This window comes from Bactrocera oleae, chromosome 3, assembly GCF_042242935.1.
Source record: "Bactrocera oleae isolate idBacOlea1 chromosome 3, idBacOlea1, whole genome shotgun sequence".
NCBI lineage: Eukaryota > Metazoa > Arthropoda > Insecta > Diptera > Tephritidae > Bactrocera > Bactrocera oleae.
The window spans coordinates 38,217,542-38,289,630 of record NC_091537.1 but is presented as its reverse complement, the minus strand read 5'-3'; positions in this window follow the sequence as shown (position 1 = coordinate 38,289,630).

Below are 72,089 nucleotides of genomic sequence, written 5' to 3'. Positions count from 1 at the left end.
AACAATCTTGTATCTTATTGCGGAGCTTGCACGGACGGACGGACGGACAGACAGTCACCCGGATTTCAACTCGTCTCTTCATCCTGATCATTTGTATATATGTATAATCCTATATCTAACTCGATTAGTTTTAGGCGATACAAACAATCGTTAGATGAACAAAACTATTATACTCTGTAGCAAGAGGTTGCGAGAGTATAAAAATGCACGCGTAATGGATAATCACAATTTATTTGATTTAGTATTAATTTGTCACATGGTGATGGAGTAATGTTATATTCATACTGACCTGTCTTGTTTATAACGGCTTTGGTTTTAAAAACATATTTTGTATGCATTCTGATGTGCATGTGAGTGCTTTAAGATGAGCAACTTTATTTTGAACTATTGTGTTTAATTTTGCAAAATTCTTAAACTTTAATTGATTTTTAGTGTTTAGTGATTTAATTCTGAGTTGCAAGCTAAGTATTAAATGTTTTTAAGTTTTGTGCATTATTAAAAAGTTTAAATTTTCCAATTTTTGATGCCGAGTCAGCTTTTTGTTTCATTTTGTTTTATTTTATTCTATTTTCTCTCTTTATTTATCTCATTTACTTCTTTATTCACAGCTGTGTTGCGTGTAGCTTTTTATTTGTTCCATTGCAACTAAAACTGCTCGCTATTTTGCTTTTTCAAACTGTCTTGGTTTTGAACTTTGATAAAATAAATTGCTATTATTTTTGTGTTTGTTCTTAATAAAATTTATTATTATTAGCATTTCATTAACACACTAATACACACCAATCTAAAATTCTACATCCATTAACTTATGTTTTACTTACTCTTTTATTTGATCTTCATTCTTGTTGTTTATTATGTCTTGTAACTTCCCCAAGTGTAACATTTAAGGCGAGTCAGATCGCTATGCTTCATGCTGGCTTTGTGATAGGCTTGCACATATTAAATGTGCTGGACTGACAGGTAGAATCTTAGATTCTATCCTCGACTGTAAGGGATTGCGTTGGTCCTGTTTAAGTTGTCGATCTATTGAAATCGATCTATTTAAAGTTTATAGGGAAACACGCAATGGCTTTAACGAAACCGGTCCAGATCTTGTAACCCTCACTGAAAAATTTATGCTCTACGAAAAATTGTTCAAATCCTTTAAGTGCCTGAATGATTCTCATGAATCTTCCAAACCTGCTCCTAAGCGTAAACGTCCTTCCGATGAAGTAACAATTAGTTCTTCTGTATAGAAAAGAACGTCTCCGTCCAATGACCTAATAAATCTCTCTTCTCCTTGCCCTCAAGGTGATAAACCGTCAACTTCCAAAGAGCTCAATTCCCCAAAAGCTCTATCTAATAGTAATAAGTGTCTCACTATTCCAGAGGCTCCCCCTAATAACTTAGTAACATCTATTAAAAATTTGATAGTTATTCCACCTAAAAAGTCTATATTTATTTCTAGACTTGCCAAAGATACCTTGGTGGAGTAATTAAGTCTTACATATCGTCACGTTTAAAAATTGATGATATCAATATCCGTAAATTTAACTTCAATTATGATAGAAGATAGATCATCTCTTGAAACATTCAAAAAGATCTTAGATAGTTCAGTCTGGCCACTTGGGGCTTTTGTACGCGAAGTTAAGCCTAACTCAGGAAAACATTGCTAAATTACCAAAAGCAACCACCGATATAAAAAGATGATTGGTGAAAATTCGCTAAGCATTTATTATCAAAATGTTAGAGGTCTTTATACAAAATTAACCGACTTGTATTCAAATAGTTCCAATTTTAATTTCCATATTTACAGAAACATGGTTAAAACCTCACATTTTTGATAATGAGATTTTAAATAGCTCATTTCAAACATTTAGATGTGATCGACAGAACAGAATCGGTGGAGGTATTCTATTTGCCGTACATTCCTCCATCCCATCTGAAGATGTTCTTGTTCCAGGAACAGACTCATTTGAATATAAATTTATTAGAGTCTATGTTAAAAGTTGCTTTATTTATTTAACTCTGTCTTATATACCACCCCATTCGGACTTATCTGTATACATGCAGCATGCTTCTTTAATAAATAGTGCTACTTCGATGGCAAATAATGCAGATTCAATAATCGTATTAGGAGATTTCAATTTACCGTGTGCTTCGTGGAAAGCTTTGGATGACTATATCGTATCGATTTGCAATCGGTCATGTTTTCATGAGTTTTTCGAAAAAATGTCCGAGTTGGGTCTGAACCAAATTAATTTGATTCCGATGATACCTCTTCAAAGTGTTCCGTTATTCAAAGTAATCCTCTTGTTCTATCAGAGGATTCGTATCATCCTACTTTGGAAAAATCTGTCGAAATCATGAGCAATGTACGCGATAATAATTATCAAACTTCGTGCTTCCGTACTCGGTTCAACTTTGCAAAAGCTAAAAAAAGCTTTAAAAAATTAAATACAGAACTTTCTGCAATATCATGGCATAATTATAATGGTTATATTATCGAGTGTCTCTCATTTTAATAACGTTATTACGAAATTATTTGATAAGTATGTTCCAATAGTAATTGTTAATAAAAGTAAAAGTAGAAGTCCGTGGTCGACGAAAGAGTTACATAAATTGAAAGACAGAAAAACTCGAGTTTTTAAACATTTAAAAAAACCGGTTCACTTGTCGACTATTCTAAATATTCTCTATTGCGTCGACAATATTTTGACCTAAACAAAATATGTTATAATAAATACTTAAATAAAGTAAAAAAGAATGTTGTAAGTAATCCAAAATATTTTTATGATTTCGTCAACTCCAAACGGAGGATTTCCAAATTTCCGTCCGCGATGAAATACAAATCTATCATTTCAACTGACAATGTTATTATATCCAATATGTTTGCAGAAATTTTCAAGTCAAACTACTGTAATAATTCTTCCAAAACTTTTTCTTATCAACACGTGCTGTGTTCGAATACTTTAATTACCGCTTCAATTATTTCTGAAGAAGACGTCCTACTTAAATTAAATAAGTTAAAACCATCTTTTAGTTACGGCCCAGACATTATACCCTCATGCTTCCTAAAAAATAGTGCCAAATATATTTACTTGCCTTTGACAAGGATATTTAATTCCTCTCTTAAACACGGTATATTTCCTTCAATATGGAAACAGTCATTTATAATTCCTTTGCATAAAAGTGGATTTACAAGTAGATCCAACATTGAAAACTATAGAGGTATCGCAAAACTATCAGTTATACCTAGACTTTTTGAAGCTATCATCACTGACCATATAACCTTTTCGACTTCTCCGTTAATTTCCTCATCTCAGCATGGATTTCGTAAAGGTAAATCGACTCTAACAAACTTGCTTGAATTTGTAAACCATGTACCATATTGGGTTTTAGGGAACATAAGCATACGGATGTTATATACACAGAATTTAGCAAAGCTTTCGATAAAGTAAACCTCTCGATTCTCATACATCAACTTGATGTACTGGGCTTTCAGCCAAGATTTCTTCAATGGGTATCTTCCTATCTTTATAATAGAACACAACGAGTGATATTTGAGGATACACCTTCAGATACAATTAATGTTTCTTCAGGTGTTCCGCAAGGTAGTCATCTTGGCCCGATTCTGTTCTTGTTGTTTATTAACGATATCTCTTCAGTAATAGAATTCTCAAAAATTTTATTATACGCTGACGATGTAAAGCTTTTTAAATCATACACTTCAACTGAGGAAAGGTGTCTGTTGCAAACAGACTTAAACAATTTGGTTGCATGGTGTGATAGAAATGATTTGCCATTGTAAGACGATGTGATGTGTTCCCGTAGATCTGTGCACCACTCTTCTTATGTAATAAAACACCATATTCTAGAGCAAGTTTTTAACTATGTTGATTTGGGAGTTAATATGGACCCTAAGCTTAATTTCAGTCTTCATATTGATACCATGGTCTTGAAAGCAAAAGCTGTCCTCAGTTTTGTTAAACGTTGGTCTAAAGAATTTAGAGATCCGTATATTACTAAAACACTTTATACAACTTTGATTAGACCTATATTGGAATATGGCTCTGTTGTATGGAACCCTAGCTACCAAATCCATTCTGACAAGTTAGAGTCGGTTCAAAAACAATTTTTTCTTTTTGCTTTAGCGCATTTCCGATGGGATGCTAGGGTAAGTCTACCTCCATACACTAGTCGTTTAAAACTTATTAATCTACCTACACTTTCTAGTCGTAGGGAAATGCTTGGCATAATATTCTTAGTGAAACTTATGAATGGAACTGTTTGCAGTTCTTTTCTCCTGTCTGAAATTAAATTTAATATCCCGGTTCGCCTTTCGAGGCAGTTTTGACCTTTACTGCTAAAATCCTGTAGATCAAATTTTGAAGTAAATGAGCCATTCCGCCGTATATGTCATGATTTTAGTTCTTATTCCAGCACATTTGACTTATCTGACTCACTTTTCAAAATTAAAAAGACTTTATTATTTTCTCTTACTGAATGAAAATGTAACAAGTTATTATATTGTAACTATAAATCTTAACTGTTGAAATTTTTGTTTCTGTAGCTGAGCAGTTCTCTCAACACTTAAAAAACTCTCTTGCCTTTTCTGACTCGGCTAATTCCGCACGTATGCGGGAGGAGGGTAATCGTTGGGTTATTATTATTATTATTATGAGGATGTAGTTGCTTTTCGTACTTATTGTATTTGTTTCTTTTATAAGTTTATTATTTGTATTGTTTATTTAAATGCGGCTTATTATGGTTAGCGACTCCACGTCTGGCTTATATATGGCCAGAATGGATGCTCCTTTGGTTCCTTTGAAGAGGGATGAAGAGAGTGAGATTTGTGTTTTCCGTCCACCCTGAAGTGGGATTTTCAACTTTTACAAGTGTTTCCCATAAACTACCTATATAATGAGCGCTAAGATATATGCGATAAGTGCGACCTTTTCTTTTTGTAAGACTGGGTGCGTCACTGTAATATATTGGAAACATTGGTACCCCTTAACTTTAATTTTGAATTGTGTTATAATCATAAGATTTTAGGCAACTATGAGGCCCTAAATTATGAGAAGTGCCGATTTTTCGACTTTCTGGGACAAATTTGTTGCGGACGATATTGTGTATGGAAGTGGGCGATTGTGGCCAATAATCGGGAGATTCTGATATCGCTTAGATTGTTTGAGAATTGTGACCATTTTTCTAAGTGAAGAAGATTTAAGATATTCGCTTGTATCATAATTGGCGAAAGCCTGCGGGGTCGAACTTGTGGTTGCGGATAATGCAGATATTGGTTCAGTAGGATATGAAAATTGGTAACGCTTTCCATTGGATCCCCTGTGTTTTTGTTTCACTGTCCTGTTCAAATTTAAGGAAATTAGTGTACAAGAATTTTTATATATATATTATATATTTGTGTTTTTAAAACTGGGGTTGTCAGAAGAAGCTCAGACTTCGTTTTTTAAGCCTTTTTAAGTTTTTCTAACTTCCGTAATTTCCCTAATTATGAATTAAGATATTCTTTTGAATTTTCGTCAACTTGAGTCGTTGATGTGGTAACTGGTTGTGAAACTAGTCCATTTAGGCTCTAACTGAAAATAGTATTTTGTGCCAATAATGTGTGAAATTTTCCGAACATGTCGTCCAATGTGTAAGTTATAAATTTATAAAATTGTTTGAAAATATGATCTCAAGTATACCTCAGGAATGTCGAAATTAACTCAATCAGCCCATCCCGTTCTCTGTCCACAATATAGCCTGTATAATAATTTTCGACATTCCCTCTGACAAAATGGGTGATATTATACTTTAATACAATTAAATGAACAAGTTTTCTTTAAAATTGTGTGGGAATATGAATGAAAGTGGTTTAGACATTGGTCTAAACTTAGCTGACGATTCGTACCGACAGTGTCGGATTTCGCTTAGAAATTAAAAAAAAAAATAAAATTTATCGATAAACGGAACAAAAATACAACAATTTAGATGGCCCACCTTCTATGTTTTTTTTTGCATTCTACATTCGGTTTGAATGTATTGAATTCTGTAGTAGATTTTGGCGCGAATGTCAGCGTTGTTCACTGACAGCTCAGTACTTTCATTCAACATTCAAAGTGAAACATAAGATAATTTTGTGGGTTTGAGGCATATATAGTTTTGAATAAATATTAATTTGTGAAATATTACATTTTGAATAAAATTGTGTTTCTCTCTCACCTATTATAAGTCGAAGTTTTTACTGAATTATAATATGTAAAAGATCGATGACTAAAAAAACCCGTCCCGGATTTTGCCGGAAAAAATACTTGTATGGTCACCTAAGTCTAAACCTTATATCCCTAAAATAATGAATTGCGATCCTCTGGTTAACGTTTTCACATCAACTCATTATATTAAATTTAGTTTCTTCAGTTAAGTTTATATTCCATATATCTCATTTGAAGATGATTTTAATACAATTTTGGTTGACGAGAAGTGAAATATAGTAACAAACTAAGTGAGTATGTGACCTATAATATAACTTAATAAAATACCGAATTTGATTGTTATCCATTTAAAATTTTATCGAATAATGAATGGTGAATTGTTTCGCAACATTTTTGAATATAAAGTTTTCTTAACACCTGAAGGTATTTTCCCCGCTTTGATCCTTTCAAGTTGCAATACCAGTAGTTTAAAATGTTCAGTTACACCCGAACTTAGCCCTTTCTTAATTGTTTTAGTTAATTTTTGTTTTTTTCACATTTTTTTATGTATAAATAAAGTTTATTTTGTAAAATTGAAGTGTACAAAGCAAAGGTCTCTTATTTTAAGAGAAAAGTAAATCGATTTTAAAAGGAAATACAATCGATTGGGAATCATAGTGTGGAGGTTTTTTTTAAATAAAAGTTCTATCTTAATGACATTAGTTGAACATTTGTTCTTGATTACAATATTACTTCCTCATTAGGATTTATAAAACGCTTCAGAAATTCATCTTGCCCTTACATAATTTATATTAAAATGTTTATATCCCGGTCGACTTTATGCCGAATTTTTCGGTCAATGTGTAAGTAAGCTTTAATGAGTTCAGCTTCCCGCGCTATTGCAGTCAACAACACCGCACAACACACCACTCATGCGACGACACAACACACCACTCACACGACAGCATAACGCACCACTTACAGGACAACACTGGCACACCACACCTGGAAACATCAGCACACCCACACACCACGCACCAAGGCAACCTTACTGGAAGCAGCAGCATACACCCACACACAGCAGAATAACTCTACACACCAACATGAACAAAACCAGGGAGGGCGATCGCCCCGAGCCTCTTTTCCATCGAAAGCGTCAACAGGGAAGTCGCAGTTTGAAGTTCCGCCATTTTTCCACGGTCGTATATCCCGATTATACTTTAATATTATCCAAGTGATGTTATAATTTTTTGATTTATTGATAAAATATTAACATATTTGTAAATATTATATATTACATTGTAAATTGCGTTAAACGTTTGCAACAGGAACAAATTGTGTAATATTTTTTTTTCTAATTCTTACAAATACGTGAGTGTTTAGTGGAACGAAAAGGTGAGAACAAAGTTACAACATTAAACATGGTCCTTCGAGCCTAAACGAAAGGCACTATCGATTTATAAAAAAAAAAATTACATAAATGAAAGTGCAGTGAAACAGTGCCAAAACCAGTAAATTACATATAGAGACATGTATATAAAGTGACCAAAGGGCAGTAAAACAGTGAAAACAAAATAAAAAGTACCGGAAAATAAAAACCGGCGTGAAGTGTACAAACAAAAGAAGTGCATTTACAAAAAATAAAAAATACATATATGTAAATATAACAACTGCAGTTATTGAAAGCAAATGAATTATGGATATACATACATATGTACCGGTGAAAAGCTTCGTGCGTTTGGTCGGCAACAAAGGTCTTTTAACTTTGTGAAGTGAAAAAAAAACCAAAAAAAAAAGGAAACAGTTATTATAAAATTTAATTTTCTTTGGAAAAGATATATATTTATTATATACTTAAAAAAGCACACCAATAAAGTTAAAATAAACAAAGCGGGCGCGAAATCAAACCAAATAAACCATATAAGCGGGCGCGAAAGTAACAACAATATTAACAATAAACCTAAACGGGCGCGAGCTAAAATAAAACCTAACATCCAAACAAATAGGCACGGAGGTTACACCAATTACTATAGTAAAAATCTGGAACAAAGAGAAAAGGATTCTACAACGCAGATAGGCTAAATAAATATATAATACCCCCTAAAGCCCCTGCAGCAATGCCAAGTGAGTTGTATCGTTTCCATTACTCATTATTGTATATACATATGTATGTAGTATGTTGATGTACGATTTTATATCGATCATGTAAATTCAGGAATAAATCCGCTAAAGGTCAAGACAAACCGGAACCAAACTGTTTCAATTTACGGTTATTTTACGGAAAAACTGGAAATACCGCTATCACGAAAACAGTTTGGTACAGGATGTATAATGTATATTAATACCTATATACATAAAACAATATCAAATACATACATAATAAATCAATGCCTATAAGCTTACCATTGTGTTTTAAAAACACATAAATTTTCCAAATACCAAAAAAAAAAATAAAAAATTTTCAAGCATTTACTTGCGAAAAATTTTATACCCTTAAGCTTAACAAAGCAATAAGCAGGTCTGCATAAAAAAAAAGTAAGCAAAGGCAAAATAACAACCTAAATACAATAAAAGAAAATAAAGAAGAGAAAAGAGACAGATTTGAGTAAACATACTTACACACATACATACATATATACATTATGTATGTTCATATTTATTATATGCATATTACATATACTTAATTCCTAAGTGCAAAATAGCAAAGCGAAAACGAAAGCAAAAACAAAACAAGTAAGGAAGTTCTAATTTCGGATGTAACCGAACATTTTATACTCTCGCAAAGTCAAATGGTATACTCGTTTGAGATTTTTTTGTGGATTGGCTGAAATTTTCGGTAGAAGGTCAACTATAGGCACTGGGGTCCACATATTTAGTACTTAGGGGTTTGAACAGTTTTGGTTCGATTTAGACACTTTTTGGTCACAAGGTGGCATACTTTAAACGTATTATTCACGCAAAGTTTTACCCCGATATGATCATTGTTGCTTGATATGCATAGTGGAAAGTGAAAGAATCAGATGGAATTTAAAATGGTGTTATATGGGAAGTAGGCGTGGTTGTAGTCCGATATCGCCCATTTTCTTACTGTAACATAAAAATATGAGAAGAATGTTACGTACCGAATTTGGTTGAAATCGGTTTAGCAGATCTCAAGATATGGGTTTTCACCTAAAAGTGGGCTGTGCCACGCCCACTGTCTAATTTTGAACGCGGTTCCTATAAAATCATCTCATACCATGCCAGAGATAAATTTAATTTAATAAAATTAAATCTCTGGCGTATTTAGTGCTTGATTTATCGCGCTTTTAGTAGTTTTAAACAGTACCGTCATATGGGGAGTGGGCGGAGTTGCCACCCGATTTCAACCATTTTCACACTGTAGGTAGAGGTTCTAAAAAAATTTGTTTCCAGTGAATTTTGTTATTATAGCTTTAGTAGTTTAGGAGATAAGCACATTAAACCTATTAGAGGCGGGACCACGCCCACTTTAAAAAAAAAAAAAGTTTAACTGCAGATGCCCCACCTTAATGTGATCCTGTGTACCGAATAACAGTCTTGTATCTTATTGCGGAGCTTAGTTATAGCAATTAATTTGTTTTTGATTAATGGCGTTTTGTGGGCGTGGCAGTGGTCCGATTACGCCCATCTGCAATACCAACCGTCTCACGGTACCAAGAAACATGTATACCAGGTTTCATAAAGATATCTCAATTTTTAGTCAAGTTACAGCTTGCACGGACGGACAGACGGACGGACGGACAGACAGTCACCCGGAATTCAACTCAGCTCTTCATCCTGATCATTTATATATATTATATATAACCTTATATCTAACTCGATTAGTTTTAGGTGATACAAACAAACGTTAGGTGAACAAAACTATTATACTCTGTAGCAACAGGTTGCGAGAGTATAAAAAAAGGTGCTCATTTGCATGCGCACAAATTTAGATATCTAAACATATTTACACGAATCTATACACACATAAGGACAGTCGGTAAAATACCTGCATTTTACCAATTCTCTTAATTCGTACCGCGAAAATAATACGTGTATACATATATGTACATACCTACATACAGTATCCAATGCACTTAGGCCTGCATACCCTAAATACATAGAGTACAATCGTGCGAAAAAGTAATCGTACCATTTCACAAATTAAAACAGTACGATAAACGGAATTTTATTTTGGCCAAAAACAAAAATATAGAACAGTTTAATAATAAATACAAAAATAATAATTTATAATTATTAATATATATAGTCATATACATATGTATACTGGTTAAGCAACAACTAAATTATATCCAAAGTCCACTTCGGCATCTATTCGGCAATACCCCTTGCAGTAAGCAAGCAGGATTGCATACAGAAGTTCAAAGCACAAACAAATCGTGCATACCTTTGTATAAAGTGATCTCTTCACGAGCGCTCATTCGTACATTAATCCAATATTTATAAACTGAACTATAGGTATACCCTATAGGATTTGCGGACACAAAATAAAAGAAAATAAAAAGTTATAAAAAATAAATAATTGCGATTATAAATAAACTTTTGTAATTATTACAAATAATAAAATATAATACAAATACTTATTTGATAACTCAAATAAGAAATCGGTCTTAATTATACAAAAAAAAAATTTTTATTCCCGCACCTTTGTTTATTGTATCCGAATTAAAAACTCGTATTTACGTATAAGAGTTTCGGTTGCAGTTATAATTTACAAAGTATCGCTTATTTTATTAAATATACATTGAGAAAATTTTTCTTTTTTAATTTTCCTTTTTTCTCAATGAGCACAGATTCAATAGAATCTAAATCTTCACAACTATTAAAAGTACCAAAAATGATTTCGGACGAAAAAAGTCCATGTGCACCTGCAGAAGCTACACGCTCCAAGCAAGGTGCGACAAAACAAAATAGGGGTAGAGACATTTCTTACACAAAATTCATTTCGGAAAGTGACAGTTTAATAAGATACTGCACTAGATTCTCAATTCTGAATCGGTATTAGAAATCAAAATAGACAATCTTGACAATTTTTGGTCACGTTTCCAAGCTTCATATGACGCCATAGTAGAATCTGACGACTCAGATCTACCAAAAAATTTTAAGTCCTCGGCTTACGCCAAATATGAGAACTGCTTAGACCAGTTCGAAGAAACTAAAGCAATGATTTCCGATCAACTAAAGCTAATAAAAGCAATTGCACCTACTCCACATCAGCGAGTAGAGCTGCCACAAGTACAAAGTCAAGAGGCAAGTTCAGGCATCCATCTCAAGGTGCCCGCATGTGACACAGAAATATTTCATGGTGGTCATGAACAATGGCCGTCCTTCCGGGACATGTTTACAGCCGTTTACATGAACAACCGAAAATCATCAAATGCACAAAAATTGTATCACCTCCGATACAAAACAAAAGGTCAAGCAGGCGTAATAGTAGAACAGTTCGCACTTAATGACGATAATTTCAATTTGGCTTGGGAAGCTCTTAAATCAAAATTCGAAAACGAAAGAATATCGATCGATAAACAAATATCGATATTAATGAACTTGCCAAAAATTCAAAAGGAAACAAGTGAAGAATTTATTAAACTTCAAACCACTGTTTCAAATTGACCCTATACTGGGACCCTATACTGGTAAACATATGCACTGCCGCATTACCAGAAAAATCATTACTTCTATGGGAGCAATCACTTTCATCACGAAGAAAATGCCCCACGTGGCATCAAATGAAAGGTTTCCTAACTACCCAATACGAAATCGCAGAAAGGGTAGATAAAACAAGTAAGGAAGGGCTAAGTTCGGATGTAACCGAACATTTTATAATCTCGCAAAGTCAAATGGTATACTCGTTTGAGATTTCTTTGTGAATTGGCTGATATATTCGGTAGAAGGTCAATTATAGGCACTGGGGTCCACATATTTAGTACTTAGGGGCTTGAACAGTTTTGGTTCGATTTAGACAATTTTTGGTCACAAGGTGGCATACTTTAAACGTATTACTCACGCAAAGTTTTACCCCGATATAATCATTGTTGCTTGATATGCATAATGGAAAGTGAAAGAATCAGATGGAATTTAAAATGGTGTTATATGGGAAGTAGGCGTGGTTGTAGTCCGATTTCGCCCATTTTCACTATAACATAGAAATATGAGAAGAATGTTACGTACCGAATTTGGTTGAAATCGGTTTAGCAGATCTCAAGATATGGGTTTTCACCTAAAAGTGGGCTGTGCGACGCCCACTGTCTAATTTTGAACGCGGTTCCTATAAGTCATCTCATACCATCCCAGAGATAAAATTTAATGTCTCTGGCGTATTTAGTGCTTGATTTATCGCGCCTTTAGTAGTTTTTAACAGTACCGTTATATGGGGAGTGGGCGGAGTTGCCACCCGATTTCAACTATTTTCACACTGCGGGTAGAGGTTCTAAAAAAGTTATGGTAATTTATTTGTTTTTGATTAATGGCGTTTTGTGGGCGTGGCAGTAGTCCGATTACGCCCATCTGCAATACCAACCGTCTCACGGTACCCGGAAACATGTCTACCAAGTTTCATAAAGATATCTCAATTTTTACTCAAGTTAGAGCTTACACGGACGGACAGACGGACAGACGGACGGACGGACAGACAGTCACCCGGATTTCAACTCGTCTCACCCGGATTTCAACTCGACAATCGGGCATAAGCTCAAATCTTGCGAGAGATTTAAAAAATTGAATATTATCGATAGAAACAATTTTGTAAAAGCAAAAAGACTTTGTACAAACTGTATGTCACATGCGCATTCACTCAAAGATTGCGAAAGCAAGTTCAATTGCGTTTATTGTCATAACCGACATCATTCTATGCTTCATTTAAATAATTTTTCCAGTTCATCCCCAAACAGCGCTAATGTGAAAAGAGCCACGGGTTTAGTTGCAACAACAAATCCCGAAGTGTAAAATCCCGAAAATTGCCAAGAAGCACCATGCTGCCCGCATTAAAAACCCAAACGCTACACAGCGAAAACCAAAGTAGGGTACTACTACCCACAGCAGTCGTCTCCATCGAACACCGAGGAGAACTGTTTAATCTTAGGCCCTTAATAGACCAAGGATCACAACGATCTTTCATAGCGTCTAGGGCACAAAATAGGCTGCAACTGCCAACAAAACAAGCTAACTTTGAAATTACAGGAATAGGCGGAAGAGTGTGCAAAACTCCAATAAAATCTGCCCCATTACCTTAATTTCCCCCCAAGCGGATAAGAGAAATAAAGCAGAAGCTATAGTCTTACCGCAACTTACAAATATGCTTCCAAGCTATCACATAAATAGCAAGCATTGGCAAAAAGTTTCACACCTAAAGCTAGCAGATCCCAACTGCAACACTCCCGCTCAAATAGATCTTCTATTAGGCAGCGATCTCATACCTCAGATAATACTTGAGGGTATTGAGAAAATTTCAAACACACTATTGGCACAAAATACTTGTTTTGGTTGGATCCTAAGTGGACTAGTTATGGAACTAGTTACCACCATGATCACTCAAGTTGAGGAAATCTCAAACGAACACAACAACTTGATCAGATAATGGTCGGTACGTCGTACGACTACCACTAAAACAACAATTTCCCAACACAATCACCTTAGGTCACTCTCGCACCTCTGAAATACAGCAGTTTCAAAGTATGGAAAAAAACCTACTTAAAAAAGACGAACTCAAACCAGAATATGAAGGTGTGTTGAAAGAATACCCCCATTTAGACCCCATGGAGGAAATAAGCGCCCATGCGAAAAAATCATCAACGGCAAATACTACTCATTTTTCTTGCCGCACCATGCAGTAGTAAAGCCAGACAAAAAAACAACTAAAATAAGAGTTGTCTTTAATGCATCAAGATCCACAAGCTCGGGGAATTCCCTAAATGATATTCTATTTACGGGACCCACGCTCCAACCAGATTTAATGCTCCTCATATTAAATTGGCGTATATTCAAACACTGCACGAATTGGCAGAAAATACCAAGTCAGAATTTCCTCTGGCAACCCAGTTGTTAAAAACACAAACATATGTAGACGATATTCTGTCTGGAAGTCGCAGTCTTCCACAAGCATACAAATCACTATCACAAGTGGTAAAAGCCCTCAAAACCGCAGGGTTTCCGTTGAAAAAGATAACGGCGAACCACCCTAATATTTTAAAAAATATAACACATGAAAATTTGTTATATACTAATTTCCTTAAATTCCAAAAGGAAGGTACAACAAAAACTCTGGGGATCCAATGGAATGCGATATCTGACCAGTTTTCATACACTACAGAGTCAATATCTGCATTATCCGCCATAACGAAGTGACAAATTCTATTCTCTGTGGCGAAACTTTTCAACCCCGCAGGATGGCTTTCGCCAGTTATGATATAAGCCAAAATCCTAATACAAGAGTTATGGCTGAATGGAACCGACTGGGACGAACAAATAAAGCTATTATTATTAGCCTGGTTAGAAATACCACCACATGCATGGAAGACGTATATTTCCAATCGAACGCCTCAAATACTTGACATAAAAGGATCAGCCACCTGGCGACACGTAGCCAGTGCTGACAATCCAGCTGATCTATGTACAAGAGGGTACAAACCCCTGCACCTTGCCACCACCACCCTCTGGTGGAATGGGCCCCGATGGTTGATAGAATCTCCCGATTCTTGGCCACAATCGCCCATGCGTAGCATAATTGCCCCAGAGAGTCGAATTGCCCCGATCCCTCAGGGTAATCGCTTACATGCTCAAGTTCATAGAGCGACTCAAAATTAAACTTAAGGGAGTAACTTCATTACACTCCCAATGCGATAGAGTGACGCACCTAGACTTACAAAAAGCAAAGGTCGCTCTTATCGCATCTACGCAAGCGCGTTACTTCAGCCGAGAAATATCATTACTAAGAGAATCGCAGCCGATAGATAAAAAGAGCTCTTAGTCTTAAATCCATTCATTGACACGAAAGGAGTACTCCGTGCGAATGGTCGGCTTGCCAATTCAAGCCTGACGTATAACGAACGTCATCCCATAGTTATGCCACCTTATACCTTAAGTATGTCCACGTGCTATTGCTACACGCAGAACATCGTCTCATGCAACAAATAGTCCGTCAAGAGTTTTATATTCCAAGACTCAAGCCCAAAATAAAGAAATGCGTTTTCATGTGCAAGATCTGCACTATGCATAAGCAGAAGATGCGAACGCAGATTATGGTAGCACTTCCACCGGAACGCTGTAACTTCGCTCTGCCTTTCACCATTACAAGTGTCGACTTTGCTGGGCTTTTCAGTTAAAGGTATCCATGTTAAGGTCTCCCACCCTCATGAAAGGCTATGTGGCTGTCTTTGCCTGTTTTACGACAAAAGCAGTGCACCTCGAGCTATGTACTAATCTGACAAAGAAGGCTTTTCGCGCGGCATTTGCTCGCTTCGTCGGACGACGCGGTTTTCCGAGCGACAATGGCAAAACATTTATAGGAGCTCAAAGAGCCACAGAGAAAAAGTTCGTGAATTTTGTCAAACAAATCTCACCTGAAATTGTACAAAAGTACGATCCACAAGGTATTAACTGGCAGTTTATTCCTCAGCTGTAAAAAGCTTCAAATACCACTTTAAAAAAGTAGCTGGAAGCTACAAATTTAATTATGAAGAATTTACAACATTATTAATTCACATTGAAGCCATTCTCAATTCACGGCCACTTACGACACTCTCGCAAGATCCCTCAGACCCCACAGGCCTAACTCCAGGGCACTTTCTAAAAGGAGCACCCATTCTGGCCATACCTGAGCCAGGCGTGGAGTCGCTGTCCTTACATAATAGATGGGAAAGAATTAAAATTCATCTGTTTTTTTGTTGGCAGTTGTAGCCTATTTTGTGCCCTAGACGCTATGAAAGATCGTTGTGATCCTTGGTCTATTAAGGGCCTAAGATTAAACAGTTCTCCTCGGTGTTCGATGGAGACGACTGCTGTGGGCAGTAGTACCCTACTTTGGTTTTCGCTGTGTAGCGTTTGGGTTTTTAATGCGGGCAGCATGGTGCTTCTTGGCAATTTTCGGGATTTTACACTTCGGGATTTGTTGTTGCAACTAAACCCGTGGCTCTTTTCACATTAGCGCTGTTTGGAGGTGAACTGGAAAAATTATTTAAATGAAGCATAGAATGATGTCGTTTATGACAATAAACGCAATTGAACTTGCTTTCGCAATCTTTGAGTGAATGCGCATGTGACATACAGTTTGTACAAAGTCTTTTTGTTTTTACAAAATTGTTTCGGTCGATAATATTCAATTTTTTAAATCTCTCGCAAGATTTGAGCTTATGCCCCCTTGTACATAGTTCGCATGACGTGTGTTTGTACTGTTCGGATGTAAACGTTTGATTTCTGAAAAAGCTTCTATTAAAATTGTTGTTGCTACTGGTTTGGGGTCTCTGGAAGCTTCTATTAAGGACGTGTTGAACGGTTTTCGTTCTGACCATTTTTTATCTATCCTTTCTGCGATTTCGTATTGGGTAGTTAGGAAATCTTTTTGTTGCCACGTGGGACATTTTCTTCGTGATGAAAGTGATTGCTCCCATAGAAGTAATGATTTTTCTGGTAATGCGGCAGTGCATATGTTTACCAGTATAGGGTCCCAGCTGTCTGTCAATTTGAAACAGTGGTTTGAAGTTTGATAAATTCTTCACTTGTTTCCTTTTGAATTTTTGGCAAGTTCATTAATATCGATATTTGTTTAACGATCGATATTCTTTCGTTTTCGAATTTTGATTTAAGAGCTTCCCAAGCCAAATTGAAATTATCGTCATTAAGTGCGAACTGTTCCACTATTACGCCACCTTTTGTTTTGTATCGGAGGGGATACAATTTTTGTGCATTTGATGATTTTGGGTGGTTCATGTAAACGGCTGTAAACATGTCCCGGAACTACGGCCATTGTTCATGACCACCATGAAATATTTCTGTGTCACATGCGGGCACCTTGAGATGGATGCCTGAACTTGCCTCTAGACTTCGTACTTGTGGCAGCTCTACTCGTTGATGTGGAGTAGGTGCAATTGCTTTTATTAGCTTTAGTTGATCGGAAATCATTGCTTTAGTTTCTTCGAACTGGTCTAAGCAGTTCTCATATTTGGCGTAAGCCGAGGACTTAAAATTTTTTTGTAGATCTGAGTCGTCAGATTCTACTATGGCGTCATATGAAACTTGGAGACGTGACCAAAAACTGTCAAGATTGTCTATTTTGATTTCTAATACCGATTCAGAATTGAGAATCTAGTGCAGTATCTTATTAAACTGTCACTTTCCGAAATGAATTTTGTGTAAGAAATGTCTCTACCCCTATTTTGTTTTGTCGCACCTTGCTTGGAGCGTGTAGCTTCTGCAGGTGCACATGGACTTTTTTCGTCCGAAATCATTTTTGGTACTTTTAATAGTTGTGAAGATTTAGATTCTTTTGAATCTGTGCTCATTGAGAAAAAAGGAAAATTAAAAAAGAAAAATTTTCTCAATGTATATTTAATAAAATAAGCGATACTTTGTAAATTATAACTGCAACCGAAACTCTTATACGTAAATACGAGTTTTTAATTCGGATACAATAAACAAAGGTGCGGGAATTAACATTTTTTTTTGTATAATTAAGACCGATTTCTTATTTGAGTTATCAAATAAGTATTTGTATTATATATTATTATTTGTAATAATTACAAAAGTTTATTAATAACCGCAATTATTTATTTTTAATAATTTTTTATTTTATTTTTTTTTTGTGTCCGCAAATCCTATAGGGTATACCTATAGTTCAGTTTATATATATTGGATTAATGTACGAATGAGCGCTCGTGAAGAGATCACTTTATGCAAGGGGTATTGCCGAATAGATGCCGAAGTGGACTTTGAATATAATTTAGTTGTTGCTCAACCAATATACATATGTATATGACTATATATATTAATAATTATAAATTATTTTTTTTTTTGTATTTATTATTAAACTGTTCTATATTTTTGTTTTTGGCCAAAATAAAATTCCGTTTATCGTACTGTTTTAATTTGCGAAATGTTACGATTACTTTTTCGCACGATTGTACTCTATGTATTTAGGGTATGCAGGCCTAAGTGCATTGGATACTGTATGTAGGTATGTACATATATGTATACACGTATTATTTCCGCGGTACGAATTAAGAGAATTGGTAAAATGCAGGTATTTTACCGACTGTCCTTATGTGTGTATAGATTCGTGTAAATATGTGCACCTTTTTTTTTGTTTTTGCTTTCGTTTTCGCTGTGCTATTTTGCACTTAGGAATTAAGTATATGTAATATGCATATAATAAATATGAACATACGTATAATGTATATATGTATGTATGTGTGTGTAAGTATGTTTACTCAAATCTGTCTCTTTTCTCTTCTTTATTTTCTTATATTGTATTTAGGTTGTTATTTTGCCTTTGCTTACTTTTTTTTATGCAGACCTGCTTATTGCTTTGTTAAGCTTAAGGGGTCTGTCTAAAATTTTTCGCAAGTAAATGCTTGAAAATTTTCTATTGTTTTTTTTTGTGGTATTTGGAAAATTTATTTGTTTTTAAAACACAATGGTAAGCTTATAGGCATTGATTTATTATGTATGTATTTGATATTGTTTTATGTATATAGGTATTAATATACATTATACATCCTGTACCAAACTGTTTTCGTGATAGCGGTATTTCCAGTTTTCCCATAAAATAACCGTAAATTGAAACAGTTTGGTTCCCGTTTGTCTTGACCTTAAGCGGATTTATTCCTGAATTTATATGATCGATATAAAATCGTACATCAACATACTACATACATATGTATATACAATAATGAGTAATGGAAACGATACAACTCACTTGGCATTGCTCCAGGGGCTTTAGGGGGTATTATATATTTATTTAGCCTATCTGCGTTGTAGAATCCTTTTCTCTTTGTTCCAGATTTTTACTATAGTAATAGGTGTAACCTCCGTGCCTTTTTGTTTGGATGTTAGGTTTTATTTTAGCTCGCGCCCGTTTAGGTTTATTGTTAATATTGTTGTTACTTTCGCGCCCGCTTATATGGTTTATTTGGTTTGATTTCGCGCCCGCTTTGTTTATTTTCACTTTATTGGTGTGCTTTTTTAAGTATATAATAAATATATATCTTTTCCAAAGAAAATTAAATTTTATAAAAACTGTTTTCTTTTTGTTGTTGTTTTTTTCACTTCACAAAGTTAAAAGACCTTTGTGGCCGACCAAACGCACGAAACTTTTCACCGGTACATATGTATGTATATCCATAATTCATTTGCTTTCAATAACTGCAGTTGTTATATTTACATATATGTATTTTTTATTTTTTGTAAATGCACTTCTTTCGTTTGTACACCTCACGCCGGTTTTTATTTTCCGGTACTTTTTATTTTTTTTCACTGTTTTACTACCCTTTGGTCACTTTATATACATGTCTCTATATGTAATTTACTGGTTTTGGCACTGTTTCACTGCACTTTGGTCATATATGTAATTTTTTTTTTTATAAATCGATAGTGCCTGTCGTTTAGGCTCGAAGGACCATGTTTAATGTTTTAACTTTGTTCTCACCTTTTCGCTCCACTTTTCGTTCCACTAAACACTCACGTATTTGTAAGAATTAGAAAAAAAAATATTACACAATTTGTTCCTGTTGCAAACGTTTAACGCAATTTACAATGTAATATATAATATTTACAAATATGTTAATATTTTATCAATAAATCAAAAAATTATAACATCACTTGGATAATATTAAAGTATAATCGGGATATACGACCGTGGAAAAATGGCGGAACTTCAAACTGCGACTTCCCTGTTGACGCTTTCGATGGAAAAGAGGCTCGGCGCGATCGCCCTCCCTGGTTTTGTTCATGTTGGTGTGTAGAGTTATTCTGCTGTGTGTGGGTGTATGCTGCTGCTTCCAGCAAGGTTGCCTTGGTGCGTGGTGTGTGGGTGTGCTGATGTTTCCAGGTGTGGTGTGCCAGTGTTGTCCTGTAAGTGGTGCGTTATGCTGTCGTGTGAGTGGTGTGTTGTGTCGTCGCATGAGTGGTGTGTTGTGCGGTGTTGTTGACTGCAATAGCGCGGGAAGCTGAACTCATTAAAGCTTACTTACACATTGACCGAAAAATTCGGCATAAAGTCGACCGGGATATAAACATTTTAATATAAATTATGTAAGGGCAAGATGAATTTCTGAAGCGTTTTATAAATCCTAATGAGGAAGTAATATTGTAATCAAGAACAAATGTTCAACTAATGTCATTAAGATAGAACTTTTATTTAAAAAAAACCTCCACACTATGATTCCCAATCGATTGTATTTCCTTTTAAAATCGATTTACTTTTCTCTTAAAATAAGAGACCTTTGCTTTGTACACTTCAATTTTACAAAATAAACTTTATTTATACATAAAAACATGTGAAAAAAACGAAAAAAACAAAAATTAACTAAAACAATTAAGAAAGGGCTAAGTTCGGGTGTAACTGAACATTTTAAACTACTGGTATTGCAACTTGAAAGGATCAAAGCGGGGAAAATACCTTCAGGTGTTAAGAAAACTTTATATTCAAAAATGTTGCGAAACAATTCACCATTCATTATTCGATAAAATTTTAAATGGATAACAATCAAATTCGGTATTTTATTAAGTTATATTATAGGTCACATACTCACTTAGTTTATTACTATATTTCACTTCTCGTCAACCAAAATTGTATTAAAATCATCTTCAAATGAGATATATGGAATATAAACTTAACTGAAGAAACTAAATTTAATATAATGAGTTGATGTGAAAACGTTAACCAGAGGATCGCAATTCATTATTTTAGGGATATAAGGTTTAGACTTAGGTGACCATACAAGTATTTTTTCCGGCAAAATCCGGGACGGGTTTTTTTAGTCATCGATCTTTTACATATTATAATTCAGTAAAAACTTCGACTTATAATAGGTGAGAGAGAAACACAATTTTATTCAAATGTAATATTTCACAAATTAATATTTATTCAAAACTATATATGCCTCAAACCCACAAAATTATCTTATGTTTCACTTTGAATGTTGAATGAAAGTACTGAGCTGTCAGTGAACAACGCTGACATTCGCGCCAAAATCTACTACAGAATTCAATACATTCAAACCGAATGTAGAATGCAAAAAAAAACATAGAAGGTGGGCCATCTAAATTGTTGTATTTTTGTTCCGTTTATCGATAAATTTTATTTTTTTTTTAATTTCTAAGCGAAATCCGACACTGTCGGTACGAATCGTCAGCTAAGTTTAGACCAATGTCTAAACCACTTTCATTCATATTCCCACACAATTTTAAAGAAAACTTGTTCATTTAATTGTATTAAAGTATAATATCACCCATTTTGTCAGAGGGAATGTCGAAAATTATTATACAGGCTATATTGTGGACAGAGAACGGGATGGGCTGATTGAGTTAATTTCGACATTCCTGAGGTATACTTGAGATCATATTTTCAAACAATTTTATAAATTTATAACTTACACATTGGACGACATGTTCGGAAAATTTCACACATTATTGGCACAAAATACTATTTTCAGTTAGAGCCTAAATGGACTAGTTTCACAACCAGTTACCACATCAACGACTCAAGTTGACGAAAATTCAAAAGAATATCTTAATTCATAATTAGGGAAATTACGGAAGTTAGAAAAACTTAAAAAGGCTTAAAAAACGAAGTCTGAGCTTCTTCTGACAACCCCAGTTTTAAAAACACAAATATATAATATATATATAAAAATTCTTGTACACTAATTTCCTTAAATTTGAACAGGACAGTGAAACAAAAACACAGGGGATCCAATGGAAAGCGTTACCAATTTTCATATCCTACTGAACCAATATCTGCATTATCCGCAACCACAAGTTCGACCCCGCAGGCTTTCGCCAATTATGATACAAGCGAATATCTTAAATCTTCTTCACTTAGAAAAATGGTCACAATTCTCAAACAATCTAAGCGATATCAGAATCTCCCGATTATTGGCCACAATCGCCCACTTCCATACACAATATCGTCCGCAACAAATTTGTCCCAGAAAGTCGAAAAATCGGCACTTCTCATAATTTAGGGCCTCATAGTTGCCTAAAATCTTATGATTATAACACAATTCAAAATTAAAGTTAAGGGGTACCAATGTTTCCAATATATTACAGTGACGCACCCAGTCTTACAAAAAGAAAAGGTCGCACTTATCGCATATATCTTAGCGCTCATTATATAGGTAGTTTATGGGAAACACTTGTAAAAGTTGAAAATCCCACTTCAGGGTGGGCGGAAAACACAAATCTCACTCTCTTCATCCCTCTTCAAAGGAACCAAAGGAGCATCCATTCTGGCCATATATAAGCCAGACGTGGAGTCGCTAACCATAATAAGCCGACGGTAATGAAAATTTAAATAAACAATACAAATAATAAACTTATAAAAGAAACAAATACAATAAGTACGAAAAGCAACTACATCCTCATAATAATAATAATAATAACCCAACGATTACCCTCCTCCCGCATACGTGCGGAATTAGCCGAGTCAGAAAAGGCAAGAGAGTTTTTTAAGTGTTGAGAGAACTGCTCAGCTACAGAAACAAAAATTTCAACAGTTAAGATTTATAGTTACAATATAATAACTTGTTACATTTTCATTCAGTAAGAGAAAATAATAAAGTCTTTTTAATTTTGAAAAGTGAGTCAGATAAGTCAAATGTGCTGGAATAAGAACTAAAATCATGACATATACGGCGGAATGGCTCATTTACTTCAAAATTTGATCTACAGGATTTTAGCAGTAAAGGTCAAAACTGCCTCGAAAGGCGAACCGGGATATTAAATTTAATTTCAGACAGGAGAAAAGAACTGCAAACAGTTCCATTCATAAGTTTCACTAAGAATATTATGCCAAGCATTTCCCTACGACTAGAAAGTGTAGGTAGATTAATAAGTTTTAAACGACTAGTGTATGGAGGTAGACTTACCCTAGCATCCCATCGGAAATGCGCTAAAGCAAAAAGAAAAAATTGTTTTTGAACCGACTCTAACTTGTCAGAATGGATTTGGTAGCTAGGGTTCCATACAACAGAGCCATATTCCAATATAGGTCTAATCAAAGTTGTATAAAGTGTTTTAGTAATATACGGATCTCTAAATTCTTTAGACCAACGTTTAACAAAACTGAGGACAGCTTTTGCTTTCAAGACCATGGTATCAATATGAAGACTGAAATTAAGCTTAGGGTCCATATTAACTCCCAAATCAACATAGTTAAAAACTTGCTCTAGAATATGGTGTTTTATTACATAAGAAGAGTGGTGCACAGATCTACGGGAACACATCACATCGTCTTACAATGGCAAATCATTTCTATCACACCATGCAACCAAATTGTTTAAGTCTGTTTGCAACAGACACCTTTCCTCAGTTGAAGTGTATGATTTAAAAAGCTTTACATCGTCAGCGTATAATAAAATTTTTGAGAATTCTATTACTGAAGAGATATCGTTAATAAACAACAAGAACAGAATCGGGCCAAGATGACTACCTTGCGGAACACCTGAAGAAACATTAATTGTATCTGAAGGTGTATCCTCAAATATCACTCGTTGTGTTCTATTATAAAGATAGGAAGATACCCATTGAAGAAATCTTGGCTGAAAGCCCAGTACATCAAGTTGATGTATGAGAATCGAGAGGTTTACTTTATCGAAAGCTTTGCTAAATTCTGTGTATATAACATCCGTATGCTTATGTTCCCTAAAACCCAATATGGTACATGGTTTACAAATTCAAGCAAGTTTGTTAGAGTCGATTTACCTTTACGAAATCCATGCTGAGATGAGGAAATTAACGGAGAAGTCGAAAAGGTTATATGGTCAGTGATGATAGCTTCAAAAAGTCTAGGTATAACTGATAGTTTTGCGATACCTCTATAGTTTTCAATGTTGGATCTACTTGTAAATCCACTTTTATGCAAAGGAATTATAAATGACTGTTTCCATATTGAAGGAAATATACCGTGTTTAAGAGAGGAATTAAATATCCTTGTCAAAGGCAAGTAAATATATTTGGCACTATTTTTTAGGAAGCATGAGGGTATAATGTCTGGGCCGTAACTAAAAGATGGTTTTAACTTATTTAATTTAAGTAGGACGTCTTCTTCAGAAATAATTGAAGCGGTATTTAAAGTATTCGAACACAGCACGTGTTGATAAGAAAAAGTTTTGGAAGAATTATTACAGTAGTTTGACTTGAAAATTTCTGCAAACATATTGGATATAATAACATTGTCAGTTGAAATGATAGATTTGTATTTCATCTCGAGTTTTTCTGTCTTTCAATTTATGTAACTCTTTCGTCGACCACGGACTTCTACTTTTACTTTTATTAACAATTACTATTGGAACATACTTATCAAATAATTTCGTAATAATGTTATTAAAATGAGAGACACTCGATTCAATATAACCATTTTAATTATGCCATGATATTGCAGAAAGTTCTGTATTTAATTTTTTAAAGCTTTTTTTAGCTTTTGTAAAGTTGAACCGAGTACGGAAGCACGAAGTTTGATAATTATTATCGCGTACATTGCTCATGATTTCGACAGATTTTTCCAAAGTAGGATGATACGAATCCACTGATAGAACAAGAGGATTACTTTGAATAACGGAACACTTTGAAGAGGTATCATCGGAATCAAATTAATTTGGTTCAGACCCAACTCGGACATTTTTTCGAAAAACTCATGAAAACATGACCGATTGCAAATCGATACGATATAGTCATCCAAAGCTTTCCACGAAGCACACGGTAAATTGAAATCTCCTAATACGATTATTGAATCTGCATTATTTGCCATCGAAGTAGCACTATTTATTAAAGAAGCATGCTGCATGTATACAGATAAGTCCGAATGGGGTGGTATATAAGACAGAGTTAAATAAATAAAGCAACTTTTAACATAGACTCTAATAAATTTATATTCAAATGAGTCTGTTCCTGGAACAAGAACATCTTCAGATGGGATGGAGGAATGTACGGCAAATAGAATACCGCCACCGATTCTGTTCTGTCGATCACATCTAAATGTTTGAAATGAGCTATTTAAAATCTCATTATCAAAAATGTGAGGTTTTAACCATGTTTCTGTAAATATGGAAATATTTGAATACAAGTCGGTTAATTTTGTATAAAGACCTCTAACATTTTGATAATAAATGCTTAGCGAATTTTCACCAATCATCTTTTTATATCGGTGGTTGCTTTTGGTAATTTAGCAATGTTTTCCTGAGTTAGGCTTAACTTCGCGTACAAAAGCCCCAAGTGGCCAGACTGAACTATCTAAGATCTTTTTGAATGTTTCAAGAGATGATCTATCTTCTATCATAATTGAAGTTAAATTTACGGATATTGATATCATCAATTTTTAAACGTGACGATATGTAAGACTTAATTACTCCACCAAGGTATCTTTGGCAAGTCTAGAAATAAATATAGACTTTTTAGGTGGAATAACTATCAAATTTTTAATAGATGTTACTAAGTTATTAGTGGGAGCCTCTGGAATTGTGAGACACTTATTACTATTAGTAAGAGCTTTTGGGGAATTGAGCTCTTTGGAAGTTGACGGTTTATCACCTTGAGGGCAAGGAGAAGAGAGATTTATTAGGTCATTGGACGGAGACGTTCTTTTCTGTACAGAAGAACAAATTGTTACTTCATCGGAAGGACGTTTACGCTTAGGAGCAGGTTTGGAAGATTCATGAGAATCATTCAGGCACTTAAAGGATTTGAACAATTTTTCGTAGAGTCTAAATTTTTCAGTGAGGGTTACAAGATCTCGACCGGTTTCGGTAAAGCCATTGCGTGTTTCCCTATAAACTTTAAATAGATCGATTTCAATAGATCTTCAATTTAAACAGGACCAACGCAATCCCTTACAGTCGAGGATATAATCTAAGATTCTACCTGTCAGTCCAGCACATTTAATATGTGCAAGCCCATCACAAAGCCAGCATGAAGCATAGCGATCTGACTCGCCTTAAATGTTATACTTGGGGAAGTTACAAGACATAATAAACAACAAGAATGAAGATCAAATAAAAGAGTAAGTAAAACAAAAGTTAATGGATGTAGAATAAATTAGTGTGTTAATGAAATACTAATAATAATAAATTTAATTAAGAACAAACACAAAAATAATAGCAATTTATTTTATCAAAGTTTAAAACCAAGACAGTTTGAAAAAGCAATATAGCGAACAGTTTTAGTTGCACTGGAATAAATAAAAAGCTAGACGCAACACAGCTATGAATAAAGAAGTAAATGAGATAAATAAAGAGAGAAAATAGAATAAAATAAAACAAAATGAAACAAAAAGCTGACTCGGCATCAAAAATTCGAAAATTTAAACTTTTTAATAATGCACAAAACTTAAAAACATTTATTACTTAGCTTGCAACTCAGAGTTAAATCACTAAATATTGAATTAAATCACTTAAAAAAATCAATTAAAGTTTACGAATTTTGCAAAATTAAACACAATAGTTCACAGCAAAAAAAATTACAGCTTTACAGCTTGAAGTGTTGCCACCCGCAAAATAAAGTTGCTCACCTTAAAGCACTCACATGCACATCAGAATGCATACAAAATATGTTTTTAAAACCAAAGCCGTTTTAAACAAAACAGGTCAGTATGAATATAACATTACTCCACCACCATGTGACAAATTAATACTAAATCAAATAAATTGTGGGTATCCATTACGCGTGCATTTTTATACTCTCGCAACCTGTAGCTGCAGAGTATAATAGTTTTGTTCATCTAACGGTTATTTGTATCGCCTAAAACTAATCGAGTTAGATATAGGGTTATACATATATACAAATGATCAGGATGAAGAGACGAGTTGAAATCCGGGTGACTGCAATAAGATACAAGATTGTTATTTAGTACACAGGATCACATTAGGGAGGGGCATCAGCAATTAAAATTTGTTTTAAAAAGTGGGCGTGGTCGCGCCCCTAATAAGTTTAATGTGCATATCTCCTAAGCCGCTAAAGCTATAATAACCAAATTCACTGGAAGCAAATGTTTTTAGCACCTCTATTGACGGTGTGAAAATCGGTGAAATCGGGTAACAAGCCCGCCCACTCCCCATATAACGGTACTGTTAAAAAATACTAATACGATAAATCAATCACTAAACACGCCAGAGACATTAAATTTTATCTCTGGGATGGTATGAGATGACTTTATAGGAACCGCGTTCAAATTAGTCAGTGGGCGTGGCACCACACACTTTTAGGTGAAAACTCATATCTTGGGATCTGCGTAACCGATTTTAACCAAATTCGGTGCATAACGTTCTTTTTTTTATTTCTATGTTATAGTGCGAAAATGGGCGAAATCGGACTACAACTACGCCTATTTCCCATATAACACCATTTTCAATTCCATCTGATTCTTTCATTTTTAACTATGCATATCAAGCAACAATAATTATATCGGGGTAAAACTTTGCGTGAATAATACGTTTAAAGTATGCCACCTTGTGACCAAAAATTGTCTAAATCGAACCAAAACTGTTCAAGCCCCTAAGTACTAAATATGTGGACCCCAGTGCCTATAGTTGACCTTCTACCGAGAATATCAGTCAATCCAGAAAGAAATCTCAAACGAGTATACCATTTGACTTTGCGAGAGTATACAATGTTCGGTTACATCCGAACTTAGCCCTTCCTTACTTGTTATTTTAAATTTTGAGTGCTTCATGGTTCTTCGTGCCATAGTGAGAGGCACCATGGAGTGTTAAATATTTAAAAACGAAAAAAAGTCTCCTTACCATTTGTGCAATAGCCTAACTTAACAATTACAAGTGACCAAAAGTGCTGTGCGGTGGCTTAACATACATATATACACATAAAAAAAAGAAAAAAATTTATTTAGAAAGTCATTTCAGCGAAAAAAAGAAGAAATAAGTGGGTAAAGTGTAGAATAACACAAACATATACACACACATACATAGAACATACAGAAAACGCTGCTAAAAAAAATTTATAAATTTGAACAATATTAAAACATGTACAATTGTAGTTGTACATCTTTTCAAAGTCCACATTGGTATATATCCCGCAATACCCTTTGTAGCAAACAGCAGGATTAGGTACAAAAAAAATTAACGCGCATTGATCTTTTCAATAAACTCTCAATTGCATAAGAACATAAACACATAAACATACATACGCACAAACAATTCTTGAATACTAACAGAGCGCATTGATCTCTTCAACGAGCTCTCAATTGCATAAGAACATACATACATACATACCTACAAATCCGTGTATTAGGGTGTACCTAAATATCTCAACATAAGGACATAAAAAATATTGTTAAATTATTAAGGCGGTTCTTAATAATTATATTTAAAAAATTAAAATTACTATCACAACAAAATATTAAAAATAAAATACAAATTAAAAAATTTATTTCGCTAGTAAATATTAATCTAATCCGAAAAAAAAACTTTTACATACGTAAAAAGTATTCGGTTTAAAAAATACTTTACATCTTTATTTAAATTAGTTTACACTGAATAAATATAATTTCTTCTGAAACATATATTTAATATACTCCAAAAAAATCAAAATTAAATTACACCTGCTGAAGCTACACGCGCAAGACAGTTTGCTACAAAGCAAATAAAAGGCAAATATATTTCTGCCACCAAATTAATTTCTGAGAGTGACAGATTAATACTGCGCTCGATTTTCATCTTCACCGATTCAAAACAACTCTGTATCGTTATTGGAAATAAAACAAAATATATTGCCCCAGAAAGTCGAAAACTCAACGCTTTCCACACAACATTGGACGATACTGACATCTTTGAGTGATTTTCTTCGTTCTCCTGAGCCCTCAGAATAGTCGCTTACATGCTTAAGTTCATCGAGCGAATTAAAATTTAAATTAAACGAGTCTCCCCAGAATAACCCCAATGCGATCCATTAACGCAGCTAGAATTACAAAAGGCAAATGTCGTATCAATTCAAATACGATACCTCAGCCGTGATACATATTGTATAATATAATATATCACAACCAAGAGCGTCAAAATTCATTGACAAACAAAGGGTTCTTAATCCATCGCTAGACACGAAAATTCTGCTTCGTGTGAATGGTCGACTTGCCAATTCCAGCCTTACGTATAACAATGCGACACTGTAATTATACCAGAGAAATCTCGACTTGCTACATTACTCCTCAGTTATATCCACTTACTTATGCTTCACTGGAAATCGCCTAATTCAACGTCTAATGGCAAATTGAAGCCCAACAAGTCACTGAAAAACAGTTTGTGGATTTTATTAAACAATTCTCACTTAAGATTGTACGCTCCAAAAGGCATTAATTGGCAGTTTATCCCCCCAAGCGCTCCTCATATGGGTGGTTTATGGGAATCAGCTGTAAAAAGCTTCAAATACCACTTTAAAAAAGTAGAAGCTACAAATTTAATTATGAAGAATTTACAACATTATTAATTCGCATTGAAGCCATTCTCAATTCACGGCCACTTACGACACTCTCGCAAGATCACTCAGATCTCACAGCCCTAACTCCAGGGCTCTTTCTAAAAGGAGCACCCATTCTGGCCATACCTGAGCCAGGCGTGGAGTCGCTGTCCTTACATAATAGATGGGAAAGAATTAAAATTCTCCATCATGATTGTAGACACCGATGGAAGGAGGAGTATATAAAGGACCTTCATAAAAGGTACCGCTGGAAAACTCCCGAAAAAGCGCCAAAGCTGGGTGATTTTGTCCTAATCCATGATGATTGTCTCCCTCTTACAGAATGGCGGCTTGGCTGCCTAGAGAAGCTACATCATTGTTCCGACGATCATATACACGCAGAGAACAAAATATCCGTCTAATAACCTAAAACCAAAATAAACCGCTAATATGATAAATCACCACAATATATACTAATACAATAATGGGTGGACTAATACGACCCCCACCAATCAAATAAAGTTGGTTACATTTTAAAGGATCCATTATCTATATCACTGAGTCGTAACTAAACTCGCCCTTTTTTCCATACAAATAGTTATGAACGCTGAAATGTCAGTAACACCTACGCCAACCACGCGTTCGGCTGTCACTGTGCCGCGCCCTGGGGCTACCCCCGTAGTAGCGCCACGAACAACACCAGCAACAACTGCACCGACAGTGGTTTCGGAGCCGCCTCGCCTCCGCTGCCCGCTCTGTTGCCGTTCACATCGGCTGCAGCACTGCCCCATTTTTAAGGGTATAACACCCAATCAACGTCAGTAGGTGGCCCGGGCACATGGACATTGTTTGAATTGTTTGGCCCAGACGCATGACACGCAGGAATGCGTGTCCGATATCGTGTGCCAACACTGCGACAGGCCGCATCATACCTTTCTGCATCGAAACCCAAGACGCCCTGTCGCACGGCCCTCAGTGCCCCGCATCCATGATGCAGGCCGTCGTCCACAGCCAAGCCATGCAGCACGACCCCGTCGACGACAAGCACTCGCCGCACCCCGTACTTGGTGTCAGCTCAATAGCACCTCAACACGACACCAACCCTTAAGGCCGTATACTCGCCGCAGGACAGGCCTCAGCAACGTCGTGGCAACATTCGCCTAGGGGGGCCGGGCTGGCTAAATGAGTTCAGCTTCCCGCCCTAATGCAGTCAACAACACCGCACAACACACCACTCATGCGACGACACAACACACCACTCACACGGCAGCATAACACACCACTTACAGGACAACACTGGCACACCACACCTGGAAACATCAGCACACCCACACACCACGCACCAAGGCAACCTTGCTGGAAGCAGCAGCATACACCCACACACAGCAGAATAACTCTACACACCAACATGAACAAAACCAGGGAGGGCGATCACACCGAGCCTCTTTTCCATCGAAAGCGTCAACAGGGAAGTCGCAGTTTGAAGTTCCGCCTATTTTCCACGGTCCCGATTATACTTTAATATTATCCAAGTGATGTTATAATTTATTGATTTATTGATAAAATATTAACATATTTGTAAATATTATATATTACATTGTAAATTGCGTTAAACGTTTGCAACAGGAACAAATTGTGTAATATTTTTTTTTTTTATTCTTACAAATACGTGAGTGTTTAGTGGAACGAAAAGTGGAGCAAAAAGTTGAGAACAAAGTTACAACATTAAACACTTACCATTTTCTTCTGTTTTTCAAAAGTACATACATATGCGTATGTATAATGTTCAGCTGCTCCCGAACCAGTTTCCCAATTATTATTTGTTCATTATACTCTTGAAATATGTAAAACAGATTATACTAGTTTTGTTCACTAAACAGTTGTTTGCAGCAACTACAATAAAAATAATCGATATTGATATGTTGTATATACAGGGTTTTCCAATAAGAGTGAGATGATTTTGAAGAAACATACTCACACTAATTATTAAGGAAATTCAACTATTTTTTAATTAATGCGAAGTAAAATCGATACTATTAAGTTCTGAATATAACATCATGCAAATGGCCCCCACAACTTTTTTACAACCGGATGTTGGAACCGGATATTGTTAAGATCAACTCCTTCCAATTGCGGCCATAAAAAGTTGGTTATCATCGATGTATATCGCTCTCCATTGACAGTAACGGTGTCACCAGCTTTATTTCGAAATAAGTACGGGCCGATGATTCCACCAGACCAAAAAACACACCCAACTGTCAATTTAGGTGAATGCAGTAGGTGTTCATGAGTAATTGGGATATTTTCTATGCACCAGAATCGACGAATAGCGAGCACAGGTGGACGATTATTACGACCATAAAATGGCAAAAGGGCATGAAAAGTTGCAATTGGAGAACGATTTTTTCGATAATAAAATTGAATAATTTGTAAACGTTGTTTTCTAAATGCGCCGAAGACATTAGATTTTACACTCTGGATGACACAAAAGAGGTTTAGGGGAGTCGCTATAAAAATTGAACGGTGAGCATTGCAGCGCCCACATTCAGGTGAAAACCCATATCTCGGGACCTATTATATTCTGCGAATAATATGGCATATCTATGTTACAGAGCAAAAATGGGCGAAATTGAGTTACAACCACGCCCACTTCCCACAGAACACAATTTTAACAGTGTATCTTTGTGCCTAAAACGGATAAAATTAGGTGAAAACTTGCTTTAGCCCCCATATATATCCTATATAACGATTTCCGTTTTTACACCAGACGTTAAACCGTTCAGGTTGGTCAAAATGTGTGATATTTTAATGAAATTTAGATGTATACGTTCTCTTAAAAATTATAAAATTTTATATAAATTAATTTGGTATTGGTTTAGACCTCATATCGCCAATACAATGAATTTCGATCCTTTGGTTGAAGTTTTTCACATCAGCTCAATATATAAAATTTAGCCTCTGCGGTTGAGTTTATATCATATATAGATGTATACGTTCTCTTAAAAATTATAAAATTTTATATAAATTAATTTGGTATTGGTTTAATCCTCATATCGCCAATACAATGAATTTCGATCCTTTGGTTGAAGTTTTTCACATCAGCTCAATATATAAAATTTAGCCTCTGCGGTTGAGTTTATATCATATATAGATGTATACGTTCTCTTAAAAATTATAAAATTTTATATAAATTAATTTGGTATTGGTTTAATCCTCATATCGCCAATACAATGAATTTCGATCCTTTGGTTGAAGTTTTTCACATCAGCTCAATATATAAAATTTAGCCTCTGCGGTTGAGTTTATCTTAATATATATAAATCTCGTGTCACAATGTTTGCCCTCAATGGACTCCTAAACCACTTAACCGATTATAATAAAATTCGCACACCATGTGCAGTTCGATCCAACTTGAGAGATAGGATAGTTTAAATCTCAAATTATAGTCGCAATTTTAATTTATTGCTAATTATTTGTCTGTTATTATTTGACAGTCACAATTATCTGTTAACTCCAAATGATTCTAACAGATGTCGATACCTTTCGACTGGGTTGAGTAAGTAATCAATAGATGGCGCTGCTATTGTAGATTTTAGATATACCATTTGTAGATATACCACAAACGTGTCATATAAGCTACATTTTAACAGCATAATTACAACGTTTTGTTGACGCTATAAAATTAATTAAATTTATTTTGTAGTGAACGAAATACCGTATAATTCAATTATTTCCACTTTTTAAATTTTTGGTGTTAGCATAGCCAGCCACGTGTTACTTAGACCAAAGTGTAAAATGAATTCATATTATAATGAAGATAATACAGTGAAATTAATCCTGTTTTTTACTTATTTGTGCTTCATTGATCAAAACTTCGTTATCATCAGCTGTTCCATCAATACATTGTTAATATGTATGCTAAGGTCGAAAGCGAACGCTTGCGATTCCTTCGATTCAACCAGGCAAAACTACGATCGGAAGAATATATTCACTTACGAGATGCTGTTGCTGGAAACATCGATGGAAATTTAAATCCCAATGACATCGGTAATGCTTTCATTTCACCTTCAAGCTACATCGGCAGTCCACGGAACATGCAGAAATACATACAAGATGCGATGACTTACGTACGTCATTACGGCCGACCGGATTTATTTATTACATTCACATGTAATCCGAATTGGGAAGAGATACAAACTTTACTATTGCCAGGACAACAAGCCATTCATCGTCATGATTTAACTGCACGTGTGCTTAAACAAAAATTGAAATCCTTAATTGATTTTATTGTTAAATATTCAATTTTTGGCACACACGTTGTTGGCTGTATACGATAGAGTTAATTGATCAAGAATTAATTGATATTGTCACCAAACACACGATCCATGGGCCATGCGGTGCTTTCAACATGACGTCACCGTGCATGGAAAATGGAAAATGTAAAAAAAACTTCCCAAAGCCGCATACGAATGACACGATCACGGATATTGATGGTTATCCAATGTATCGCCGCAGAAGTACTGAGAATGGTGGCCACACATTTACAATGCGACTGCCGAACTTTCCAAATCAAGTTGACTTTGATAATCAGCGGGTGGTACCATACTCACCACTACTTTCAAAAACTTACAAAGCTCATATCAATGTTGAGCTTTGCAGTTCTGTTAAATCAATTAAGTATATTTGTAAATATGTAAACAAAGGCAGTGATTTGGCCATATTTGAAGTACAAAACATAAATAAAAATGACGAAATAGCACGATACCAAATGGGCAGATACATTAGCAGCAATGAAGCTGTTTGGCATATTCTCAGCTTTCCCATCCACGAAAGAGATCCCGCTGTCCAACATCTGGCAATACATCTTGAAAACGGTCAACGTGTATACTTTACTGAAGAAAATGTTCTCTAAAGAGCGTTCGAAGCTCCGAAAACGACTCTAACTGAATTTTTTACATTGTGTCAAAAACCTGATGTTTTTGGCCAATTCGCGAAGACATTGGTGTATGGTGATGTTCCACGTTATTTCACATGGAACAAATCCAGTAAAAAATGGGAGCCACGGAAACAAGGAAAACCACATCCTTTCATTACAGGCATATTCAAAGCTGAGACATTGGGGAGACTTTACACGGTACATCCAGAGCAACGTGAGTGCTTCTATTTACGTTTGTTATTTGTGAATGTTCCCGGACCAACGTCTTTTGAATTTTTACGAACAGTTAATGGTCGAGTATTCAATACATACCAGGATGCATGTCGTGAACTGCAATTGCTAGAAGACGATAACCATTGGGACTTAACGCTTGCTGATGCTGTGTTGACATCAACACCGAATAACATTCGTCAGTTGTTTGCAATCATTTTGACGACCCTCAATCCCTCGCAAGCACAAACTTTGTGGGAAAAATATAAAAATTGTATGACAGAAGACATCTTGCACCGAATTAGACAAACAAATCAATGCCAAAACATAGATTATACACCAGAGATGTACAATGAAGCATTGGTCTTGATTGAGGATTTATGTGTTCTTATTTCAAATTTACCACTTAATCATTATGGTATGCCATCACCTAATCGTCCAGCCACCGACTTAGTCAATACCGATTTACAACGAGAAAAGCAATATGACCATGGAAGTTTAGCAACAATTATCATGAACAGTGAACCATTACTGACAGCAGAACAAAAAATTATTTATGATCGGATTATGCTGGCTGTTGCTGCTGAACAAGGCGGTTTTTTTTTCTTGGATGCTCCCGGTGGAACCGGTAAGACATTTTTAATATCGTTGATTCTTGCCAAAATACGGTCGCAACAAAAAATCGCATTAGCAGTAGCATCGTCAGATATTGCGACTACTTTACTGGATGGTGGGCGAACAGCACATTCAACATTCAAGCTGCCATTGGACGTTCATAATAAACCAGATGCAATGTGTAATATCAAAAAGAATAGTGGAATAGCTGCAGTGTTGCGGAAGAGTTCTATAATAATTTGGGATGAGTGCACAATGGCACACAAATATTCACTTGAGGCATTAAACAGAACTATGCAAGATTAAACAGCAATAATAAACTTTTCGGTGGTGCTATCTTACTTTTGTCTGGTGACTTCCGGCAGACCTTACCGGTTATACCTCGCTCTACGTTCGCGGATGAGATTAATGCATGTTTGAAACAATCATTCTTATGGCGAAGTGTTGAAACACTTCGATTGACCATAAATATGCGAGTACAATTGCAAAATGATCCATCAGCACAAATATTTTCCGAACAACTACTAGATATTGGGAACGGTAAAATAGAACTGCAACCAAATACGCAATGCATTAAACTACCAGACAATTTTTGCACTGTTGTTCAGGATAAAAATGAATTGATTCAGAGTTTTTTCCCGGATATACAGAATAATTATTTGAATAATGAATGGCTTAGTCAACGGGCGATATCCCTGGAATGCCACCACATAATCTTCGATTAAAGATTGGTTCCCCTATTATTCTCCTCCGTAATTTGAATCCACCTCAATTATGTAACGGTACGCGTTTGGTCATCAAAAAGATCACCGGAAACATTCTTGAAGCAACCATTTTGGCTGGGAAGTTTAAAGGAAAAGTGGTCCTGCTGCCACGTATTCCGATGATACCATCAGATTCTACCATACCCTTCAAAAGGCTACAGTTTCCAATTCGTTTAGCGGTTTAGATTTGGAAAATCCATGTTTTTCTCATGGGCAACTATATGTTGCGTGTTCACGTGTTGGGAAACCGTCGAACCTATTTGTGTTAGCTAAAGACAGGTTAACCAAAAACATTGTGCACCGATTGGTGTTAAATTAAATTGAAATTGAAAGTATTTATAATTCAAAAAAATAGATATTAATGTTTAAAAGTTTAAGACTGTCTACCTTGCCTACCTCATTCATGAGTTTAAGCGTCACATGTTATTTACTGTATTATACTGTAATATACTTATTTGTTATAAAATTGAATGGAAATAATAAATCTAATAAATTTTTACTTTGTATTAATTTCTGCTTAATATCAAGTGTAAGAATAATATAATATTTGGTGACGGGAAATAAAATATAGTAATACCCATATAGTAATACAGTCAACACAAGTCAATAACATACAAAGTTTGATTGTTATCCATTCACGATTTGTCGAATAATAAATGTTGAATTCTTTCGGATTTTCACATAACAGATATTCACAATAAGATACAAGACTGTTATTTGGTATACAAGATCAAATCAGGAAGAGGTATCTGCACTTTAAAATGTTTTTAAAAAGTGGACGCCGGTCCCGCCCCCTAATAGGTTTAAATTGCATATCTTCTAACCCTCTAAAGCTATAATAGCTTTAGAAACAAAATTCCCTGAGAACACATTTTTTAGCACCTCTATCGACAGTGTGAAAATGGGTGAAATCGGGTGACAACTCCGCCCACTCCCCATATAACGGTTTTGTTAAAAACTACTTAAAGCGCGATTAATCGAGCACTAAACACGCTAGAGCCATTAAATTTTATCTCTAGGATGTTACGAGATGACTTAATAGAAACCGCGTTCAACCGATTTTAACAAAATTCTCTACATAACATTCGTCTCATATTTCTTTGTTATACTACGAAAATGTGCGAAACTGGATTACAACCACGCCTATTTCCTATATAACACCATTTTAAATTCCATCTAATTCTTTCACTTTCCACTATGCAAATCAAGCAACAATGATTGTATCGCGATAAAACTTTGCGTGAATAATGCGCTTAAAGTGTGCCAATGTGTGTGACCAAAAATTGTCTAAATCGAACCAAAACGGTTTAAGCCCCTAGGTACTGAATATGTGGACTCCAGTACCTATTGTTGACTTTTTACCGAAAATCTCGGTCAATTTGTAACATATATAATTGCAATTCATATAAAAAAATAAATAAATAAAACTCTCGATAATAGTATGTTTTTGTGTTAAAAATGGGCTTAATGGATCAATACTTCCTATAGCTCTCATACAAGTATACTTAATAAAAAGATGTTTGAACTTCCGGGTGATTTTATAGCAAATCAAAAAAACCAAAATATGTTCGCGAGTATAGCTGAGCAATGTCAAAATTAATATCTTTCTATATCCCCAGTATATATATGATTACCGTCTTTCCACCCGACTTTAAACCGTTCCGGTTGATCTAAATATGCTACTTATAACTTATCCACTTAAAGTTTTTTTAAAAACTATGTGGTTTGACGTTGAATTAGAATAAAATTAGTATATACCTTGGTCTAAACCTCACACCTTCATATAATGAATTCCGATTCCCTGGTTGACGTTTTCCACATGAGCTTATGATATAAAATTTAGCCATTTAGGTCGAGTTAATATCAATTCCTACATATGTATATCTCACTTAAAGATGTTTTTTTTCCGCGAACTAAAATATAGCATAACAATTAAGGAAGGACTAAGTTCGGATGTAACCGAACATTTTATACTCTCGCAAAGTTAAATGGTATATTCGTTTGAGACTTCTTTATATAGGTATTATATTTTCATAATTAGAAGTAGGAACTGTTGCCTTAGTTATTTACTTTTCACTCACAGTGAAAATAATTTGAGCAATTTGTAAACTAAATTTACTCAAATTATGAGAAATCGTTCTTGTGCTTTTTGTATACGCTTATAATTGATTTTATATAGAATGCATTACAACTGTATTGAGAAGTATGAAAAGAAATCGTTTTTGGACAATGAATAATATTTTTTATTTATTATATCGATATTATTATACATGTTTAGCTTAAAAATAATAAACATTAACAACTTTAAAAATGATATAATATTATTATATTAATTTTTATATAATACTTACAATATTAGACATAAATTTTTGTAGAGATTCTTATACATACCTATATCCAAATTATATTTCTTTTTTCCTTATACTATTTAATTTCTATCATATATTTATACAATAATGTTATATATAATAACAAATTATATATATAATTTAAATTTTCTTAGTTAGATTATTTACACATTTTTCTTAAAATTGACTTAAAAACTACTTTCAAAATTCTTATATAATGCCATTCCAATTCGATTATATTTGGAAAAAAAAATTAAGAACTATTGCACTAAGTCTGAAAACTTTAGCTCGAAATAGAGACAGAAATACTGTCATGATAGCTGTGTACTGTCTCAAAAGTAATTGCATTTACACGGGAAGGATCCATGTTTGAAAATGCCCAATCAATTTGTGTACCGGCAGGTGTAGTTGAATATTCTGCACCAAGCAGGGAACTAAAGTTTTTTTCTTGGAGCAGATTTCTTATTCCAGTCCCTGCAGACATTAAACAAATGTTAAAATCTCCAACAATTAGCACATTTTGATTGCCTAACTCAGAAGTAAGGACTTCCTGAATTTCTACAATTAATTGTCTGACAGAGAAAGCGGAATTTCTATATAGAACCAGAATATTAATATTGAAACATTTAAACAAAACCGCTTCTAAAACTTTGCGGCCTGAATAAATTTTCTTTACAGCCTTTGATTCTATAGAGCAAGCAATCCTATGCTTTGCATATATTATAATGCCCCGTTTATTTCTGTTGGTTGTTTCCGTGCTATCTATTCTTAGCTCGTTAATTGGAGTAAATCCTGGTATATCAAAACTTTCGCAAGGAAAACTCCAAGTTTCTACAAAACATAAAATATCTGAAGATAGCATCAAACAGTCGCTTTTTATATCATTAATGTGAGCGTGAAGACTCTGAACATTATGGAATAAAATTTGATGTCCTGATGTTCGGGAAATCATAAAATTTAAACTTGTTGTCGTAGCTTTATTTGTGTTCAATTCCCTAAATACGCGATCCGATTCAGAAAATTTGTTAGGATGAATAAAATTTCCTATGATGAATAGACCTTCTGCAGAAGTTGCTCGACTACAAGCGACATATATTGAAGCTCTAGGCATTCTGGGTCGAGTATGAACTACAACTTTATTATATGTGGCACCCTGACTTTTATGAATAGTTATTCCCTCAGCCGGAACAACTGGAAACTGATTTCTTTCAATTGAAATTTGTTCATTTCTCTAATATTGAAAAGATTTTAGAACTTTTTCAATTGGTGTCCAAGAACTTTCTAGAGGATGAGGCTTTTTTGATCGTGCTATCAAACCAACAGAAGGTTCCAAAAATTTAATCCACAGAATTGTTGGAAAAGAACAATGGAAATCAATTTGCGTAAGTTGTCCAGCTGCCCCATTAATCAAGCCATCACACGTGTTTATGTTCACTGTAATCATATATTTGGCGAAGGTTTTTAGTGTCAATTCATAGGGCAGTCCCTGCGTTTCAGAAGTTTTGAAAAGTTTAACTCTTTCCAAAATATTATCATTTTCATTTATACCAACTCCTTTAACTGAGTCTTTTGCAGTTGAAAGGAAAGCTTCTATTGGGATTCGACTGAGCTTAAGGGCATTGAAATTATTTGTCTCTTCATTGGACCATTAGACCAAAATAAATGTAAGGCATCATCGGGAACTTCTTCGAAATTAACTACTCAAGTTTCAATGAGTGATATGTCCTCATTTGTCATAGTACCAGATGCCATATGTTTTAATTCAATTGCAAAGGCCTGATCCTCCCGTTGTCTCATTTTCTCTGTTAATTCAAAGTATTTAAATAACTCCCACAAAGGGGAACCAACTAAAGTGCTGTATGCATCATTGGAATTAGAAGAGAATATCCACCTATTTTCAACAGGTGAGAGTTGTTTAAAATCACCAAACACTATGATCGGTATACCATCAAAGTGGATGTCTGTTTTGAAAATTGGTTTTAATGTCGCATCAAGAGAGCTAAACATATGAGCACCTACCATCGATATTTCATCAATTATGATTAATTTTAAATCGATAAGTCTGGAATACAGTGAATTAACTGTGTCATTGCTAAGTGGTCAACTGATTAACAGGTAAAGAGAATATTGAATGAAGGGTAATTCCACCTATTCCGAATGCTGCTTTACCCGTAGGTGCGCAAAGAAGAACTTTTAAGGAACTTGGATTGGATCCAGGTGTAGAATTGTAACGATGGTTAAGAGCTTGATATATTGCAGATATCAAACGACTCTTTCCTACACCTGCACCGCCGCCAATGAACTCATAAAATAGGAGATTTGTTTTGTGGTGCATCAAATGTGTCAAGTAGGTTCTTTCTTAGTATTTAGACTTTGAACTGAAGAAAATAATTCCTCAACTGGAATTAAAGGGGGTAGTTGAATAAGTCTAATATTGCAATCAGATTCAGTGCCATTATCTGTTGAATCTTCGCCATGCAAGTCCAGCAAATTTATATTTGGGTTTATTTCTAGAAGTGCCAACACTCTGAACTCATTTTCCACTATAGGTAGTTCATTTTGAGCACCTTCGTCCAAGTCTATTTCATTATAAAGACTTTCTAGAACATTTTCAAGTTCTCTTTGCTCAAAAACATCATATTTTATTTGATTTTTCTCAATTATAATACGATGTGCTATGCAAGTCTGCTCATTATCGTTTTCAATGCGATCTTGCTGTTCATTCCGCCAAGGATAGTAAAGCATTAACATTTCGCGGAAATACTCAACTCTAGGCAAATCTGGGTTAAACCATCTATACCGAATAATACAAGGTTTGGTACGTTTTTTCACAAAACCGCTACCGTCTTTAAGAGGCAACCCCGCTTTCTGGTTAATTATCGTCTTCCCTCTCTTCTTCTTCATGATCACTATCTTGTGCTCTTCTACTAGATTTAAAATATTTATACCTAGATGCAAAATCAGCTAAACAAAGAGTTTCTAACTGATCGGATCTTTGAACATAACGGTGTAAAATACCGGCTACGAATATTTCAGTCGAACCTGAAGGAAGGTTCTGAAGTTCCGCTCTAGGTTTTACCATTCGAACACGTTCCTCAGGTCGAGAGGTATTTATAAATATTTCTGCATTACTTGCTTCCGAAAGATGGAGCCCAATGCAGCAATATACTGCTTCTTGTGCAGATATTTCTGTGCCTGATATAAATTTGTGACCTATATGTTTAAGTTTTTGCTTAATAGTATAATTTTCAGCATTTACCTCTGATATAGCTTCATTTAAGAGCCTAGAAATTCCCCTGTAGCAAGCATATGCATCCAGTATATATTGGATATCCATATTTGCTCTATGGAGTTTCAAAATCAGAGCATTATTAGCGTTTATAAAACGATCCTGTAATTTTCTTTTTAGAAAAATTTTGGGTTTTGTTAAACTTGACCTATGGGCTAACAAATAGTCATCAAAAGACATATTTATTCTACTATCAGACAGGAAGTGTTCAAAATCGTTTAAATTAGAAATGTCTTCTTTAGTCATATTTGAATTTAAAATGTTTTGAATTTTGAAAAAGTTTTCCTTGTATCTTTCTGAATTTTGACTTGTTTCTGTAAGAGGTAACAGTATTTGCGTTGAAGGCATTGGTGGATATGGTATACCAAAACGACAAAACTGTAGTCCTCTTATTTCCCTAGTACAAGACCGACTGTGGTTATGCTTTTGATAACCCAAATAATTTTCTAAGTGGCTGATGGAACCATCGGTAGAAATATAATTGTCAATAAAACTAATGACATCAGGGAATGTCTGAGGATCTTGAAGGTTGATCCTGGGAGCATTATTAAGCCAATACATGCCATGTACATGCGGGAAACCTCTCTGTTGAAACTCCACTCTCCAGTAGAAATTTGTAACAAAATGCTCTCCAAAAATGCCGGCGTTATTTTTAAAAAGCTTAAATATTTGTCGATAGCGGTAGTCAAAATATTTAGCACAAGTCACTGCGTCTGAGCGAATTAAGCGATATCTATCTTGGGTTGTTAAACTGTTGGCTTCCTCTTCCGAAATATCTTTAGAATCAGCAGTTTTAAAGAGAATGACCAAAAGCTCAACCCACTGAGATTCTGCAGCCGATAAAGTGATCAAGAAGGTTGGAAGCCCAAACTGGCGAATCATAGCGATTGCCTTTTTCTTCTCAGCTTCCCAGTGCGCAGGTGAGGATCTAACGCCTTTCAAAACCTTTTAACCATCATCGTGTTGAATCAAGTTTTGAACAAAGTTTTCGTTTAATAGATTTTGGGAGACTCGGTTGCGACCTGAAAACTTTCTAAGGCAAATGGATGTACTATTCTTAATTTGTAGCAGTTCTAATTTTTTGTAATCATAGAACAACTTTGGAATGGTACACGCTCTTCTGTCAAAACGGCGAATTTCAGAACGTATTATCTTGCTATACGTTTCAGAGCGTGTACGCTTCTGCCCAACGTATATTGTTCCAAATGACAACTCTTCTGAATTATTATCTTGAATTATGTCAATTGGTCTTTGTCCTTCACATGGCGCTATAACTAAACGGTTATAGTCTAAGTTTTCTACAGGAATATTGTCCAAAAGAGTTTCTTGACCGCCTGGATTTAGCTCTGAAGGTAAAAGACCCGTGGGAATATTATTACCTGAGGGATTATCATGAGAAGTTTGTGCCGCATGAAAAGATTTAACCAATCGGGAATCCTCTGCAGATGAAACAAACGGAACTTCTTCTTGGTTATTAAATTCTGAACTCCAGTTTTCATTTATATGTATATTGTCCTCACGATACAGAGGGGTATTCACTAAGAACTGCAAAGCTTCCATAATCTTTGCGGGGCGTATGGTATCGATCATGTAATCATGATTGTATTCCAAACGCCTTCTTAAGTGAATTTGTATAACATGAGCCTCGTCGAAGGACCTTGGTAGAGATATCACAATATTGTTAACAGAAATTGGTATATTAACAACAGCACCTTTGAGCAAACTCTGACCTTGATATCCTAACGGACGGATTGTCATAAAAAGCAATCTAGGCATTATGAGACGTTCTTCAATTGGGGTTAAACCTTTCAAACAATCCGGTATTTCAGGAAAGTCTAGACCGTTAGCTAAACATATTTTTGGAACGTTCTTTTTAACAATCGCATTTTTGCAAGTAGCACAAAAATTGTAATTTCCATCTTTTGAAGGAAATTTTTGCACTAAAAAGAAGGCGGATGCAGCATTCGGTTGACCGTGCGCAATATTTTCGAAATTTAATTTGCGAACTTGGTGTGAAAACCATAAGCCGCCGCAGCAAATACATATTTCAGTAGGGCCCTTATTTATATTTTGGAAATAAATGTTTTTGAAATCTGTTAAATTGCCACTATTATCAGTTTCTATACTATTATTTTCTCTCGTTAATCGGATTCGTTGGGACTGGATTTGGTTTTCAATTTGTCTATTGAGTGGGTTATCTCTACGAAGGCGAACTTGACCTTGTCTAAGACGTCTCTGATTCAAAATTTCTTCCCTTTTACCCCTCCTACTAAGCTGTCGACGTTGTGTTTCTCTATCATGCTCTTCTCTCCTTATTTCAGGATTTCTTCTTGCATGTTCCCTTTGCATTTGATCACGAATGTGCTCTAAATTCCTTTACTCAGGATTTCTAGCGCGAAGTTCTCTATGATCCCTAGTGTTCCTACTTTATTCATCATAACGTACCTCAGGATTTTCTCGACGAGATCTATGACCTCGAGTATTTCTTATTTGCTCTTCAGAGCGAATTTGTGGATCTTGCCGCCTTGTTCTATGTTGAACAGTATTTGCAATTTGCTCAACAGATCGAACCTCGGGGTCTCCACGCCGAAACCTATGACCTCGAGTATCTCTTAGTTGCTCTTCAGATCGAATTTGCGGATCTTGCCGCCTTGTTCTATGTTGAACAGTATTTAAATTTTGTTCAAAAGACCGTACCTCGAGATTTTTCCGCCTGGTTCTATGTTGATTTGTATTGATAATTTGTTCGGACAGACCTATATCGGAATCTAATCTACGATTAGCGTGACTTACAGTATTTTGTGAGTGCTCACTATCTCTATATAAAGAGTTTGCACGAAGAACTCTCATACGTCTTCTATTCTGAAGACGACTTAGTAATATAGATTTTCTACTTAATCTAGGCATAATTAGTTAATAATAAATGGATTAATATATAAAATACTTATAGATAATACTTATATAATTCAATCCGTCCTGGTGTTAAAAGTTGGATCAGGTGCTGCTCTCTTTCACTGTAATTCCTTGTAAGTCCTTGCTATGACTCCATTCCTGTTCCGTGTATAGGTACTATGGTATACTGGTGCACATATGTATATGTGTTTGCTCGCCACTGTATATAATACGGTTTTGCTCGTCACTGTATATAATAATACTTTAAACACTATATAACTAATACACTAAAATTAGTTTGAATAAAGCACTTTGCTGGTAAAGACATCTAGTGAAACTGAAACTACAAACACAGTGTACTGATATTTATTATACTCTTGCAACATGTTGGTACCACTTATGTACTTTTGTATACCTATATATTACTTAGCTATTCACTAACATAATAATACATAATATTTAGTTATATTTATATATTAGAAATTAGTAGTTTATTTCATTGTATTGAAATTAAGTTCTCGGAAAACCCCTCCGTAAATTACGTTTGTTAAACGCTTTCTAAAACAGGGGGATCTATGGTACCTATTTTGAAGGGTGTACCCATGAAGGCTAAATTAACAATAACTTACATATAATTAAGTATGGTATACACACATGTAGAGCAGGTATGTAGATTTTCTTCTTTCTGTCTTAATATCTAAACCTTTCATAAGCTGGCAACGGCGCTAGGTAAAAATGTAATTTTCTTGAGTTTACAGTTCACCTCATGACCTTCATATTAAAATGTGTTGCAAAACTGAAATAATAGACAGTAGCATGTAAACCGATGGGGTCGCAGTTTATCTATAACCACATAAGGGTTGGTCTTTAGCCCTTTTGATACTACATTACTAATATTTATTTCATGCAATTTTTTCTAGAGAGATTTTTTTGCTCTATACAAAGTCCAGCACTCTAAGAAACTTTTTTAGCATTGTTGTCTGGTATATTTTATAATAAGCTCAACATGATGGCTGAGAAAATATACCTAACCACTGATATTCACCAAATATTAGAAGAAATATATGTATATAGAAATCTATATCTATCACTTTAGGTGATGCAAAGAACTCTTTGGTGAACAAAACTATACTCTGTTGCAACATGTTGCGAAAGTATAAAAATGTTGCGAAAGAATTCAACATTCATTACTCGATTATTATTTGGTATCTTATTAACTTATGTTATTGATCATAGATTTATTTTGTGTTAATACTATTTTTTTCTTCGAAATGTTAACTTTTATAAAAAGAAGCTATTTAACTCAAACATGGTATATGTGATATAAACTGAACCAAAGGGGTTAGATTTAATATGCGGGGTATATGTGGTTGCTGTTGTACCAGAGAAGCGGAAATCAGTATATTAGGGTTATAAGGTTTATACAAAGTCTAGACCAATTTCATTCATATGCAGCGATATACATTATTTTTAAGAAAAACTGTCCATTTAATTTCATTAAATTATCAAATTAACGAAAAAAATTATACCATAAATAGTACATGTGAGCTGGGAAAATCAAAGATCAGAAAATTCCTCCAAACCGTATATAAAAAAATGTTGAATTAAACATCCATTATTAAATGATATCGTGATTAATTTTGAACGCGGTTCCTGTAAAGTCATTTCATACCATCCTTGAGATAAAATTTAATGTCTCTGGCGTGTTTCGTGCTTGATTTATCACGCTTTTAGCAGTTTTTAACAGTACCGTTACATGGGGAGTGGCCGGGGTTGTAACCCGATTTCAACCATTTTCACACCGTAGGTAGAGGTGCTAAAAACATTTGCTTTTAGTGAATTGTGTTATTATAGCTTTAGCGGCTTAAGAGATATGCACATTAAACGTATTAGGGGCGGAACCACGCCCACTTGAAAACAAATTTGTAACTTTTATTCGTGTACCAAATAACAGTCTTGTATCTTATTGTGGAGCTTAGTTATGGCAATTTATTTGTTTTTGATCAATGGCGTTTTGTGGGCGTGGCAGTCGTCTGATTACGCCCATCTGCAATACCAACCGTCTTACTGTACCAAGAAACATGTGTACCAAGTTTCATAAAGATATCTCAATTTTTACTCAAGTTACAGCTTGCACTGGCGGACGGACAGACAGTCACCCGGATTTCAACTCGTCTCTTCATCCTGATCATTTATATATACTGAACCCTATATCTAACTCTATTAGTTTTAGGTGATACAAACAACCGTTAGGTGAACAAAAATATTATACTCTGTACCAACATGTTGCGAGAGTATAAAAACTGAGACTAAGTTTATGACCTTTCATATAAATGAAGAAAATACCAAATTTCATTGTAATTTAATCACGATTTTATTTAATATTGGATTATTATTATAGGCGGGAAAATCTCGATGTACGGCCTTTTCAATAAAATTTAAATACTGTTCAACATAGGACAAGACGTCTAAAGCCCCATATCTGCACGGAAGAGCAAAGTAGAAATATTGGGGGATATAGATTTCGGCGCGAAAATCCTGTGGTACGATATGTTGAGCAACTTCGCTCTGAAGAGCAAATAATATATACTTCTGGTCATAGGTCTGAGCGTGAAGACCCCGAGGCTCGATCTGTTGAGCAAGTTGTAAATACCGTTCAACATAAAACAAGGCGGCAAGATCAAATTCGCTCTGAAGAGAAAAAAAAAACTCACGGTCAGAGATCTGGTGGAGCAAGTTGTGAATACTGTTCAACATAGAACAAGGCGGCAATAGTTATATCAATATCCAGAAAGTTCCTGGACAACAATTGAAAAAGTTCTAAAATTTTTTCAATATAAAAGAAATGCACAAATTTCAATTGGAAGAAATCAGTTTCCAGTTGTTTCGGCTGAGGGAATAACTATGCATAAAAGTCAGGGTGCCACATATAATAAAGTTGTAGTTCATACTCGACCCAGAATGCCTAGAGCTTCAATATATGTCGCTTGTAGTCGAGCGAAGGTCTATTTATCATAGGAAATTTTAATCCTCCTAACAAATTTTCTGAATCAGATCCTGTATTTAGGGAACTGAGGGAATTGAACACAAATAAAGCTCTGACAACAATTTTCAATTTTATGATTTCCCAAACATCAGGACATCAAATTTTATTCCATAACCAGAGTCCTGCTAAATGCTATCTTCAGATATTTTATTTTTTGAAGAAACTTGGAGTCATCCTTGCCAAAATTTTGATATACCAGGCTTTACTCCAATAACGAGTTGAGCATAGATAGCACGGAAACAAGCAACAGAAATAAACGGGTCATTATAATATATGCAAAGCATAGTATAACTAGCTCTATAGAACCAAAGGCTGTAAAAAAATTGCATTTAGGCCGCAAAGTTTGAGAAGCGGTTTTGCTTAAATGTTTCAATATTAACATTTTGGTTTTATACAGAAATTCAGCTTTCTCTGTCAGACATTTGGTTGCAGAACTTCATGAAGCCCTTACTTCTGAGTTATGTACATAGCTATCATGACAATATTTGTGTCTCTATTTCTAACTCAAGTTTTCAGACTTAGTGCAATACTTGTAGCTCATATTTTTTTTCAAATATAATCGAACTAGAATGGTAATTTTTAAAGTTGTTAAAACTTATAATTTTTAAGGTAAACATGATAATAATATCGATATAATAAATAAAAAAGTGTAAATGAGAAGCTAAAATTGTTTAAAATATTTTTATTATCTTACAATACATGTAGGTTATTATGGAATTTTTGTCATTGACACTATAGGCTCATGGTGAAATAAGAAACATAAGTTTGAGACTGGATATCATCTGAATATCTGGAAAATACCGCGTTAATGGTTTACCATATTTTGTTGTGAATTCTTTTAAATCATTATTCATTTTAAAATTAAATTTTTCCGAAAGATTTTTCAGATCGATAGCTTAAAAACTGAGTGAATAGTTTGCATATATATACGGACGGACGGACAGACGGACATGGATAAATCAACTCAGCTTATCATGCTGATCATTTATATGTATATTTGATAGGGTCTCCGACGTTCCCTCTGGGTGTTACAAACTTCGTGGCAAACTTAATGTTCCCTGTTCAGGACATAAAAACTATATAATTAGGATTACCTTTAGTATTGTTTTTAAAATATTTTCATGTTTACTGGTCGACATTTTCAAGTCTCTTTTCCATCATAGTCTGTCCCAAAACATACAAAAATGACCAAGTGAATTACTCGTAAAGTCTATATAAAAATCAATATGACTTGTGCTGTGTTTACGATAATTTGTGTAAATTGGAATAGTACCACCAACAATAACACCATGATTTTTTCACCTATTTGATCTTCTCTTCTATCAATTTCAATTTCATTTTCATGATTGTTATGGTTATCTTCAGTAGGATCTTCATCATAATTGTCACGCAATAATTGAATATTGGCGTCAACATGGGCTTTATTTTGGGTATCGTCCTGTATTGTCTCCAATAAATCTGATACTTTACAAAAAGGTACGAAGATGAAGATGAATCCAGATTTGTGTATCATTCGCTTTTAAATAACAAAAGATAGTAAGGGTATTCACAAGGTGTCATATCGTCGTATTGTCTTATTTTTTTATACAACACGGCGAGGTATGTTTTTTGAGTGTGCTATTCTATCAGCTGTATCTGTTTACTTTTTTTATTGTTGACGTTTAAGTGTCTAAAATTAATAAATTAAATAAATTTCATCAATTTCCTTAATAATAAAGGAAGGAAGCCATGATATTCTGGTAAATTAAGTTAAAGAAAAGTAAAATATAAAAATATTTTGTTGTTTCTGTGGTTGCAATGTGAACCAAAATGCCGCTGTTTTAACATAAAGAAGCTTTAATTTTATTTTTGTCACTTTTCCGTGGCATTTTTGTGTTCTTAATTTTTCATTACCAGCTGGTGAAGTGTAGAAATATTACATAATATGACATACAACAAATAAGGGGTGCTCACAAGTGTCGTATTTCTTAAGCTATTGAAATACGACATAAGACATAAGACGAAGCTTGTGAATTGCCTTGGTGTCTTGATTTTTGCAGTTTTATTGTAAAAACAATAATGTTCACAAACATTTTGATTGTACATTTTTGAAAATAAGTACAAACCAAATCTCCGTAATCATTAGGGCTTGATAGAATGTTATATGCTTCTTGCGGATTGTGGCAGGAGTTTAAAGAGTGAATCGCGGTACTAATTTCTCAAGTCACAAGTCTCAATTTGAAGTTGCAAAACACTTATGTGTCGAATAACTTCGAAAGTAATGCATTCATTACGTTGGTCATAAATTTGAAGTTGTTGGCTGTAAAATTGAATTTCTTGTAGTGTTACATTTTCTATATTTTCAACAGCCCTACATTGCACGACATTCTCTTCATTACTGTCCAATTTTTCTCTTTCCCTGTGAAATAATATTGAGGAATATATTACAATTTGTTTTTAAATATTAAATATTATTATTAAATCAAATTACGTATCTACGTAAAATTTTTCTGCATTACGTTGACGAAATTTCCTTTGACGTTCAGCATTTGATTTTAGTACTGTTTCCTTTTTAATTTAATTTTTTTCATTTTGCTTCAAATCTTTCTGGCGCTGATAATATGCCCTTTGACGTTCACAACTTATTTTTCTTTTTAGCTCTTTAAGTTTTTCTTCTCTATAAAACGCAAATTGCTGGGTATAAATAGTGTAATTATACACCAAAACAATTCCGTCAGGTGGGGTTATTTGAATTTTTGGGGCTTTTCGGGACGCTAAAAATTATAACATTCAACGTCACCTATTTTCGGTCACACTAATATTATAAAGAAAATCTGAATTAGCCGAGTGGGTTTTGATTGCTAAAAAGTAAGTTAAAAACAAGTAAGGAAGGGCTAAGTTCGAAAGTAACCAAACATTTTATACTCGTCTAAAGCCCCACATCTGCACAGAAGAGCAAAGTAGAAATATTGGGGGATATAGATTTCGACTCGAAATGTTGAGCAACTTCGCTCTGAAGAGCAAATAATATATATCCCTGGTCATAGGTCTGAGCGTGAAGACCCCGAGGTTCGATCTGTTGAGCAAGTTGTAAATACTGTTCAACATAAAACAAGGCGGCAAGATCAAATTCGCTCTGAAGAGAAAAAAAAACTCACGGTCAGAGATCTGGTGGAGCAAGTTGTGAATACTGTTCAACATAGAACAAGGCGGAAATAGTTATATCAATATCCAGAAAGTTCCTGGACAACAATTGAAAAAGTTCTAAATATTTTTCAATATAAAAGAAATGCACAAATTTCAATTGAAAGAAATCAGTTTCCAGTTGTTTCGGCTGAGCGAATAACTATTCATAAAAGTCAGGGTGCCACATATAATAAAGTTGTAGTTCATACTCGACCCCGAATGCCTAGAGCTTCAATATATGTCGCGTGTAGTCGAGCTACTACTGCAGAAGGTCTATTCATCATAGGAAATTTTAATCCTCCTAACAAATTTTCTGAATCAGATCCTGTATTTAGGGAACTGAGGGAATTGAACACAAATAAAGCTCTGACAACAATTTTCAATTTTATGATTTCCCAAACATCAGGACATCAAATTTTATTCCATAACCAGAGTCCTGTTTAATGCTATCTTCAGATATTTTATTTTTTGAAGAAACTTGGAGTCAACCTTGCCAAAATTTTGATATACCAAGCTTTACTCCAATAACGAGTTGAGCATAGATAGCACGGAAACAAGCAACAGAAATAAACGGGTCATTATAATATATGCAAAGCATAGTATAACTAGCTCTATAGAACCAAAGGCTGTAAAAAAATTGTATTTAGGCCGCAAAGTTTGAGAAGCGGGTTTGCTTAAATGTTTCAATATTAACATTTTGGTTTTATACAGAAATTCAGCTTTCTCTGTCAGACATTTGATTGCAGAACTTCATGAAGCCCTTACTTCTGAGTTATGCAATCAAAATATGCTAATAGTTGGAGATTTTAACATTTGTTTAATATCTACAGGGACTACAATATGAAATCTGCTTCAAGAAAAATACTTTAGTTCCCTGCTTAGAGTAGAATATTCAACTACACCTGCCAGTACACAAATTGATTGGGCAAACATGGATCCAATTACATAATTACACACCAAACCAATTCCGTAAGGTGGGGTTATTTGAATTTTTAGGGGATTTTCGGGACGCCAAAAATTATAACATTCATCGTCACCTATTTTCGGTCACACTAATATTATAAAGAAAATCTGAATTAGCAGAGTGGGTTTTGATTGCTAAAAGGTAGGTTAAAAACAAATAAGGAAGGGCTAAGTTCGGATTTAACCGAACATTTTATACTCTCGCAAAGTTAAATTTTATATTCGTTTGAGACTTCTTTATATATTTTAATAATTAGAAGAAGAATTTGTTGCCTTAGTTATTTACTGTTCACTCACAGTGAAAATAATTAGAGCAATTTGTAAACTAAATTTACTCAAATTATGAGAAATCGTTCTTGTGCTTTTTGTATACGCTTATAATTGATTTTATATAGAATGCATTACAACTGTATTGAGAAGTATGAAAAGAAATCGTTTTTGGACAATGAATAACATTTTTTATATATTATATCGATATTATTATACATGTTTAGCTTAAAAATAAATATTAACAACTTTAAAAATGATATTATAAATATTATTATATTAATTCGTATATAATATTTACAATATTAAACATAAATTTTTGTAGAGATTCTTATACATATATCCAAATTATATTTTTTTTTTCCTTATACTATTTAATTTTTATCATATATTTATACAATAATGTCATATATAATAACAAATTATATATATAATTTAAATTTTCTTAATTAGATTATTTACACATTTTTCTAAAATTGTCTTAAAAACTACTGTCATAATTCTTATATAATACCATTCAAATTCGATTATATTTGGAAAAAAAAAAATGAAAAACTATGGCACTAAGTCTGAAAACTTTAGCTCGAAATAGAGACACAAATACTGTCATGATAGCTGTGTACTGTCTCAAAAGCAATTGCATTTACACGGGAAGGATCCATGTTTGAAAATGCCCAATCAATTTGTGTACCGGCAGGTGTAGTTGAATATTCTGCACCAAGCAGGGAACTAAAGTTTTTTTCTTGGAGCAGATTTCTTATTGCAGTCCCTGTAGACATTAAACAAATGTTAAAATCTCCAACAATTAGCACATTTTGAATTGAAATAGAACCAGAATATTAATATTGAAACATTTAAACAAAACCGCTTCTAAAACTTTGCGGCCTGAATAAAATTTTTTTACAGCCTTTGATTCTATAGAGCAAGCAATACTATGCTTTGCATATATTATAATGCCCCGTTTATTTCTGTTGGTTGTTTCCGTGCTATCTATCCTCAGCTCGTTCATTGGAGTAAATCATGGTATATCAAAACTTTCGCAAGGATAACTCCAAGTTTCTACAAAACATAAAATATCTGAAGATAGCATCAAACAGTCGCTTTTTATATCATTAATGTGATTTGATGTCCTGATGTTCGGGAAATCATAAAATTAAAACTTGTTGTCAAAGCTTTATTTGTGTTCAATTCCCTCAGTTCCCTAAATACGGGATCCGATTCAGAAAATTTGTTAGGAGGAATAAAATTTCCTATGATGAATAGACCTTCTGCAGAAGTAGCTCGACTACAAGCGACATATATTGAATCTCTAGGCATTCTGGGTCGAGTATGAACTACAACTTTATTATATGTGGCACCCTGACTTTTATGAATAGTTATTCCCTCAGCCGGAACAACTGGAAACTGATTTCTTTCAATTGAAATTTGTTCGTTTCTTTTATATTGAAAAGATTTTAGAACTTTTTCAATTGGTGTCCAAGAACTTTCTAGAGGATGAGGCTTTTTTGATCGTGCTATCAAACCAACAGAAGGTTCCAAAAATTTAATCCACAGAATTGTTGGAAAAGAACAATGGAAATCAATTTGCGTAAGTTGTCCAGCTGCGCCATTAATCAAGCCATCACACGTGTTTATGTTCACTGTAATCATATATTTGGCGGAGATTTTTAGTGTCAATTCATAGGGCAGTCCCTGCGTTTCAGAAGTTTTGAAAAGTTTAACTCTTTCCAAAATATTATCATTTTCATTTATACCAACTCCTTTAACTGAGTCTTTTGCAGTTGAAAGGAAAGCTTCTATTGGGATTCGACTGAGCTTAAGGGCATTGAAATTATTTGTCTCTTCATTGGACCATTAGACCAAAATAAATGTAAGGCATCATCGGGAACTTCTTCGAAATTAACTACTCGAGTTTCAATGAGTGATATGTCCTCATTTGTCATAGTACCAGATGCCATATGTTTTAATTCAATTGCAAAGGCCTGATCCTCCCGTTGTCTCATTTTCTCTGTTAATTCAAAGTATTTAAATAACTCCCACAAAGGGGAACCAACTAAAGTGCTGTATGCATCATTGGAATTAGAAGAGAATATCCACCTATCTTCAACAGGTGAGAGTTGCTTAAAATCACCAAACACTATGATCGGTATACCTGTCTGTTTTGAAAATTTGTTTTAATCTCGCATCAACAGAGCTAAACATATGAGCACCTACCATCGATATTTCATCAATTATGATTAATTTTAAATCGATAAGTCTGGAATACAATGAATTAACTGTGTCATTGCTAAGTGGCCTCAACTCTCTATTCAACTGATTAACAGGTAAAGAGAATATTGAATGAAGGGTCATTCCACCTATTCCGAATGCTGCTTTACTCGTAGGTGCGCAAAGAAGAACTTTTAAGGAACTTGGATTGGATCCAGGTGTAGAATTGTTACGATGGTTAAGAGCTTGATATATTGCAGATATCAAACCACTCTTTCCTACACCTGCACCGCCGCCAATGAACTCATAAAATGGGAGATTTGTTTTTAGGTGCATCAAATGTGTCAAATAGGTTCTTTGCTTAGTATTTAGACATTGAACTAAAGAAAATAATTCCTCAACTGGAATTAAAGGGGGTAGTTTAATAAATCTAATATTGCAATCAGATTCAGTGCCATTATCTGTTGAATCTTCGCCATGCAAGTCCAGCAAATTTATATTTGGGTTTATTTCTGGAAGTGGCAACACTCTGAACTCATTTTCCACTATAGGTAGTTCATTTTGAGCACCTTCGTCCAAGTCTATTTCATTATAAAGACTTTCTAGAACATTTTCAAGTTCTCTTTATCAAAAACATCATATTTAATTTGATTTTTCTTAATTATAAGGAGTTTCTAACTGATCGGATCTTTGAACATAACGGTGTAAAATACCGGCTACGAATATTTCAGTCGAACCTGAAGGAAGGTTCTGAAGTTCCGCTCTAGGTTTTACCATTCGAACACGTTCCTCAGGTCGAGAGGTATTTATAAATATTTCTGCATTACTTGCTTCCGAAAGATGGAGCCCAATGCAGCAATATACTGCTTCTTGTGCAGATATTTCTGTGCTTGATACAAATTTGTGACCTATATGTTTAAGTTTTTGCTAAATAATATAATTTTCATTATTTACCTCTGATAAAGCTTCATTTAAGAGCCCAGAAATTCCCCTGTTAGACTTGTTAATATAATTAATTATATATGAACAGCAAGCATATGCATCCAGTATATATTGGATATCCATATTTGCTCTATGGAGTTCCAAAATCAGAGGATTATAAGCGTTTATAAAACGATCCTGTAATTTTCTTTTTAGAAAAATTTTGGGTTTTGTTAAACTTGACCTAAGGGCTAACAAATAGTCATCAAAAGACATATTTATTCTACTATCAGACAGAAAATGTTCAAAATCGTTTAAATTAGAAATGTCTTCTGTAGTCATATTTGAATTTAAAACGTTTTGAATTTCGAAAAAGTTTTCCTTGTGTCTTTCTGAGTTTTGAGTTGTTTCTGTAAGAGGTAACAGTCTTTGCGTTGAAGGCATTGGTGGATATGGTATACCAAAACGACAAAACTGTTGTCCTCTTATTTCCCTAGTACAAGACCGACTGTGGTTATGCTTTTGATAACCCAAATAATTTTCTAAGTGGCTGATCGAACCATCGGTAGAAATATAATTGTCAATAAAACTAATGACATTAGGGAATGTCTGAGGATCTTGAAGGTTGATCCTGGGAGCATTATTAAGCCAATACATGCCATGTACATGCGGGGAACCTCTCTGAAACTCCACTCTCCAGTAGAAATTTGTAACAAAATGCTCTCCAAAAATGCCGGCGTTATTTTTAAAAAGCTTAAATATTTGTCGATAGCGGTAGTCAAAATATTTAGCACAAGTCACTGCGTCTGAGCGAATTAAGCGATATCTATCTTGGGTTGTTAAACTGTTGGCTTCCTCTTCCGAAATATCTTTAGAATCAGCAGTTTTAAAGAGAATGACCAAAAGCTCAACCCACTGAGATTCTGCAGCCGATAAAGTGATCAAGAAGGTTGGAAGCCCAAACTGGCGAATCATAGCGATTGCCTTTTTCTTCTCAGCTTCCCAGTGCGCAGGTGAGAATCTAATGCCTTTCAAAACCTTTTAACCATCATCGTGTTGAATCAAGTTTTGAACAAAGTTTTCGTTTAATAGATTTTGGGAGACTCGGTTGCGACCTGAAAACTTTCTAAGGCAAATGGATGTACTATTCTTAATTTGTAGCAGTTCTAATTTTTTGTAATCATAGAACAACTTTGGAATGGTACACGCTCTTCTGTCAAAACGGCGAATTTCAGAACGTATTATCTTGCTATACGTTTCAGAGCGTGTACGCTTCTGCCCAACGTATATTGTTCCAAATGACAACTCTTCTGAATTATTATCTTGAATTATGTCAATTGGTCTTTGTCCTTCACATGGCGCTATAACTAAACGGTTATAGTTTAAGTTTTCTACAGGAATATTGTCCAAAAGAGTTTCTTGACCGCCTGGATTTAGCTCTAAAGGTAAAAGACCCGTGGGAATATTATTACCCGAGGGATTATCATGAGAAGTTTGTGCCGCATGAAAAGATTTAACCAATCGGGAATCCTCTGCAGATGAAACAAACGGAACTTCTTCTTGGTTATTAAATTCTGAACTCCAGTTTTCATTTATATGTATATTGTCCTCACGATACAGAGGGGTATTCACTAAGAACTGCAAAGCTTCCATAATCTTTACGGGGCGTATGGTATCGATCATGTAATCATGATTGTATTCCAAACGCCTTCTTAAGTGAATTTGTATAACATGGGCCTCATCGAAGGACCTTGGTAGAGATATCACAATATTGTTAACAGAAATTGGTATATTAACAACAGCACCTTTGAGCAAACTCTGACCTTGATATCCTAACGGACGGATTGTCATAAAAAGCAATCTAGGCATTATGAGACGTTCTTCAATTGGGGTTAAACCTTTCAAACAATCCGGTATTTCAGGAAAGTCTAGACCGTTAGCCAAACTTATTTTTGGAACGTTCTTTTTAGCAATCGCATTTTTGCATGTAGCACAAAAATGTAATTTCCATCTTCTGCAGGAAATTTTTGCACTAAAAAGAAGGCGGATGCAGCATTCGGTTGACCGTGCGCAATAGTTTCGAAATTAAATTTGCGAACTTGGTGTGAAAACCATAAGCCGCCGCAGCAAATACATATTTCAGTAGGGCCCTTATTTATATTTTGGAAATAAATGTTTTTGAAATCTGTTAAATTGCCACTATTATCAGTTTCTATACTATTATTTTCTCTCGTTAATCGGATTCGTTGGGACTGGATTTGGTTTTCAATTTGTCTATTGAGTGTGTTATCTCTACGAAGGCGAACTTGACCTTGTCTAAGACGTCTCTGATTAAAAATTTCTTCCCTTATACCCCTCCTACTAAGCTGTCGACGTTGTGTTTCTCTATCATGCTCTTCTCTCCTTATTTCAGGATTTCTTCTTGCATGTTCCCTTTGCATTTGATCACGAATGTGCTCTAAATTCCTATACTCAGGATTTCTAGCGCGAAGTTCTCTATGATCCCTAGTGTTCCTACTTTATTCATCATAACGTACCTCAGGATTTTCTCGACGAGATCTATGACCTCGAGTATCTCTTATTTGCTCTTCAGAGCGAATTTGCGGATCTTGCCGCCTTGTTCTATGTGGAACAGTATTTGTAATTTGCTCAACAGATCGAACCTCGAGGTCTTCACGCCGAGATCTATGACCTCGAGTATTTCTTATTTGCTCTTCAGAGCGAATTTGCGGATCTTGCCGCCTTGTTCTATGTTGAACAGTATTTGCAACTTCCTCAACAGATCGAACCTCCGAATCTTCACGCCGAGACCTATGACCTCGAGTATCTCTTATTTGCTCTTCAGAGCGAATTTGCGGATCTTGCCGCCTTGTTCTATGTTGAACAGTATTTAAATTTTGTTCAAAAGGCCGTACCTCGGGATTTTCCCGCCTGGTTCGATGTTGATTTGTATTGATAATTTGTTCGGACAGACGTACATCGGGATCTAATCTACGATTAATGTGACTTACAGTATTTTGTGAGTTCTTAATATCTCTATATAAAGAGTTTGCACGAAGAACTCTCAAAAGATTTTTTTGCTCTTGTCTGGTATATTTTATAATAAACTCAACATGATGGCTGAGAAAATATACCTAACCACTGATTATCACCAAATATTAGAAGAAATATATGTATATAGAAATCTATATCTATCACTTTAGGTGATGCAAAGAACTCTTTGGTGAACAAAACTATACTCTGTTGCAACATGTTGCGAAAGTATAAAAATGTTGCGAAAGAATTCAACATTCATTACTCGATTTTTAATTGGGTATCTTATTAACTTATGTTATTGATCATAGATTTATTTTGTGTCAATACTATTTTTTTCTCCGAAAAGTTAACTTTTATAAAAAGAGGCTATTTAACTCAAACATGGTATATGTGATATAAACTAAACCAAAGGGGTTAGATTTTATATGTGGGGTATATGAGGTTGCTGTTGTGCCAGAGGAGCAGAAATCAGTATATTAGGGTTATAAGGTTTAAACAAAGTCTAGACCAATTTCATTCATATGCAGCGATATACATTATTTTTAAGAAAAACTGTCCATTTAATTTCATTAAATTATCAAATTGACGAAAAAAAGTATACCATAAATAGTACATGTGAGCTGGGAAAATCAAAGACCAGAAAATTCCTCCAAACCGTATATTAAAAAATGTTGAATTAAACATCCATTATTAAATGATATCGTGATTAAAGGCCATAAACTTAGTCTCCGTTTTATTGCTTGAAGTGAGATATACATAAGTATGAATGTGATATTAACTCCACCAAAGTGGCTAAATTTTATATTATAAGCTTAAGTGGCAAACGTCAACCAGAGAATCGGAATTCATTATATGAAGATGTGAGGTTTAGACTTAGTATATACTAATTTCATTCTAATTCAGCGTCAAACCACATAATTTTTAAGAAATCTTTTCCACTTAATTTCGTTAAAATACCACGTTGATCAACCGGAACGGTGTAAAGTCAGGTGGAAAGACGAAAATCATATATATATTGGGGATAGAGAAATGTATTAATTTTGACATTGCTCAGATGTACTCGAGAACATATTTTGAAGCAATTTTATATATAAAAAAAAATATTAATACTCACTGACCGACATATTCGGCATAAAACTGGTTAGAATAACGAAAAGCATTTTAAGTAGTATATGGAATTTGAGGGTAGTATTAACCCGATTTTATTAATTTTTTCAAATACCACATACTACTAACATGCCATAGACTAATAAAATGCTCCCACTGTTTCATTAAGGTACCTCACATACCATCACCAATCAAATGGAGTAAAGTTAGACGAATGTTCGAAAATCCTGATATGATAAATGGGTGAAATCGGGTAACAAGCTCGCCCACTCCCCATATAACGGTACTGTTAAAAAATACTAAAAGCGCGATAAATCAAGCACTAAACACGCCAGAGGCATTAAATTTTATCTCTAGGATGGTATGAAATTACTTTACAGGAACCGCGTTCAAAATTGGACAGTGGGCGTGACACCGCCCACTTTTAGGAGAAAACCCATATCCTGGGATCGTTTCAACCGATTTCAACCAAATTTGGTACATAACGTTATTTTCATATTTTTATGGTATGGTGCGAAAATGGGCGAAATCGGATTACAACCACGCCTATTTTCCACATGATACCATTATCAATTCCACTTGATTCTTGCACTTTCCACTATGCAAACCAAGCAACAATGATTATATCGGGGTAAAACTTTGCGTGAATAATGCGTTTAAAGTATGCCACCTTGTGACCAAAAATTCTCTAAATTGAACCAAAACTGTTCAAGCCCCTAGGTACTGAATATGTGGACCCCAGTACCTATAGTTGACTTTTTACCGTAAATATCGGCCATTGTGTAAGATATATATTTGAAATTCATATAATAGAATAAATAAATGAAACTATCGATAATAGTATGTCTTTGTTTCAAAAATGGGTTGAGTCGGATCAATAGTTCTTGTAGCTCTCATATATCTAATACAAATATTTTTGAACTTCCGCGTGACTTTATACCGCATATGTGAGTTATCTCAATGAAAATGAGAGAGCGTGTTTTACTCATAACAAGATCAAATCGGGTGAAAATTTTCCTTAGCCCCCATGTAACTAATATCAGGATTTTCGAACATTCGTCTGACTTTACTCCATTTGATTGGTGATGGTATGTGAGGTGCCTTAATGAAACAGTGGGAGCACTTTATTAGTCTGTGGCATGTTAGTAGTATGTGGTATTGGAAAAAAGCTAAATGCTTCTGCAGTATTCCTAATGCACAGTTGGAATGTCTGCTGTATAAAAGACATATAGAGTTGGGCCTAGCGCACCCCTTGAGGTACCCCAGCCTTAATCGGTCGTTCATCTGATATGAAATTAGCTATTTTAACAGTAAATCACCCATTTTTTAAATAAGACTCCTATATAAATCCTTCCTTCTGGAAGGAAAAAGTGTCAACCGCGCAAACCCGCAAACACAGAAAAAATTGACAAATATGGCAACATAGTTCTTGTCGATTTAAAATATTTTACAATTCAAAAATATTTTTCCATGGCTCGCATATATAATATATATTTCGCATGAATCAATTAGTGTACATATTTACATACATAAGTTGCATGTAGAAAATTATACAAACATTACGCGTGTTTATTATATATGACATAGAAATTTGAAAAGAACGTAACGCACCGAATTTGGTTGAAATCGATTGAGCAGATCCCAAGATATGGGTTTTCACCTAAAAGTGGGCGATGCCACGTCCACTGTCTAATTTTGAACGCTGTTCCTATAAAGTCATCTCATACTATCCCAGAGATAAAATTTAATGTCTCTGGCGTGTTAAGTGCTTGATTTATCGCGCTTTTAGTAGTTTTTAACAGTACCGTTATATAGGGAGTGGGCGGAGTTGCCACCCGACTGTTTTCACACTGTAGGTAGAGGTTCTAAAAACATTTGCTTCCAGTGAATTTTGTTATTATAGCATTAGTGGCTTAGGAGATATGCATATTAAACCTATTAGGGTCGGGACCACGCCCACTTTTAAAAAAAATTTTAACTGCAGATGCCCCTCCCTAATGTGATCCTTTGTATCTTGTATCTTGTATCTTGTATCTTATTGCGGAGCTTAGTTATGGCAATTTATTTGTTTTTGATTAATGGCGTTTTGTGGGCGAGGCAGTAGTCCGATTACGCCCATCTGCAATACCAACCGTATCACGGTATTAAGAAACATGTCTACCAAGTTTCATAAAGATATCTCATTTTTTACTCAAGTTAGAGCTTGCCCGGACAGTCACCCAGATTTCAACTCGTCTCTTCATCCTGATCATTTATATATACATAACCCTATATCTAACTCGATTAGGTTTAGGTGATACAAACAACCGTTAGGTGAACAAAACTATTATTTTTCTGTAGCAACAGGTTGCGAGAGTATAATAAAAATTTAATTTATAAAAATGAATTATTAATTATTCGGAGTCATAATATTGGTAACATTATTATTAAGCTATTGCATAGCTTTTGTCGCGGGCTTAGAGCGCGGCGACCGAATGAAGAAATTCCGTAAGGAAAATAAACACGCATAATGTTTGTTTATTTGTCTACATGCAACTTATGTATGTAAATATGTATACTAATTGAGTCATGCGAAATATAAAATATTTTTAATCGACAAGAACTATGTAGCCATATTTGTCAATTTTTTCTGTGTTTGCGGGTTTGCGCGGTTGACACTTTTTCCTTCCAGAAGGAAGGATTTATATAAAATTAAAACGTTACGTCCTTTCAAATTGTATAAAACATTAGAGTCTTATTTAAAAAATGGGTGATTTACTGTTAAAATAGCTAATTTCATATCAGATGAACGACCGATTAACGCTGGGGTACCTTAAGGGGTGCGCTCATATGTCTTTTATACAGCAGACATTCCAACTGTGCGTTAGGAATGCTGCAGAAGCATTTAGCTTTGGTTACAAAATGGCCAACTGGCGAATAAATGTAAACGAAGAAGTAAGGAAGGGCTTAGTTTCGTTATAATCGAACCTTCTATACTCTCGCAAAGTCAAATGGTATACTCGTTTGAGATTTCTTTATGTATTTTAATAATTAGAAGCAGGAACTGTTGCCTCAGTTATTTACATTCACAACGAAATTAATTAGAGCAATTTCTAAACTAAATTTATTAAAATTATGAGAAATCGTACTTGTGTTTTTTTGTATACGCTTATAATTGATTTTATATAGAATGCATTGTAACTGTATTGCGGAGTATGAAAAGAAATCGTTTTTTGACAATTAATAACATTTTTAAGCTATTGCATAGCTTCTATCAGAGAACGTAAATGAATAGAGAAGGAGCAAATGTTAACTGAAAACTTTTTAAGTACTAATTTGTAGTTCCAGATGAGGGAACATCGAAAAATATAAGTTCGAAAAAGAAAAATACACCACACAATATGCCAAATGCTATAAATAGACACAACGAATATTCCTATATGAAAAAACGTTGCGCATACCTATTTAGATTTATGTTTTCAATTTCTATGATATGACAAATTTATAATTATGAAAAGCCTTCTGAATTAAAAATCTGTATTACCGGTAAAACCCCCAGATTTCATAATAAAATAAACATTTAATAGGCTATTTTTCCAACTTATGTATGTGCGTTATGTGAGCAATTGCTTATTAAACAAAGGATAACAATAAAACAGTGGCTAAGCGGCCACATTTCCACTTTTGTGGTGGCTGAGGTCGTAAGCGGGAAGGGGTTAAGCACAATCCGAATACAAACCTATACGTTCGAATCCTAAAACTCATGAAACTGAAATTTTATTTAATTTTTATTTTATTAATTGGAATCTAAGCATATCATAATTCAATTACTTTAATAGCATATTTAACTTCCTGAGATAATTAAAATATTTCAGGAAAATATGTTCATATGTTTGGGTTTATTGCATATTCCTTTATTTATGCGTATTTACACAAATGTGATAATCACACATATATTCATGAGTACACGTACGCTGATGCTTGCTTCTTCTTGCCCCGCACAAGCAATGACTTTTGTCCACACTTTTTGCTTTTTGCGAGTTGAACGATTGGGGCGCACTGCCACATAATTATTTCAGATATATATTTTATTTATCGAATTTAGTTTAAAAACGATTATAGGTATGAATTAATTTGTATTTATATTTTTACGTATCTATTAATTATATTACGTCAATAAGTCATAATGCATTAGTATTTTTCAATACAAATTAAGCAACATATTAATATATTATGAGCCCTCACTTGACACGCCTCTGTGCATGGTGGCAAGCCAACGAAATAACGGCGAGTTCGCGCGGACATTGTGCTGTTGAAAAAAACCAAATGACGACTTTGTCGACAAACATACATATATACATATGAGCTAGCATACATATTGACGCCGAATTTTGCGCATCGTGGCGGAGTTGACAAAATTTGTTTCAATCGACAATTTTACGACAATGTCGATCGGCTATGTTGTCTCGTTTGTCCTTTTTGCAGTGGTTTGCTATTGAAAGTTGACTTATGCTCTTTTGAAATATTGCGATTACCGATTGGGCTGCATTTTCATAGCGTCGTATTTAGATAAAATGGGCTAAATCGACAAACTATGAAATAATGATAATAAGTAAACATATAAAAGTACTATATGGACTGTGCTTAGAATATATAGAAGTAGTTAATGATTTCATATGAATGGCAATTTAATATAAATTTTGTAATTTAATGCCATAAATAGTGCATAATATGCAAAAATATAAATATTATTTAAACTCGCTAAGAGGTCATGTTGCCAATTCTCCTTTTTGAAGTGAACATCAGACAAATTCTTCAATTTCTGATTTTTAGCAAATGTTGTGAGGAAGCAGCTTGTGGGCAATATACAAACGCGAGGGGGATGGAAGGATTTTCAGTGATACAAATTGTAAAATTGAAATTTTGCTGATTCTTCAATTTTACCGAAGACATTCAAATTCAATTTCATTCATTTTTATTTTCGCGCATTTGCGGTAGGAATTCTATATGAAAACCAAATGTGGTTTACCAGGCGCACAGAAAAAATAGCGCGGCGCAGAGTTATGAACGAACGCACTTTGCTTTGAAGCAGCCCACGTTCCTTATGAATGAATTTGTTGTCGTTGTAATATGAAATACTTAGAAAATAAGCCGCGAGTTCGCTTGAATATTATTGGTCGATGATGGTGCGTCTACGTTTTTTTGTCACTTGCGCGAATGTTTGATTTTTTGCGAAAGACATATTGAGGTACATACATATGTACATATGTGTACATATATGCAAATATATTTGGACATGCGAATGAAGGAAAGCAATTTCAAGAATATTCACATATAGACATATAAACATTGAAGCAAGTAAACAACAATAGCTGTTTGAGTTCACAGATTATACAAATATGTTTTAATATCATCTGTGGTGCTGCTTGTATAGCACACTTCCTTATTGCAATGAAATATTTTGCCTAAGTTCAAATCCTATCATATTTTTACTCTCTCTTTAACTCTTTTTTATTAAATGATATTTGAATTCTATTTTAGTATTATTTCCCTCATTATTTATATTTTCTTGTCGGAGGTCAATTACTTTCGTTTTTATTATTTCAATTTTTGTTTATGCGCATACCAATGAACATCTGTGCATATGTATGTATATACATTTTGCTTATAGAGTGGTGTAGTTCGTTTCGTACCCTGATAGTTGTGGTGAAATTTTATTTTCCAATTTGCGCGTTTTCGATGTTCCTCCATCGTAATTATCATTTTAGTACTGCTAACATTTGCTCCTTCTCTATTCATTTACGTTCTCTGCTTTGGGCTCTGAGACTAAATCAACTAATTCCGTAACGGAAATGAATGATGCGCTCAAGGCATTTAGGCGTATCGTATTTCGCATATCATAAGCAGAAATAATGCTTATGTGCCCAGTATTTGCATACTTTTAGGCGTATCGTATTTCGCATATCTCAAGTGGAACACATTAATTGAAGAGACAGCACGATGATTCAAAGATAATAATATTTAAGAAACAACTTTTTTAATGGCAAATAAAAATGTAGAATTTAACAAGTAAGGAAGGGCTATGTTCGGATGTAACCGATATATATATGAGATATCTTTATGAAACTTGGTAGACATGTTTCTTGATACCGTGAGACGGTTGGTATTGTAGATGGGCGTAATCGGACCACTGCTACGTCCACAAAACGCCATTATTCAACAACAAATAAATTGCCATAACTACGCTCCACAACAAGATACAAGACTCTTATTTAGTATACAGGATCACAATAGGGAATAGCGTCTGCAGTTAAATTTTTTTTCTTAAGTGGGCGTGGTCCGGCCCCTAATAGGTTTAATGTGCATATCTCCTTTGTTGATTTAGCCAAGAGCTCAAAGCCTGTGATAGAAGCTATGCAATAGCTTCAAAAGTTATTAATTGTCAAAAAACGATTTCTTTTCATACTCCTCAATACAGTTATAATGCATTCTATATAAAATCTATTATAAGCGTATACAAAAAACACAAGTACGATTTCTCATAATTTTAATAAATTTAGTTTACAAATTGCTCTAATTAATTTCGTTGTGAATGTAAATAACTGAGGCAACAGTTCCTGCTTCAATTTATTAAAATACATAAAGAAATCTTAAACGAGTATACCATTTGACTTTGCGAGAGTATAGAAGGTTCGATTATAACCAAACTAAGCCCTTCCTTACTTCTTCGTTTACATTTATTCGCCAGTTGGCCATTTTTCAACCAAAGCTAAATGCTTCTGCAGTATTCCTAACGCACTGATGGGACATTTATTACGGCATACTAGCTCTGCGTCATCCGCAAAAGTCGATATCAATATATTATTAGCATAGAATGTCTGCTGTATATAAGACATATAGAGTTGGGCCTAGCGCACCCCTTGAGGTGCCAGCCTTAATCGGTCGTTCATCTGATATGAAATTAGCTATTTTAACAGTAAATCACCTATTTTTTAAATAAGACTCCAATGTTTTATACAATTTGAAAGGACGTAACGTTTTAATTTTATATAAATCCTTCCTGCTGGAAGGAAAAAGTGTCAACCGCGCAAACCCGCAAACACAGAAAAAATTGACAAATATGGCAACATAGTTCTTGTCGATTTAAAATATTTTGCAATTCAAAAATATTTTTCCTTTGCTCATATATATTATATATTTCGCATGAATCAATTAGTGTACATATTTACATACATAAGTTGCATGTAGACAAATAAACAAACATTACGCGTGTTTATTTTCCTTACGGAATTTCTTCATTCGGTCGCCGCGCTCAAAGCCCGCGACAAAAGCTATGCAATAGCTTAACAAGTAAGGAAGGGCTAAGATATGGGTTTTCACCTAAAAGTGGGCTGTGCCACGCCCACTGTCTAATTTTGAGCGCGGTTCATGTAAAGCATCTCATACCATCCCAGAGATAAAATTAAATGTCTCTGGCGTGTTTAGTGCTTGATTTATCGGGCTTTTAGTAGTTTTTAACAGTACCGTTATATGGGGAGTGGGCGGAGTTGCCATCCGATTTCACCCATTTTTACACTGTACGTAGAGGTTCTAAAAACATTTGCTTCCAGTGAATTTTGTTATTATAGCATTAGTGGCTTAGGAGATATGCATATTAAACCTATTAGGGGCGGGACCACGCCCACTTTAAAAAAAAATTTTAACTGCAGATGCCCCTCCCTAATGTGATCCTTTGTATTTTGTATCTTATTGCGGAGCTTAGTTATGGTAATTTATTTGTTTTTGATTAATGGCGTTTTGTGGGCGAGGCAGTAGTCCGATTACGTCCATCTGCAATACCAACCGTATCACGGTATTAAGAAACATGTCTACCAAGTTTCATAAAGATATCTCATTTTTTACTCAAGTTAGAGCTTGCACGGACAGTCAACCGGATTTCAACTCGTCTCTTCATCCTGATCATTTATATATACATAACCCTGTATCTAACTCGATTAGTTTAAGGTGATACAAACAACCGTTAGGTGAACAAAACTATTATACTTTGTAGCAACAGGTTGCGAGAGTATAAAAAGATAAAAACATAAATATGTTAAAGGATAAGGATAAATAATTTGACAAAATTATTCTCAACAGCCCGCAAATTTGAAACGTAAAGCTATGGAACAAGAATAAGGTTAAGTAGTTTTAACGTGCAATAAGTTAACCGAGATGTTAGGCTGAGATTTCTTTACGCCGTCTTAGCATTGCAAAAACCTTTTAAGTGCAATACACTCTCGCAATTTGCAAAGCTCAAAAGGGGTAAAATACTTTCAGGTGTTGCAAAATTTTCTATTAAAAATGTTGCTTAAGACTTTAACATGCATTATGCGAAGAAAGCGTGTGGTTTACATCCAAATTTGATATCTTATTAACTTCTATATATTATATATTATAGGTCGTAGAGTTAGTTTAATAACTACATTTTGTTGTTCGAAATATTATTATTAAAATCAGGCAAATTAACTCAAGTGAGAAATACATACATATGTGATATAAACTCAACCAAAGGGGCTAAATTTAATAAATGGAGTATATGAGGAAAACATCAATTAAAGGATGGGAAATCCCAATTTCATTCATATTCAGCTCTAAATCACATTATTTTTTTAAGAAAAATTATTCACTTAATTTCATTGAATAGCATATCCCATATTACACTTTCACTAAATTTGCTAAGATATCTTACATAATGACTGATATATACGGAAAAAAGACAACCGGAAGTTTGAAACTCTTATATTCTTATCAATTTTGTTATAAGGTATAGAGGCGGCTATGGAATATGTTGACCAGATTTTATCCACTTTTGGTATTACGACATATCATTACCAGAAATATATGCTCTCTGAATTTGATTAAGATACCTCACAGATTGACCGATAACCAATATATGGAAGAAGGCCAAGCCGATGTTTGAAAATCCTTATTTAAGGTATATGGATAGATATCTTACATATTGACCGAAAGGTGTGATAAATTCAACCGGAATTTTGAAAATTATTAATATTAGTTATATGGAGGCTAAGGGAAGTACTGTAAAGTGAAAGAATCCGATATAAATTAAATTTTGTTCTATGGGAAGTAGGTGTAGTCGTCATCCGATTTCACACATCCATTACAAGTATTCATTTCCCATTTTCACACCGTACGATAATAATGTCTGCGAAACCTTACACACCAAATTTGATGGACAGTGCCCATTGTCCAATCTTTACACGTGCTCCTATTAAACTCCTCCCTACCATCTTGGTTGTGAAATTTAATGTTTGTGGCGCATTTACTCAGTGAGTGTGTAATTATCTGATTTTGCGCATTTTCACAGTATGTAAAGAAGTGCTAAAATTACTTCTTCTGAACAGATTTAGTTAATTTAGCTTAAACGGTTTGAAAGATATGTACTTTAAACCAGTTACGAGACGGGGCCACTCTCACTTTTAGAAAACTCGTAGTCCATAGGTGACTTTTTTATATCTTAATTTAATGATTAGTTAACAGTTTTATATCTTCATATAATGATTAGTTATATGTTTCCGTTTAATGGCATTTTGTGAGCGTGGCAGTAGTGCTATTGGGCCGTCCGTCCGTCTGTCCGTCCGTCCGTGCAAGCTCTAACTTGAGAAAAAAACAAAGGCTAAGTTCGGATGTAACCGAACATTTTATACTCTCGCAAAGTTAAATGGTATATTCGTTTGAGACTTCTTTATATATTTTAATAACTAGAAGAATAAACTGTTGCCTTAGTTATTTACTGTTCACTCACAGTGAAAATAATTAGAGCAATTTGTAAACTAAATTTACTCAAATTATGAGAAATCATTCTTGTGCCTTTTGTATACGCTTATAATTGATTTTATATAGAATGCATTACAACTGTATTGAGAAGTATGAAAAGAATTCGTTTTTGGACAATGAATACCATTTTTTATTTATTATATCGATATTATTATACATGTTTAGCTTAAAAATAATAAATATTAACAACTTTAAAAATGATATAACATTATTATATTAATTTGTAAATAATATTTACAATATTAAACATAAATTTTTGTAGAGATTCTTATACATATATCCAAATTATATTTCTTTTTTCCTTATACTATTTAATTTCTATCATATATTTATACAATAATGTCATATATAATAACAAATTATATATATAATTTAAATTTTCTTAATTAGATTATTTACATATTTTTCTTAAAATTGTCTTAAAAACTACTGTCAAAATTCCTATACCATTCCAATTCGATTATATTTGAAAAAAAAAAATTAAGAACTATTGCACTAAGTCTGAAAACTTTAGTTCGAAATAGAGACACCAATACTGTCATGATAGCTGTGTACTGTCTCAAAAGTAATTGCATTTACACGGGAAGGATCCATGTTTGAAAATGCCCAATCAATTTGTGTACCGGCAGGTGTAGTTGAATATTCTGCACCAAGCAGGGAACTAAAGTTTTTTTCTTGGAGCAGATTTCTTATTGCAGTCCCTGTAGACATTAAACAAATGTTAAAATCTCCAACAATTAGCACATTTTGATTGCCTAACTCAGAAGTAAGGACTTCCTGAATTTCTACAATTAATTGTCTGACAGAGAAAGCGGAATTTCTATATAGAACCAGAATATTAATATTGAAACATTTAAACAAAACCGCTTCTAAAACTTTGCGGCCTGAATAAATTTTCTTTACAGCCTTTGATTCATCAAACAGTCGCTTTTTATATCATTAATGTGAGCGTGAAGACTCTGATCATTATGGAATAAAATTTGATGTCCTGATGTTCGGGAAATCATAAAATTTAAACTTGTTGTCAAAGCTTTATTTGTGTTCAATTCCCTCAGTTCCCTAAATACGGGATCAGATTCGAAAAATTTGTTAGGAGGAATAAAATTTCCTATGATGAATAGACCTTCTGCAGAAGTAGCTCGACTACAAGCGACATATATTGAAGCTCTAGGCATTCTGGGTCGAGTATGAACTACAACTTTATTATATGTGGCACCCTTTTATGAATAGTTATTCCCTCAGCCGGAACTGGAAACTGATTTATTTCAATTGAAATTTGTTCATTTCTTTTATATTGAAAAGATTTTAGAACTTTTTCAATTGGTGTCCAAGAACTTTCTAGAGGATGATCCTTTTTTGATCGTGCTATCAAACCAACAGAAGGTTCCAAAAATTTAATCCACAGAATTGTTGGAAAAGAACAACGGAAATCAATTTGCATAAGTTGTCCAGCTGCCCCATTAACCAAGCCATCACACGTGTTTATGTTCACTGTAATCATATATTTGGCGGAGGTTTTTAGTGTCAATTCATAGGGCAGTCCCTGCGTTTCAGAAGTTTTGAAAAGTTTAACTCTTTCCAAAATATTATCATTTTCATTTATACCAACTCCTTTAACTGAGTCTTTTGCAGTTGAAAGGAAAGCTTCTGTTGGGATTCGACTGAGCTTAAGGGCATTGAAATTATTTGTCTCTTCATTGGACCAAAATAAATGTATGCCATCATCGGGAACTTCTTCGAAATTAACTACTCGAGTTTCAAGCAGTGATATGTCCTAATTTGTCATAGCACCAGATGCCATATGATTTAATGCAATTGCAAAGGCCTGATCCTCCCGTTGTCTCATTATCTCTGTTAATTCAAAGTATTTAAATAACTCCCACAAAGGGGAACCAACTAAAGTGCTTTCTGCATCATTGGGATTAGGAGAGAATATCCACCTATCTCCAACAGGTGAGAGTTGCTCCAAATCAACATACACTTTGATCGGTATACCTGTCTGTTTTGAAAATTGGTTTTAATCTCGCATCAAGAGAGCTAAACATATGAGCACCTACCATCGATATTTCATCAATTATGATTAATTTTAAATCGATAAGTCTGGAATACAATGAATTAACTGTGTCATTGCTAAGTGGCCTCAACTCTCTATTCAACTGATTAACAGGTAAAGAGAATATTGAATGAAGGGTAATTCCACCTATTCCGAATGCTGCTTTACCCGTAGGTGCGCAAAGAAGAACTTTTAAGGAACTTGGATTGGATCCAGGTGTAGAATTGTAACGATGGTTAAGAGCTTGATATATTGCAGATATCAAACGACTCTTTCCTACACCTGCACCGCCGCCAATGAACTCATAAAATAGGAGATTTGTTTTGTGGTGCATCAAATGTGTCAAGTAGGTTCTTTCTTAGTATTTAGACTTTGAACTGAAGAAAATAATTCCTCAACTGGAATTAAAGGGGGTAGTTGAATAAGTCTAATATTGCAATCAGATTCAGTGCCATTATCTGTTGAATCTTCGCCATGCAAGTCCAGCAAATTTATATTTGGGTTTATTTCTAGAAGTGCCAACACTCTGAACTCATTTTCCACTATAGGTAGTTCATTTTGAGCACCTTCGTCCAAGTCTATTTCATTATAAAGACTTTCTAGAACATTTTCAAGTTCTCTTTGCTCAAAAACATCATATTTTCTTTGACTT